This window comes from Rhineura floridana, chromosome 3, assembly GCF_030035675.1.
Source record: "Rhineura floridana isolate rRhiFlo1 chromosome 3, rRhiFlo1.hap2, whole genome shotgun sequence".
Taxonomy (NCBI): Eukaryota; Metazoa; Chordata; class Lepidosauria; order Squamata; family Rhineuridae; genus Rhineura; species Rhineura floridana.
In genome coordinates, this window is record NC_084482.1 from 77,849,761 (window position 1) to 77,921,849 (window position 72,089).

Consider the following 72,089-nt stretch of genomic DNA (forward strand, 5'->3'; position numbering starts at 1 on the left):
TTTCCTTCTCACAGGGCACTAGGTTCACAAAATGTTTCATTTGATTTATATTGTGCCTTTCCTAAGGAGCCCAAGGTAGAGTACATGGTTTCCCTGCCCCACAACAACCCTTTGAGGTAGGTGAGGGTGGGAGAGAGTGTTTGGCCCAATGTCATCCAGTCTGCTTTATGGGTGAGTGGGGATTTGAACCTAGGTCTCCTCTGTCCTACTCCCATACTCTGACCACTTGGGTTGGAGGCAGAATTAGGTGTGTTAGTGTCCTATAGTATGAAATATGGGATCTTAAAGATTTACAGGGAATTAAGTGCTTTGTCTTAAATTTTTATTTATTTTAAACTATTTTTTTTATTTTTTTGGTACCACCCTTAATCTAAAATGATTGTAGGTAGGTTTACAGTCATCATCTTTATTGTTTCCAGTCATTGACCAGCCATTCAGGTACAAATATTTAAATGCAGAAAGGCAGAAGAATTACATATAAACAAATAAACAAGTTAAATTATATAACTTATATACAAATAAACTTAAGAAAATAAAATCTGGTAAAGTAAAGTTAAAATGCATTAACCATCTGTTTCCTTATAGTACATGCTAAGGCACAGAATTTTGCCACTTTAAAAGTTATTTCATTTCTTTAATCTGAGAGAAGGAAGGAGGTGTCAAATGTGTCAGATCAAACTGGTAAATTTTTTAGATTTGGAACAATATAAAAGGAACGAATGTCCTTATAATATGAACAGTATAACAGGTCATGGGTGATTGATTCAACCTTGCATTGGGAATGCAATTCCCAATGCGTTGGGAATAAGGAATGCGTAAATAGGTTTACAAATTAAAAAGATACATAAAAACTATAAAATACTTAAATAAGCCAGCAGTTAAGAGACGCCTGGCAAGTTAAAAGACCTGAGTGAACAAAGATGTTTTGTCTAGGATTTGCATACAGAAGAAAACAATGCTGATTCCAGGTGAGTCTCTTTGGGGATGGCGTAACATAGTCAGGGTACCAGGACTGAAAAGGCCCTCTCTCTGACTGCCACCCACTTCACATCTGGGTAACACTGAGAGATGGACCTCAGGGTACAGGCAGCTTGTTAGGGGAAAAGTCTCCTTAATTAGCAGAAAAAGATAAATGTGCTGAATAGCTCAGTTTTTTTCAGGGCCTGTACTGAAGATAATGAATTATCTTGGCTAAATAATACAGATGGGGAAAGCAGACTAAGAGAAAATGGGCCAACTCAGTCAGTGTGTGTAAGTGTGTATGCATGCACATGTACATGCGTGGGGGGAGAAGGATATTTTTTCCCTGACGCTGAAATAATTGTATATCCCCCCTAGTGTATCAGCTAGATTGTAGCATTTGCCTCACTGAATGAATGACAAAAGCTAACTTTAATGGCTTCTTCCTATAATACAGGGTAACAAAATTGGCCCTGTGAAAGTCACTGCATGCCTTTCATCTCTCTCATACTACGGGATGAAATAACCAATACAATGTTCTGATCTCTAACAGATTTTAAATGTGTCTCTTCAAATTAAGAAATGTGCCCCAGTCATTCTCTGGTCACTGAATGTGTTCTCACAATGAATGGCAGGAGAGCATTTCAAAATTCATTTGCAAGAATGTCTGTATTGCCTGGCCCACAGTTAAGCATGCTTGAGGCTTACTCCTTGGTAACATAGTTATGACACAGTATGTCCTAATGAACCGAGTGGGATTTACTTCTTATGAAACACAGTTAAGATTTGCACAGCATTTTATTATTTTATTATTTATTAGTTAGATTTCTATACCGCCCCATAGCCGAAGCTCTCTGGGCGGCTCACAACATAAACATCCAATATACAATTAAAATATATATTAAACAACTTAAAAATAAAGTAATTATACCAGAAACCTAAACATAAACAGCTACAAAACTCAACACTAAAATATTAAATATTTAAAAAGTATTAAATTGGTTAAAATATTAAGATGTTAAGATGTTAAATATTAAAATATTAAATATTAAAATATCAGCATATCACAATTACAACTGGATTCAGGGCCAGTCCAAGATATTTTGCTGCTTGAGGTGAAACAACAAATGGCACCTTCATTCCAAGTCAAGGGATCTTCAGAGCTTTTTAAAAAAATGTTGAAACACAGCCATCCTTCGAAAGTCACCTGTATTTGAAATTGCAATGCAGTTTACCAAGCAAACTACATTTCTTAGGGCAAAGTGTGCATAAAAATGAACATATGAGTAAAAATAACATACAAAAATTCATTATGTGACAATAAATTGCTTGCAAAAATGTATACAATAGTGAAAACTGCTTACAAAAATGTTTTGATTAGGAGAAATTTGTACTAATGTGCTGGAGAATTTTCATGAGGATTTTTTTCACTAAAAATTGCAAGTTGCCGAAGAGATCTGGAAAACTGAATTTAAGATTGGAAAAATGAGAAACTGAGAGAACCAAAACTGACAGATCTTTCCATTCCTTGCTGCAATTCAATACATGTCTACTCAGAAGTAAGCTCCATTTGGTTCAATGAGACTTACTCCCAGGTGAGTGTATTGGATTGCAGCCTTAGTTATGGAACCTGGGGATGAGACATCAACATGTTGTGTGTGCCTTTAATAGACAGTGTAAACTTCCTTCTCACTGTTATTATTTATTTATTTATTTTATTACATTTATATACCGCCCCATAGCCGAAGCTAACTTTCATTCTAGAATCACTTTCATTCTAGAATCTGGACTCAGTATCTCCTTAGAATTGTTTTATGTCCACACAATCAATTATCAACAATCTTAAGGCTGCCATCATGCTTACAGTTCCCAGTGAAATCAGTGACTTTTCCCATTGAGTATACTTTTCAGCCTATGTAGTCCATTTTATCTACCAAGGAGTTTGAAAAGTTCTTGCAAAATGCAAAGTAATGAGCTCAGAAAGGATTTGAAGTATGGAGTGTACTCTCCCAAATATGGATAGTGTAAGTAAAAAACCAAAAATATATAATGCCATAAAAGTTGGTGAGGCTTTTGAGGGCTAGGGATCAAAATATAGATGAACCACAGAAACGAACCTTTCTATAACCATTTTATTTACTTAGAAGTGCAAACTGCCCTTCAAAAGGAAGATGGAGTGGTGCATTACGACACAACAGTAAACGTTTGTTAAGTATTACATGTACAACTCTGGGCAAGTATGCTCCTCTTCTGATGTCTCTGAAAAGGATATCAGAAGCTTCTGCTTTTATTTTCAATTAACTACAATTTAACATAATTTGGTTATCCTTAATTATGGTTTAGACTGAGAAACAAGCCAGGATCAGAAACCATGGTTTGAAGTTGGCTTTCAGAAAGCCATAGTTAAGATTAAATACAGTTTGTCCATGTTTGGACATAACACTACATTGTGGCCATGCCAGAGGAGGAGAAGGGAGTTTATGAACTGAATGTGTGTTCACATAATGCTAAATCATAGTTCAGTGTCTGAAACCAGCCAATGAGTATAGCAGTACCCACTGGGAACATGTTCTGTGTAAGCCTTATTGAAAATGAATGAGAGCAGCATGAAAGTGGCATTGGGCTGTCATGCAGTTCCTATTTTTTTGAACTGGCCTTATTTAGGCAAGTTGTTTATGATCCAACAGTATTAGGGGGCCCCTAGAGGACAAACGTTAGGTTACGAGTTGACCCCTTGTCAGAATAAAAATACATAGCATGTTATGCCAAAGGATCTCAATCTCCTTTTTTAAATTCTTCACTCTGTTGGATTTCTACAAGGGTCTGATGAAGGTGGTGGCCTGTGGGGAGTCCTGAGGACTGGTGGGCTGGTTTAAGCCTTTGGGACAGAAGTTTCCCACCCCTCATCTATAACTGCAAATGGCACTGGTTAAAAGGGAAAATAAATAAAAAGACAACTGCCTATAGCTCGCCCGACTTCAAAATGAAGAGACCCACTTCAGGTGGCAGCATCAGTGTAGGGAGAGGAGGGGAGATAGATGAAGACAGGAAATGGTGTTTGAATAACAGAACAGAACTTTTTAATTGGGTGGCCCTAGGCACCACTTGTGTTCTGCTTCAGGTAGCAAAAGCCTTGTCACATATCTGGCCCTTCTTACTTATAGTCCAACCCTCCTAAGTCCCTCTTCTTAGACATCATTTCAAAAATGCATCTAGAAAAATCCACTAAATCTCTTCCCACCCACTCCCTTGACTTTTACTCCAGGAAAGCTTTTACCCAACTGCAACCCCATTAAATCCAAACCTCTCTTAAAAAACATACCTTACCCTAAACCAATACGACATATCTGTTATAAGACATTCATTTCAGGAGTTACATTCTGTTTTATGAATACATATAAGATCTCTGTTTTTGTGATAGCAAATTATCCATTCACTGATTAATTTGGGGCAATTCATCATGAAATGATTACAGAAATGGGATATGTTTTCCACTCATTGGCTGGCTCATTTTTAGGAATTACTTAAGGATAATAGGATGAAAGTGATTAAGTAGTGAATGAAGTGTGGTTAAGATGTGCATGTGATCTTTAGCTGACTTGCTTTCTTGTAGGAATATACCATGGATGTTTTCTTTCGGCAAACGTGGATTGATGAGAGGTTGAAATTTGGTGGGCCCACTGAAATTCTGAAATTGAACAATCTAATGGTCAGTAAAATATGGACACCAGATACCGTTTTTAGAAATGGGAAGAAGTCAGTTGCTCATAATATGACAACTCCTAACAGACTTTTCAGGATAATGCAGAATGGCACCATCCTCTATACAATGAGGTAAGAAGTGACTCTGACTGCATGTATTGCTCATCTGGCATGTATTATTTTCTTCTGATGGCGATTCAACTCAGCTTGATTTTGCTCTCCTGCTTTGTAGACTTACCATTAATGCTGACTGTCCAATGCGTCTGGTAAACTTCCCTATGGATGGGCATGCTTGTCCACTGAAGTTTGGGAGCTGTAAGTCTGCATATAGTTCCTACATTTCAATAGAAGCAAAGTCTTAGCCGTTAGAATATAGCACCTCTTGATATACTGTCAGTTGAATTAGGGTCATCAGCACAATCTTCTATAGTGAAAATACGTTTCTTAAGAACAGTCCCTTAAGGAAAGAATTTGCCACACTAGCATCTTCTAGGCTGGATATACTAGGGTGTGGTTGTTCAAAGTATTGCATCCTGATAGAATACCTGAGCTGTGCTTGCCATTGTGTTTTACTGCTTTTGCAGAACATGGCCATTGTAGCAACTTGTAATGATCCTTGCAGTGCTAATAACAACAATAATAGTGTGTGAATGATAGTAATGGGCAGTATCTAGGTCTCTCATTCTGTGAGCACAAAGATTTCCACTTGTGCAACAGCATTTCCACCACCACCCTCTGCTTGCCCCCTCCAGATTTGCTCGGGAGGGTTGGGGGAACCACCAGAACCAATTTAGAGCACATGTGGGGAGAGGAGAGGGGGGAAGTTCCATTGTGCAAGTGGAAATCCTTGTACTCATGGAACGAGGAAGCGAGTGCTACATTGGATTCCACCCAGTAAGTCTTCTGTGTTTGCTGTTGTAAGGCTTGGGTCCACCAGGACTGACCCTGGTTGCAAAGTTGCTTTTTCTTCTTGTTTTGAAAAACATTTTTTTGTATTCAGGGAACATAGAAGCCATTGTAAAGCATAGAATGGGGAGAAATGTGTGGAAGAAATGTTAATTGTATACTTCACAAATAAAGTAATACACATGGCCATGTAAAGGAGCCTCCTGTAAGACCATTAAGTACAAGATCTTAAAACTATCTAGCTATGTCACTGGCTATATGCAGGGTTTGTTTATTTTAAGAATTTATAGTCCACCCTTCACCCAAAGGTCCCAATTTAACAGTATAAACTAAAACAGTCTGAAAGCTCCAATTGGTGCAGAATATGGCTGCAAGGGTTTTACGCCCATCCCTTTTTGCCTTTACTGGCTTTCAGTCTGCTTCCTCACTGTTTTAGATTGATAAAGCCTTAAAAGGTTTGGGACTTCAGCACCTGAAGGAACGCTTCTTTTTGTGTGTACTTATCTGCTCCTCAAGATCATCTATAGAGGCCCTTCTCCAAACGTCCCTTTAATGTGAGATACAGAGGGTGGCAACAAGGGAGGGGACCTTCTCAGTGTTATTGCTGCCCTGATTCTTACTGGGAGGAAGTGCGGGATATAAATCTAATATTTATTTATTTATTTATTTACTTGTTGCATGTATACCTGGCTCTTCCTCCTGAAGTAGCCCAGTACTAGTTCCTGGGGTGCTCTCCTAGAGATTATGATGATTATCATTAGGGGTCCTAAGAACCAGATGGAACAAATGCAATAGCTAGGAAACAGATATAGTCAAGAGTGTTTTATTGAGTAAGGAACCTGAAAGAGTATTATTATCAATGACCTTTGCTACTTAGAAGAGCACTGAACAGAGTATATATTTAGGCATATGGGAAATAAATCCTGTTGAGATGGAGCAGGATGCTGCATATCCTCCTGAGGAAGATGACCTTGAAAACAATTGGCCTGCTATTGAGTTAGCAATATTACTGCAATCTCAATAGTCTCTGTCCTGCCTATCCTATAGTTTGTTCATTTAAGTTGCATACTAACTTTAATTAGAATAAAATAGCTGTAAGACCAATACTCTTACTGCAGCATAAAAATAAAATGCTTATTCCAATCCAAGGGCTTATCCAAACGGAGCGGGATAATCCACGGTTTCCATATTCGGTTTGTCATCTGATAGTCCTCACTTTGCCTTTTAGTTCGCTCTTTCCCAATTAAAAAAAATGCTTTTTTGCACCTGCACATGCAGCGGTAAGACCCCTACATTCTTTTTGCTTTTTCCAAGCTCCGCCTCTAAAACCTTCCCCTATCAACCAATTGGTCAGCAAAAAAATGACGTATGCTCCTCTCCCCCTTCGCAACGAAGCACAATATGGCTGTAAAGGAGTTCTCACCTGGGAGGGAAAGGCTGCTGGTCAGTTTCACGCCTGCCTTCCCACAGAGAATGAAATTGACAAAGCTTTCTGGAGCAGGCTTGAAACCCACCAGAAGCCCTTTTCTTGTTTGCATTTGCGATATTACACTTAAACGAATGTATGCTTTTCTGCCTTTATTGATATTTAAGGAGATACACATGCTGACAATGCACTTATTTCTCCAAAAAAGCAAGAAACTGTCACCCCCCCTCCTTCTCCCTTTCCTTCCCACGGAGAATGAAATTGACAAAGCGTTCTGGAGCAGGCTTGAAACCGACAAGCAAACCTTTTCTTGTTTGCATTTGTGATATTACACTTAAACGAATGTATGCTTTTCTGATTTGAAGCAAAAACCCCAGCAAGTAGAATGAAATTAACAAGGCTTTTGGAGGCAGTCTGAAACCGACCCCCCCTTTCTCGCTTGCTGTGCATTGCAGATCTCACCCAGAGCGGCCGCCCAGTTTGCAGGCTGGCAAAAAATAAAATGCATCTGAGCAGTAGTTGCAGACACCCTCCCCCAACACCCCACCATTGCAATGATTGGTTCAATTTTCCCGGGCTTATTCTTGCACATGCACAGAAGTGCAGATATGTGATTGGCTGGAATGAGGAGAAGGGGCAAGGGGAAACGCCCAAGAACCGCTCATCAGCTGTAAAGTCTGCGGTATTGCATCCTAACTCCTGAAGGCACAGCGGATGATTCCCGATTTTAAACAGCAAATCACACTTTTGCCGGTATTGCAATGAGCGGATTTAACCCGCGAAAATGTGTAACAGCGCGAGACGTCATTTGGATGACTGAAAAATAATGAACACACATAGCGGGCGTGTCACACATTTTGCAGTCGTCTGGATGAGCCCCAAGTTACAATAAGTCCTGCAATTTCAGATGGTGTCTGCATACTTATTAGGCAAAGCAGAGCTTGGAAGATTACTTTTAAAAAGTAATAAATTACAGTTACAATTACTTGGCCCAAAAAGTAGTAATTACCGTTACAATTACAATTGCTCTGAAAGTAACTGATTACTTTACTTTTTCTCAAAAGTAATCACTACAATTACATTTCAGTTACTTTTTTTTAAAAACTCCTACAAGGTGCTGGCCTTGGCTGCTGCACATCTAAGAAGCCTAAAACAATATTAAAAATAAACACACACACACAGGGGGTAGTAGAATAAAAAAAATTATCCTTAAGATTAACATAATGGCATAACAGAATCTCACATCCCCCCAAGCAATGAAGATACCCCAACTCTTGAAATCAGATTTTACACTTGAAATGCTTTTATAATATGTTTCTGTTATGTCTCAAAAGAACAAGATGCTCAAAGAGCATGTCAGACAAGGAATGTCTTTTTACAGTCATTACGTTGCCACCAGTACTGAACAGGCGTTCTACTGCGGCGCTTGAAGGCATGCCTGTGTTGTGCTGCAAAAAACACCACAGCACACGTGGAAAGCCATGGAGTGATGACACTTCCCTGCTGGGAGACCTCAGGTACCTCACCAGTTCCTCCTCAGCAGTGTCCACTGCTGACTTCTTGCCCTGGGGCAGAAAGTTAAAGAAGTCATCTTCTAAGTCATCTCCTTCCTGGTCTTTATCTGAAGACTGATCACTGTCCTCATTAAGTACACCCATCTTTATTTCAGCTTTCAACAAGGCTTCCATTGTGTATCTAAGAAAGAGAGAGGATATGTTAACACATGTATGTGAGGAAACCATCATCTGCTCTTCATTTCCTGATGCATGTCATGTCCCCTGGTTCAGGGTCCAGCCTGAGCCTGTGGATGATGACATGGAAGGTAGGAAGGTGACCAAGTCACCACACTCATGGGGCAGCACAGCAGACCCTTAAGGATTACCTGCAGCAACCCAAGGTTGTGATGAGGAGCCCCAGGAAGAAAAGGCCCAGCCCCTGCCTACCACCTTAAGCCCTCTGATGCCTCCCTTGAGACAACATTTCCCTTGGAGTAATCCACCCAAAGGGCTTCCCTAATGTTCTTACTTGTTGGTATGGGTGGTGGCCTGACACGATTCCAGCCGATCTAGTTTGAAGCGAGGGTGTACGCAGGCTGCCAGAAGAAGCAGATCCCTGCCAGATCCCCACCTCTCAAGGGTTGTCTGCTGCTGCTTCAGCATTTTGGGAGGAGGGGTGTCATGCATTGGTTCAGGAAGGCCACGTCTCCTTGCCTTTAATGCTTCTTCAATTGCTCTCAGCTTCTCAGGGTGTGCCCTCTGAGGAAGAAGAACAAAGCATGAATCCAAGAAAAAATGGAAGAGGAACTTCACAATTTAAACATAAATAGACAATGGACACTCTTTGAGGACCAGCATGACAAAGGCTTACCTCAAAATGTTTCTTCACATCGGATGAGGAGGAAACAGCTGATCTCAGATTTTTGATCCTTGGAAGGCAGTAATTGCATCGTACAACAACATTTTTCCCACTCTGGCTCACAAATGTACAAGCTTTCTCAAAGCCAAACCATGGTACTTGCTGTTCTGCCGATGTGGCTGTGGGCAACTGGCACTGCTTCATGCCCTCCTCCTCCTCGTGCACAGGGCCTCCTTTCTGAACCTCACTTTCTAGTTTTGCCTCCTCAGGATCAACAAGCTGTGACGCAAGTGGCCGCACTAACTGACTGCTGCTTTCAGCAGCAAAACCTGCAACAGGCGTCTCTGTAATAAACAAGAGATAATGCTCCTATGTGGGTGAACTGCAGCTGTGATGTGCCCCCATCTCTTCCCCATGCTGCAAGATGCCCCAGTCAGAGTGGAAGTAAGCAGGTCGATAGCACAATTAAAAGAGATCCTATTTGCATCATTTTTGCTCACTAAATAACCCTGCCTGGGCCAGTCTAACCTACTATCTCACAGGGTTGTTGTGAGAACAAAATGAGACTAGGGTTCAAATCCCCACATAGCCATGACACTCACTGAGTGACCTTGGGCCAGTCACTGCCTCTCAGCCTCATGAAAACCCTATTCATAGGGTCACCATAAGTTGGAATCAACTTGAAGGCGGTACATATATTTTTTATTTTGAATATGATGATTATGATAATAAATATGCAGCATTTCAAATTAATTCTGTATGAGAAGCATTCCATGCCAAGCTTGGAAAACCAAGGATGAGGTATAAAATGTAGACAAAAATACTTTGGACAAAATGCCATTTATATTTTATATATATGAGCCTGGGTAGGGAACATTTAATCTAGCCTACTTGCTTTCAGCAAGAAGGGTTAAGTGCCTTCAGGCTAGGGCAGTCACCAGAAGGCCACAGCAGAGACAAAGGAGCCTAGTGTTGTGGAGATGTTAGATGGGAGCTTTGGGGAGTAAAGATGGAGGCTCCTGAAGGCTGCAATTCTAAACACACTTACTAAGGGATTAAGCCCCATAGAACTCAACAGGACTGACTTCTAAGTAGATATAGTTTGGACTGTGCTGTTGGTAAACCTTGACTAGGGTTCTTCTGCAAAGACATCCATATCCAAGCAGGGTTGGCAACCCCCTGCCTGGAATACCCTGCCCTTATCTTTTAATGTGGCTGCTCCAAATGTTTTTACAGATTTGACCCTTTACTTCAGAAAGAGGTCTGAAAAATGAGTAAGAGTAAGAAGTATCTTTTAAAATTGTTCTTTTCAATTCACTCTTGAATGAACATCATACCTAGGGCAGATCCACATCATTCCTTTAAAGCACATTCAACACCCATTTGAAGCACATGAATCCCACCACAGAATCATGAGAACTGCAGTTTGTTAAGAGTGGTGAGAACTATAACTGTGAGGGGGAAATGACACTTCCCAGAATTCTTTAGGGGAAGTCATGCGCTTTAAATGCGAGTTGGATGTGCTTTACACATATTGTGTGAATCCGCTTAATAAATTTTGCCTGCATGTAAATTGTTTTAATTAATTTTTCAAAATGAAAATAAGCTATAAAGTGTAGTGGGTGACCATGGGCTACTCACCGTCTCTCAGCTTATCTGCCCCTCAGGATGAACCATGACTACCCCAAGGCATACTTAAAATGTAAAGGAAGTATTGTACAACCATAGTATGCAATTGGACACTTATAGGGACACAGCATGACAAAACTGGGTGGAAGTAAAAGTTCTACACTTAGGAAAAAGAAACCAAATGCACAGTTATAAGATGGGGGATACTTGGCTCAGCAGTACGACATGCAAGAAGGATCTTGGAATTGTTGTTGATCACAAGCTGAATATGAGCCAACAGTGTGATGTGGCTGCAAAAAAGGCAAATGCTATATCAGGCTGCATTAACAGAAGTATAGTTTCCAAATCATGTGAAGTATTAGTTCCCCTCTATTCAGCACTGGTTAGGCCTCATCTTGAGTGCTGTGTCCAGTTCTGGTCTCTGCACTTCAAGAAGGATGCAGACAAACTGGAACAGGTTCAAAAGAGGGCAACAAGGATGATCAGGGGACTGGAAACAACGCCCTATGAGGAGAGACTGAAGGAACTGGGCATATTTAACCTGGAGAAGAGAAGACTGAGGGGAGATATGATAGCACTCTTCAAGTACTTGAAAGGTTGCCACACAGAGGAGGGCCGGGATCTCTTCTCAATGATCCCAGAGTGCAGGACACAGAATAATGGGCTCTAGTTGCAAGAAGCCAGATTTCGACTGGACATCAGGAAAAGCTTCCTAACTGTTAGAGCCATACAACAATGGAACTAATTACTAGAGAGGTAGTGGGATCTCCGACACTGGAGGCATTCAAGAGGCAGCTGGACAGCCATCTTTCGGGAATGCTTTGATTTGGATTCCTGCATTGAGCAGGGGGTTGGACTTGATGGCCTTATAGGCCCCTTCCAACTCTACTATTCTATGATTCTATGAAAATATTTATATAAGCATGACTATCAGATATGTTTATTTATATAACCTGTAAAGATATTTATAGTGCAATCCTATGTTTGTTTACTCAGAAGCAAGTCCCAATGTATTCTTTTTTTTTTACATTAATTTTTATTCAAATTTTCATAAAACATACAAAACAAAATCATAAAACATTGAAAGACAAAAAACAAAACAAAACAAAAATGATTAAACAAAAAAATAAAATGTTGACTTCCCATTTGTCGCAGATCAAATCAGTTATAGGTCTACAATATATAACAATCCTGTCTCTTAAATTATATTATAAAATCACTTTCCTCCAGTAGTTATCTTAATTAATCATCAAATCTCATAAACATTACTTTATTCTTTCCACAAAAAGTCAAAGAGAGGTTTCAATTCTTTAAGAAATATATCTATCAATTTTTCTCCTAATAAACATGTCGATTAATCCATCTCGTTAATAATAATAATAATCTTATTGTCATAACCATAGTCCAAATAAACATATCGATTAATCCATCTCATCAAAATCTGTTAGGTCCAATAATTTCAATAGCCATTATTCCATTATCCATATTAATTCCATCTTCCATCTTCAATAGTCCTGTTAAGTCCAGTAATTTCAGTGTCCAATCTTCCATTATCAGTATTCCATAATAATCTTGCTGTCATAACCATAGTCATATAATAAGAGTCTGATGGGAATTTCCTCTATCCCAAATATTTTCTTGCCATCAATTCTGAATAAGTTGCTGAAATATTGTTGTAAAGTCATATCTCTGTTCTTCTTTTTTACAAAATGCACTAGCTCATCTCTTGAGAGTTTTTCCATTGTCACATGGCTGCAGTTAATTCCATAGATTTTCTCTATATCAAGCTCCATCACGTCATTCCAGTCCAGAAGATTATCCAAGCCATTGATAACTTTATCTCTAATATCTTCATTAATTTCTTCAGAGATAACGTTAAATTCCAAACAGTAGATTTTATTTCTAATATCCATAAACTCCAGATCTTTTTCCAATTCTACATTTGTTCCAATCTCCAGGGCTTGTATCTTCCCTTTATTTTTTCTTTTCTCATCTCTGATCTCATTCTCCTCTCTCACAGGATCCCCTATTTCTTTAAGCTCCTGCGTCATTTTGCTCAGTTCAATTTTCAGCTCCTTACTGCCCTGTCGCAGGGTTTGTTTCGTTATCTCAATCTCATCCATTATTTTCTGAAACATAATTACTTCCAGATTCTCAGCCACTTTCTTGATTGCCATTTTTAAAACCACGAAAACAAAACAAAACAAAAATAAAGAAGAACCACTTCTTATTTCAGCAACAATTGGGTTAATATTCCAGGCTTGATGACATCACAGTATAAACAGAGCAGCCTGCCTTATCTCTCTATGTTCAAAAATACAAAACAAATTTAGTTCCCGCAAGTCCCAATGTATTCAATGGGGCTTACTCAACCAGGGAAAACTGCAGCCTCAAGTGATAAGGAACTTGTTCTTTTAAGAAGTCCTTTAAGTTGAGAGCTTATTCCAGTCTGCGTCTGTGTTGAAATTGCTTTTTAATATGTTTTTAAACTTTTTCTTAAAAAAAATGTTTTTAAAGCTTTTAAAAATGTTTTTAAAGATGTTTTGTTTTAATATATTTTAAAGTCTGTTTTTATGATTTTTAAAGTGTCTTTAGTGCTTTTGTTTGCTGCCCTGGGCTCCTACTGGGAGGAAGGGTGGGATATAAATAAAATAATAAAAATAAATAAATAAACTTCATTCATTTTTTAAAAAAATGAGTATTAGTTTCCTACATAATAAAAACTGTGATAAACCCTGCCTAATTTCTTTAAAAATAGGGTTGGAGGGAGAGAGATTTACAACACAAACACAAGTCTGCACTTTACTCACAATCATGAAAGGGTGGGGTTGCAGCCAGAGCTTTGAAAAGTTACTTTAAACTACAACTCCCATCAGCCCCAGCCAGCATGGCCACTGGATTGGGCTGATGGGAGTTGTAGCTAGAGCATGAATCTGTTTTAAAAAAAGTTGTGCAGGGGGGGGTTACGTTTTGGTGTATATCTCGGGAATTAGACCACCTAGAAACTTATTTTTTTTTAAATTGAAGCAGAGAGTCCAGAGAGTAAGGGATGGTAGCCAGAGAGCCGGAGCCCCCCCCAAAACCAGAGACTCCAGCCGAAAACACACACACTGGGGCACACACACACACAAATCATCGTCACTCACCTGCACAGCTCTTCGCCATTCTGCTGCAGCCTTCTCCTCCGTTGTTGTCCTTGCCCTGGCTTTTTCCTCCGGCGTCCATTTTTTCCTCTCAGAGTCAGACGCTAGCAGGCTCCCCCTGCCTATTTATCTCTTCCCTCGTGCCTCCTAACACAGATCACGAGGGAAGAGACAGTCTGCGCAGAGGTCCAATCAGTGTGAGGCACATGTCTTGTGTTAACCAATCACAGCCAGGAGCTGACTTCCCCTTGTTCCCGCCCCCAAGTAACGTCCAACCTAACGTGGAAACGTTAAAGTTGAAGCTGAAAAGTAGGGAAATTACTATTTGTTCCGTTAGTTGCCAAATGTAATGGAATTACCCACTCGTTATTTAAAATTGTAACGAATTAAAAGTAACTCGTTAAAAATAACGAGTTACTTCCAAGCTCTGAGGCAAAGCCACTTCATAACACTCTGCTGTCTTCAGGAACGATACCCATCTGAATCAGTAGACTTTCCTCTGAGATGACTCATTCTGCTAAACCAGGGTGGAGAACCTGTGGCCCTCCAAATGCTGTTGGATTCCAACTTCCATCCGTCCCAGCCAGCTTGGCCAATGATCAGCAAATATGGACCTGAAGTCGAATAACATCTGGAGGGCCACAGATCCCAACCCTGTGCTAAATCAGTACAGAGGGAGAAATGTAGGCACAATCTCCTCCCTGTCTTCTTTTCTAGCCACATTATATGCCTGGGAGTGTGCTGCACAAGGTCAAGCTGATAGAGAGAGAGAAGCTTGTCCATCCTGCACAGAAGCCACCTATCATGGCTTTATTAAGCCTTGTAATTGCCAGTTAGGGCTGAAAGATGTCATATTTCGGATCTTCAGCTTAAAATGGCCATCTCATGGAATTTGCTTTAGGAGGTGGAAACAAGTTTGTCTTGAGTCTTGCATCAGGATTCCTTGTCAAAGTTGAAGGGAAAATAAAATATCCTAGCTGAATTGAATTCTAGGATTCACATCTCCCTACCTAGTGCTTTGGCAAGGGAAGTGATACTTTGGCAAGGGAAGTGAAAAGATATGGAAGTTCTTACCTTCAGGTACGGAAGGAGGGAGAGTGCCTAAAAATGGACTGCCTTCAAGTTGATCCTGATTTATGGTGACCCTATGGTTTTCATGGTAAGCAGTATTCAGAGTGGGTTTACCATTGCCTTCCTCTGAGGCTGAGAGGCAGTGACTGGCTCAAGGTCACCCAGTGAGCTTCATGGCTGTGTGGGGATTTGAGCCCTGGTCTCCCAGGTTTAGTCGTAGGATAGGTAAAACTGACCATGGGGGAGGAGGAGGGGAGGGGAAAGAGGAGAAGGGGGAAGGAGGGGATTGGAAGGGGAGGGGGAGGGGCAAGAAGGAGGGGATACGAGGGAGGAGGAGGGGAGGGCAGGTTTGATCATTTGGATGCTTTTTGAGTTCAGTGGGATTTAGTCCCCTGCAATCATGCTTGAAAATGAAATGGACTGCCTTCAAGTCGATTCCGACTCATGGCGACCCTATTAATAGGGTTTTCATTGTAAGCAGTATTCAGAGGTGGTTTACCATTGCCTTCCTCTGAGGCTGAGAGGCAGTGACTGGCCCAAGGTCACCCAGTGAGCTTCATGGCTGTGTGGGGATTTGAACCCTGATCCCCCAGGTCATAGTCCAACACTCTAACCACTACACCACACTGGCTCTCTGAGTGCCTAGTGCCTAAGATGAGGTTAAAAAACCTGATGCATTAGGCTTTAGGATGCTCCTACATATCTCTGGATTTCCTTTCTTTCAGCCACAGTTTGAAAGTATGGGTGACATTGGGGTGAAGGATAGAAACGTGTCTTCTGCATAAATGTGAGCATCATCAGTAATGTTTTATCATGCATTGTTGGAATAGTGAGAATAAAAATTGATTCACAAAAGTGGAGGTGTCTTGTTGGAATTGTGGTATAACAGCTCCTAAAGTTTCACCTACTTTGAAACTTCCAGAGCAGAAGCAGAATTAGTCTGTTGCAAAAAAAAATGGTGTCTTACGGCACCTTAAAGACAGATTTTGATGGAGTAAGCTTTTGTGGACTAGAACTCATCAGAAAGTGTTGACCTCAGCTGGCAGATAGTTGACCATTCATAGCGGAAAATGTACAAAATATTGGGTTGGATCCAGGCTGAGTTGGTTGCACTTAATTACCACTGAAATTAACAGGACTCACATCAAACCCACTGAGGCCAAACGGCCACGAAATGCAAGAGGTGCAAAGTGTGATAGGTCTGTGTAAATGATATGTTTATGCAAAATAAGCACAGTGGCCGTGTACAACAACAAGAAAGGGGCAAAAGGGAGTGAGATGGTTGGTAGCTGTGCCCTTTTCCAGTCCTTCCTCCATCCTTCAAGACCTAGGATGCCCTGTCAGCCACTCTGGTGCTGTTATTTAACTCCAGGTTGGTCCTAAATAAAACATCTGTCATCCGTTACTTGATCATAGATGAGGGGCCCAACCTAATGTGTATTACCGAGACCTGTGTGGACTAGTTGGGTAGAATTAGTCTGGTTTAACTTTGTCCACCTGGGTACTCAGTATAGCACCAACTGTACTGACTAGAGGGCCAGGGGTGTGTGTGCCACAGTGCTCCATAAGGATTCTTTCTCTCCACCAGGGGACCATTGCATTCCAGTTCAGGGTTTGAGGAATTTCATCTGATGTAGGGCCAGAGAGATGGAACTAGAATGAGGCTGGTGTACTGCCCATGCCATCCCCAGGAGTCTCCATGCCAGAAGTGGTTTCAGAGATGGCATGGGAGAACCCCAGGACTTTTATTTTGGAGAACTTCAACACTCAGGCCAGGGCTGTCTTGAGGAGACCACCTGAGGACTTCATGACCACCATGACAACCATGGGGCACGCTGCAGAGCATGTACTTGATTTAGTCTTTGAACCGGGGCATGAAGACAATGATCTGGAGCAGGGGAATTGTCGTTACTCCATTGTCGTGGTCATACCATTTTCTGATGAGGTTTGTTCTGATGGCATCGGTTCGTCCAGCAGGATTGGGGGACTCATTAAGATAGTCCACTCCCAGATATTCATGTAATTTGAGGGATTCATGAATGCTTTGGGAGATTTGGTTGATAGAGGTGATCTTACTGATCTCCGGAGTTGCTGCGGAATGGTGAGATGAAGTAAGTCAGTGTGATCGCTCCTGTGCTTACTTTCCAATGGTACAGAGTCTGGGCTACTCCCGGATTTTCAGGGGAGCTTTGGGCAATGAAGCAAGTTGGATGATGGCTGCAATGCAAGTGGAGCAAATGTCTTTACAAAGATTACAAAAGATGTTCTAGAGTATATGTTTGTGCCTACTACATGGTAGTGAAGGTGGCAAAGAAGGGTTATTTTGCCATCTCCGTTGTGTCCTCAAACAGCAATCAGGCAGAGCTATTCTCAGTGGTATGGGGTTTGTTAACATTGATCCCAGTTAACACGTTAGTAGCCTGTTGTGACAAGTTTAGGGCCTTTATGGAAAGGAAAGCCGGCTAAGGTTAGTATGCCAACTACAGCTGTTCCAGGAGAAGGATAGTCTGGCCACAGTAATTCATGTGCTGCTGATCTCAAGACTGAATATCTGTAATGTGGTCTGTGTCAGGCTGCCTTTGTAGCTGGTTTGGAACAGCCATAGCTAGTATGTTATGTAGGACTGCTACCATGAACTTATTATACCAATCTTAAAAGAGCACCGCTGCTACTGTTAGGCTACTGAAGTTCATTACTGACATCTATGCTGCTTGGGACCTAGATATGCATTAAGATCTACGGAGAAAGCCCTCTTAACTGGACTTCCCCGCCTTCCCAGAAATGGCTGGTGCTGATTCTCACTGGTTTTCAGCACCAGCTGAAGATTTACTCGTTTGCATTGCTATTGACTCTGCTGGTTGTGTGCTAGCTTGTATATTCTCTGTTTTGTTTTAATGTGCATTGCATGTATGATTTTAATGTAAATGCAAATCTTAATTGGATTATTTTGGCAGTGAAGAGCGGATAAGAAATACTATAAATAAAACAATTGTGCACGTATTGTGCATTGTTTAAACTTTATGCTGTACTGGGTGGGGATCATTTTTCAGCCCAACGAACACATTCTCTTCTGGGCAACCTTTCAAGGGCCGCATACCAGTGGTGGGCGAGGCCAGATGCCAAGGTGGGCAGAGCAATGGATGTAAATTTTCCCTTTGTACAGCAGGCTAATCTTACATACCCTTCTTTCCTGCATTCAGGCAAGCAAAAGGTGATCTCAGAGTTCAGGGACAGATTTCAACCAGGCAAAAACACTCAAGGAGAGCGCAAAGCAGGGCTGGTGAGGGGTGTGACTTGGGGAGAGGGGACATAACTGTGGAGGGTGTGTGGCATGAGTAGAGTTCTGAGGGCCAGATGGAGAGACTTGCAGAGCTGCATTAGACCATCGGGTTGAGGTTCCCTCCTCCTGTGTTTCAGGTCATAGCTGTTTGGACCCCCAGCTGTCCACTAGTGTGAAAGTTGTACAGAAACGAAACCTTCAGTGCAGACTCATGCTGGAGAAGTACACAATGTTTGCATTGTTGGCTTTTACTTCAGCAAGTGGAATATGGGGTGTTTTAATAATGTTTTTAACCCCTTTTAAAAAGTGTTTTAAATGTTTTTAATGCTGTTTTGTCTTAATGTATTTTAAGATTTGTTTTTATGATGATTTAAAGTGTTTTTAGTGCCTTGTTTGCCGCCCTGGGCTCCTGCTGGGAGGAAGGGCGGGATACAAATTAAATAAACAATAATAATTTCCCTGCATACATCTAGACTATGAGATAAGCCTGGAACACATCAGATGAGTATCGTTAACCAAGATAGTTTGAAATATTGCTCCTTGCATTTGCAATATTCAGACCCTCTAGTCCAAACAGGGCGTTCCAGAAGCTAAATTAGTCATTCTTGATCCAGAGGTCGTTATTGTTCAAGAGGGCAATGGGACAGTTTGTTTGTCAGAACAGTGCACAGAACAGAGATCACGCCATGCTGTGTGCTCCAACCGCAGCAGCATCTACCAGAGAACAGATTTACTGCTTGTTTTGGCGCTGAGATTTAAGTATAATTAATACATGACCATTTTTCCCTCTCTCTCCCTTACTCAGATGCCTATCCTAAAAATGAGATTATTTACACCTGGAAAAAAGGACCATTGTATTCAGTGGAAATTCCACAAGAATCTTCCAGTCTTCTCCAGTATGACCTTATAGGGCAAACAGTCTCTAGTAAAACAATTAAATCCAATACAGGTAAGATTACAGCTGCATGTGGAATGCTAATATCAGTAAATGGCCATTGAAACCACTGTGTTCTGTTTCTGACATTATTCATGGTCTTGGCTAATCTGCTGGAAAGTACAACTGACTTCCTTTCAGAGACTGATTTTCAGCATGGTGCTTTTGCACACACATAGTGTGGCTTGTTCATATGTCAGGTGGCGCAGTTGCCACAACTGCTAATTCTGTGGAGAATGAATTATAATGAGCCTATTGCTGGGAGTTTTGATCATTCCTTACAGTTCCAGACCCAGTCATTTTGCTACCACACAGGAGGCTATTTTACCTTGAGGGAAGATGCAACAGCAAGGGAGGTGTTGTGTCATGTATGTGTCATGCCTCTAAGCTTCTGAGATAGGACTGGCCATAAAACTAGCTAAAAAACTTTGGTTTTTTTTATATATTCAGTGGGAGCACAGGAAAAATGCAGGATGTTGTCTTAGGTGTAGAATTCAGCTTCCCGAGTCTCAGCTTTCTTTCATTTTAAAAAACCCAAACCTCTAGTTCATATGTTTGTGAAGTTATGCTTGAAAGTTTGTGGGCAATGCCTACTGAAATCTGTGAAGCGTAGCTGAATAAAATTTCAAAGGGATATGAGCAGGGCCTCCCTAATAACAAGGAAATCCAAAATTATTTGCGCAAAATAGAAAAAAATGCAAAAGTGAATAATATATTGCAAATCTTAATACAATTTTTTTTAAAAAAAATAGTGAGTCCATATAGCCATCCCTATGTGTTTGTTTAAAATATTCCAAGATTCTGTAATACATGAACAAATATAATGCTGGCATACTTGTTTCCTAACAGGTGAATACATAATCATGACTGTTTATTTCCACTTACAAAGGAAGATGGGCTACTTCATGATACAAATATATACTCCTTGCATCATGACGGTCATCCTCTCTCAGGTGTCTTTCTGGATTAATAAGGAATCTGTCCAAGCTAGGACAGTTTTTGGTATGCCGGTATTATCACCTCTGCCTGAAACCACTCTGTATCATTCCATTCATCCAGCATTTCTCATTGCCTGTGTATTTTTTTTAGGTGAATATTTACTTCAGGTGCTCTTGTTTCCATCTTCAAAGGAAAATAGCTACTGTCTCATTTGGACATACATCCCATGCATGATGACTGTAATCTTATCCCAAGTTGTGTTTTGGATCAACAAAAAATCTGTTCCAGTGAGAGATGTGGCTGGTATTCATGCTTTCTTCTCATGACCTTTGTTTGTTCGTTCATTCATTCAGGGTATTCTACTGCTACTGTACTGTGATAGAGATAGCATTGTTTTTATTTAAAGAATGTGACAGAGAATTTAATGTGTTGACTTACCCGGGGGTAAGTCCCACTGAATCTTCTGAGTAGTCATGGTGGACTGAACTGGACTCTTGTTGGGGAGCAATCCAACAGTGAGGATTATTTCTAATAAACAAACTTAGGATCTCATTACAAGGCTATAGCTCTGTAACTCTAGGGATTGAGTGCTATTGAACTCAGTGGAACTTACTTCTGAGTAAACATGTACAAATAAGCACACTTCTCAAGAAGTTCCTATAGAAATGATTGGTACTTACTTTTAAGTAAACATGGCTTACAGCTCAGGCTGTAAATCTGTTTATAGGGTATGTGGCAGTTATGCAAAGAGAAATGAGTGTGTATGGCTACTCATGGTGCTTGCAAGCTTGAAAAGGGATATTCACAGAAGCCTAACAGCTTCCTTTCCTCTCTTATTTTGCAGGGATCACTACTGTTCTAACTATGACTACATTGAGCATCAGCACCCGCCACTCTTTGCCCAAGGTGTCTTACGGTACTGCCATGGATTGGTTCATTGCTGTGTGCTTTGCCTTTGTCTTTTCTGCACTTACCGAGTTTGCAGCTGTCAACTACTTTACCAATCTACAAACTCAGAGAGCTATGACAAAGGCAGCTAGGGCAGCTGCACTCTCAGCAACGACCATACCGGTAGAAGACGAGATAGTCTTGGTAATTGCTCACATTTCTGATAATAAGCACCATATAGGAGACAGCCAAGGTAGTGAATGCCAAACAACTGAGCAATATTAAAGTGATCTTAGGCTGGGAGAGATTACATAACCAAAGCAGATCATCAGTTCAGGAGCTGACTAAGTTGTTGCCTCAAACTTTTTAAGGTGAAAGCACAGGGATATTTTTTTTTAAAAAATGGTAAGTGAAGATTGTTTTCTGCATCCTTTTTATTGGAATGCCATTTTTCAGCCTATCTAGCTTGCATTTAAGGGAATATTGTAAGGTTAGACTGTTTCACAGGCACTTTCTTGATATTCTTGATCAGTTCGTAACTGGCATTCTTTAGGGTGGTGGGTGGGAGGAAGAATGAGACTTTACAGAAGCTTGGCACCTTCACATACACTTGTCTGTGTTAGAGGCAGTCCGGCAAAAGTCATGGACTGGCAGGAAACTCACTGTGCCCAACTCATGTGAGATATTAAAGGGCTTTATTTCAGAGAAAGAAAGATGCTGAACTGGTGATTCCAAACATTGTGCATCCCCCTCATAATAGAAATAGAAAGAATGGCTTAGCAGCTGTGAGACAAACCTCTCTGGGCCAAGTCCCACTCTCCTTGATTCCAAAATGCCCTTCTGGTTCAGAGATAATGCCTGTTCCCATATTCTCCTTAGCGCTACCTTGAATATAACCCAGAGTTTTTTCCAGCTTGTAAATATATGTTTGTGAGTTATGAAGATCCTCTTCCAATTAGGGCAGGAGGGGTCTCTTTCAGGTTAATTAACCCACAGTACAGTGAAAATATTTAATCCTGAGTGACAGTAATGTTTATATCATTTTCTAGAAAATGCACTCAAGATCATTTAATGCAGCCTTTAGCACCCTTAACTCATTCTTTTATGCTCACTTGTCTTTATTTCTGTGTATTCTGAAGACTTTGAGGGAATGACATGAGACGTCCTCTTCCATGTATGCTACACTCTCACAGTAGAATTTAGGTCTTGTTGAATACATGATATTGGACTAACTGTTTGATTGCTCTTTCTCAGTATGGGACTTAATCTGATTTTAATTTGTCACAGAATTGTGTGTGTATATGTATATGTGTAAAACCCTTACTAATAGCCATAGCAAGATGTTAAGTGAAGGTGATGGGACACTCTCCTCCTTACCCACCCCACTCCCCTTCAGATGAGATCACCCCAGAATGTGCTGCTGTGAGGATAATCCAGCCTTTGGTGTTTTAAGGGCTAGTGTGTGGGTGTGTGAATAGAGAAATGAGTCCATCCCAAAGGAGTCACTACACTTGAAATGGGATACTGCAAAGTATGGGCTGGAGGTTCCCCATTGCTGGCTTAAACCAAGGAGGGGAATGGGCATAAACATACCACCCCTGCCCCCAATGTCCTTGTGTACGCCAGGCATGTCCACTCCATCTCTCCCTTCCCCTCCTCCATCCCCTTCCAATCTCCTCTGCCCTCCCCCTCTCCCATGGTCAGTTTTACATGTCCTAGGACTACGACCTGAGAGACCAGGGTTCAAATCCCCACACAGCCATAAAGCTCACTGGGTGACCTTGGGCCAGTCACTGCTCACAGCCTCAGAGGAAGGCAATGGCAAACCCGCTCTGAATACTGCTTACCATGAAAACTGTATTCATAGGATCGCCATAAATCGGGATTGACATGAAGGCAGTGTCAGCTCTACACTGCATCAGCAGTGCCAGGGGGGGCTGGAAATTCCTGGGTCTTTGGCAGGGAAGGAAAGTCCTTAGCCAGCAGTCGGGTTGTAAATCTGCCAGGCCTATCCGAAGCGTACTTGCCGAGTCAGAAGTCCAGAAGCGAGGTCAGTGGAGGTCCGGGATCAATTGCCAAGGAGGTCAGTCAAAGAGATGCTGCAGGGAAATTAGGTCTACACAAAGCCACGCCTGACGTTGCAGTCAGCAACAAGCTGCAGCCAAGGTGTGCCTTATAAAGAGCAGGATGGACAGCAGGTGTGAGCCCTCAGCGTTTGGGCCTTAAGGAGACAGGCCTGCCTCTCTTCTGCCTGACCTTCTGCTGTCTACGTTCTGCAGGTGAGGGGGGAGTATCCTGTTCACTGTCTGTGTCTGGCTGTAGGGCCTCTGCTGTCCCTGGGGTGCTCTGCAGCTGAGGGGCAGAAGGAGCTGGATTCTCAGGAGGCTCCTCCGTGTCTCCTGCTGCTCCTGGGTCTGCTGCTGTTACTCCCGAGTCATCCTCATCTGAGGAGTCCTCTGACGGGGCCATGACAGGCAGTCCATTTCCATTTCATTAGTCCGGCATGCAAATTATTCATTGTATAGGCTGCTGAAGTGTAGGAGGTCAGCCATGTGTTTGATGATCAAACTGTGTAGGTTTTAATAAAGCTGATGTTGTTTAGTCATATCTGCTTGCAGTGGAGAAGGGAGGGAGTTTAGATTGCACCTTGTGTTCCTCTCTTTTATGGACAAAACGTTCTGTGGGTTTACAGATGCAGGAAATAGAAACTGCTCAAATTTCTCCATCGCTATGTTGAGAGGGAAGAAAAGCTTTACCTGACTCTTTTCCTGTTAAATAGCAATTTTGAAAGAACACACAAAGGAAAGGAAGCAGAATTCAGGGTGGTGTTAATGACTTCTAAAACCTTGCATGACTTGAGAGCTGAGTACTTGAAGGTGTGCCTTCCCCCATATTGTCTTACCTAGAGGTTAAGATTTTCTGGGAAGGCCCTTCTCAGGTTGTGAGCACACTAGTTGCCTGCAGCAAAGTATTTCCATTGACCACACCTTGGAGGGGGAACGGGTTGATCAGCCAATCAGTTGTGAAATCTCTTTGAAGCGAATTTAAAATGCACTCAAGCTGAGCCCACCAGGTTTTACAGGGGAAAGTGATAGGGCTTGACTAGTATCATGTGCCCCCATTTTCAGAAAGAGATGGAGACGGACTGGAACTGCCCTGGGCTCCTACTGGGAGGAAGGGTGGGATATAAATCTAATAAATAAACAGTGTGTCTCTGCCCTCAATGTTCATCTGTCTCCAGGTGTTGCATTATGCAGAGTCACATGAGAGGGCCTTCTCCCTTGTGGCACCCCAGTTGTGGAATGCCTTCCCTTTTGAGATACAGCTAGCACCAACTCTTTTTTTCATTTTGGCACCAAATCAAAGCATGATTGTTTGCCTAAGCCCCAGAAAATGAGAACCTGTGACACTATGACTCCCATCATCCTTGCCATTTGCCATGCTGGCTTGGGGCTCATCAGAGTTCAAGTCCAGCAACATCCAGAGGGCTACCAGTTCCTCAATCCTGACCTAATTTTTTTGGAAACGGTTAGTGCGCAGCAGGGATTTTTATAGCTGGACTCTATGATTTTAAGTAGATTTGTAAGTTTTACTGTACCCCACCTATGTTGGCCCAATACCTTTGTCGTGGCCAACCAAAATGTCACAAAATAGTGAAGAATCTTGAGTTTTCCAGAAGTCTTCATCAGACTAGATGCTCAGCTGAGGGTGGGATGGGAGAGGAAAAAAACTCTAGTGACAATCTTAAGATGGAGTATAGAAGGAGATACCAGACTTAATTGGACTAGGCTGTGCTCGGGAGTCTTGTGGGCTCCCCACTACCCAGTGCTGACGGCCAACCTCCAACTCACAGAGGATGACTGAGAATGTGGGGCATGAGTGCTCATCCCTGCTTTGTCCTCCATGGGACTAACATTGTATAGAGAAACAAGTGCCTGGATAGGATTAGGTGGATAACAGCATGTGCTTGTTTCTTGAAGGGCTGACATCGCCATGGAAAGTGATCACAGAAAAGGAAAAGGTGGCATGTTACTTATATGCCTATCTGTAAAAAACTGCATAAACTCTAAATTAGTGTGCTTGGAAAAACTGAATTTTGGTGGCTCTTTCCCACAATTCCCTAGTTCAAGATCCACTGAGAGTAGCTCAGAGAGCAGGAATACCTGAGACTATGCTAAAGCTAGTTCCAGCTCTGTTGCTAGTTCACAATAGTTGACAGTGCCCAGCTGACAGTGCCTATAAGCTTAAGGCAGCACCTTAATGCTCACATTTTTCACTGCAATGCCTTATAGAAACTTGTAAGATAAGCACACATAATATACTTGCTAATGTTCAGAAAATGCTATATGGCTTTTAAAAATGTCATGACATTTGAGAAGAGCTCAGTAGATATGACTGAAATATCACTTGATTTGTCGGTATCATATTGTCTATTAGGTACACAGTATAAGAGCAAAACAAGGTTTACAAAAGCAACATGATTCCATGACAATCAACAGGTGTGCATAGCCATTTCTAGTGACTAAGGCTAGATGCTGGACACATGTATTTGGGAGTAAGAGTTGTTGGGCTCTGTGTCTGAATAAGTAGGCATAGGATTGGACTGCACACACAAAAGTGTAGCTCAGCTACATCAACATTATTTGTATCCCACTTTTCAGAATTGAGGCTCTTTCAAGATGACTCACAAAATTTATAATGAAATGCATCAAAGCAACATCACTTTAAAACCTTTTAAAAAAATAGCATAAAACCAAAAATCATTATGAGCCACACAGTATCGCCATGCCCTGTAGGCTTGATTAAAAATAGGCACCTCATGCCCTGCCTAAAATTCAGTAGAGAGCCAATTATATGTCTACAGGGAGGGAGTTTTGTGGGCAGAGTTCCACAATTGAGAAGGCCCATTTTGATAGTGCAGTGGTAACAGCCAGTGTGGTATAATGGTGTAAGTGGTGATCAGGAAAACCCAGCATCTCATTTAGCCACAAAGGACACTGGGTGACCTTTGTCCAGTCACTATCTCTCAGCCTTAACCTACCTCACAGGCTTGTTGTGGAGACAAAATGGGTTAGGCAGAAGGAGAACCATGAATGCCATCTTGAGTTACTAGAAGGAAAGGTGGGAATAAAATGTAGTGAATAAATTTTCCTATACTGAATAGATCACCATGGCCTATTTATGCTTTCAAAAGAATGTGTGAGGGTTTAAGCATGGGAGAGAGAGTAGGCACATGTGTGCCCACTCTGCTCCCAACCTTCTTGGGGCTTGTAAGTATATTCAGCTGAATGCACTTACAAACTTTCTTCAGACATTCCCCTTCAACTTGGGAAGGTTGAGGATGGAGTGTACATGCCTAGAGCACGCAAGGACATTGGGGGCAGGGATGGTGTGTGCATACCCATTCCCCTCCTTGGTTTAAGCCAGTAGTGGGGAACTTCTAGCCCATGGGCCAAATAAGGACCGTGAGGCCACCCAGTTTGGCCCACAAGGCTGTTTGGGGTGGCCCTTACCACATGTCACTCACCTGATATCATGAAGCTGTGGCTTCAAAGGAACTATTAGGAGCCTTAGAGTGTGGTCCTGATTGTGTCTTTGCAGGTGTTTACATTTGGCACTGAATGTAAAACCCTGCAAGATCAGATTCATCTGAAATCATATCCTATCAGGTGATTGACAGGTAGGCCACTTTTTTATTTGCCCATTCCTGGTTTAAGCCTCACACATTCCTTTCAATGCATGAATAGGGCTAAAATTAGAATCCATAGACATAATCATACCAAACTGCCGTTTGCCGAGTCAGTATGCCATTTACTACAACATCCTGTCTTTGCAGCTCAGCCTGATGATGGGTGATGGTCACTATGTGTGCCTTTCTAAGGGCTCGTCCAAGTGTTACCTCCCCTCATCCCTCCCCACTAGGAAAAAAACTTTCTGTGTAATGGCATTCCAAGTAGGTGCTATAGTCCACAGCATTGTCTGAAGGCACGTGATGTAATGATAAGCTTGCTGAAACTACGCAGGTCTGGGTCTGGTCATTATCTAGATGGGAGACTGCCTGGCAAGTCTACATGTGTCATCTTGAGTTCTGTGGAAGAAAAGTGAGATATAAATATAATTTTAAAAATAAATTAGTAACGTGGTGTTTAAAAAGCTGCTTACCGTGTTGACGGCCCCAACTGGATAATATGAAAACATTCTATATGCTAATAGCAAATTCATTCTCTGTGTATGGATCCTTATGTAGCCAAAATGGCACTATCAATAGGTGTTGTAGAACCCAAGGATTACAGAAAATAAAAAAAATCTCTAGGATAAAAACTTCTGAGGGAAGGAACCCTAAAACAGTCCAATATGATCAGTGCATGATCAGTGCTCATAGAATACTAGCGGACTGTTGGAGGGGAAAAAAGCAGAATAGTAGGGAGTGAGGGGATAGATTGGAGTATCCTGTGTAAGGGCACGGCTGGCTGGAGAAAATCCTAAGCAGGAACACTTCAAATGGTAACATTTTGTTGCCATTCCCCCTTGAAAAACATGAACAACATGTGGAATGCAAACATGCAGAAGGGTTTGTGAAACCTCCACACGTGGTGGTGGCGATTGGTGAAATATTTAGTTGGGCCCTCAAATTTTTTAAAATTGTTTCACGTATTATCATCCCCTTTGATGCATAGTGTTGCAAGTCAAAGACACGAGGTCTCTTTATGGGAATTACTCATTTTTAGATTTGTATCCTACTTTTGAAGCTCTAGTGGCCTTCACAGTGGCGCTCCTGCATTTCAGAAACCCCACTGTTATATCAATTTTGTTATTTCAGCCAGAGGATGTCTGAGAATTCAGGAAGTCTTGATTTTCTATAGACAAAAAGTTTAGCCATGAAGAGCAGGGAGTTACAAAAGGAAATGTGGAATTATATAACATAAAAAAACTTTGCAGGGTTTTGTTCTTTTTTTTTAACCAACCCAAATGTTTTTTATTTTATTCTTGGGATTTGTACAGTAGATATTTCTAGTTACAACCTGATTTGAATCTGAGTTATGTGTTATAGTTGTAGAAGAATATCTTGAAACAGAACAACTGTGATAGTAAAGAACATCAAAGGAGTATTATGACTCTTTTTAGAATAGTTGCACACATTTTACAGCAATACTGGTCACACAGAATATACCGCACTTAAATTGGTGGATTCATTCTGTATTTACACTAGAATCTGGAGTCAAACATTGAAATGAGCTTGACATCAAAACAACCAAAACAAGGAAACCAAACCAAGCGAGGGTTCCATCCGGTTGGGTAGTGTCTGTGCAAATTCATGAGACTGCAGGGACGCAGAAAGATAATGCATCTTTAAAAGGTGCACAGAAAAGCTTTTTACTTGCCAAGATTCTATATATCTTCTGCTAGTGTTACTGGCATTAATAGCATTAAGAGACCCAGTTGCACAAGTTCCTTTCCCAAATATAGAAGCGGTTAATAGGCAACAGAAAAAAATGAATATGTGCTGTACTGCAATGAATTTACATTAGAGATTTGAATAGAATACTGGAAGTGGCATGGATACAAACAAAAACCATGTGTTTTTAATGATTTGCAGTGTTGTGTGGTATCCCATGATTTCTGAGCCATTGATGGCCTAATGGAGAAAGCAAAGACTGCTTGTTTCAAAGGATCCTCTGTGATATCTAACTTAACAGTGTGGTGGCTGCTTATAAGTTTCTTGTGTGATGGATATAACTGCTTGGGTAGCCAGTTGTCGATAGACTTTGGTCACACATTGAGCCAAGGTTATCACTTTCTCATGCCTGTTGGGAAATGAAAGGAGGCATAGTATATTTAGAATTCTGATTGCTTCCACTGAGAAAGAATATCATATGGCTGCAAGAAAGGGCTACCTCAGTGTTCATGCGCATAAACCCACTTTTTAAAAAAGCATTTATATAGAGTAGAGGTGCCCAACATGGTGCCCTCCAGATGTTGCTGAATTACAGCTCTCATCATACCTGGCCATTGACCATGCTGGTTGAGGCTGATAGGAGTTGGACTTCCAACAATATCTGGAGGGCACCACATTGGGCTATTCTTGATATAGAGCATTTCAAGTGTCAAGAGTGCTTCAGCACATGAAATGGGGGGGGGGTTAGTTCAGTGATAGAACCCAGGGTCAGCACCAGGCATGCCTGGGCCCTTGGGCACCAGCCTGGTCTGGGCCCACAGCACTGTAGCCCAACCCCTTCATATATGCAGCATGGGCCTAATAAGCCCACCTGCATATTCCACCGACCTGTATTGTCCCTGTAAATGATGTGCTCCCTGTGTGCGCATGCCTGCCATCAACCAAGATGGCAGCACGGGTGTCAACCCCTTAAGGAAGCTTCCACCACCATCTTAGTTGATGACAGGCATGTGTGCACTGTGCGTGCATGCCTACCATCAACCAAAATGGCAGTGGGAGCATCAGCCCCTTAAGGAAGCCTCCACCGCCATCTTGGTTGATGGCAGACATGTGCGTGCAGTACACATGTCATTCACAGGGATGGGAGACATATATGGGGCTTGTGTGCAGGCTTATTGAAGCCTGCACTAACTGTATTGGGGGGAAGGTGTCTAGGAGCTCCCTTTCTGTGATCTGTGACAGGGTTGGGAGCTGATGGTGCTGTGGATCACAGAATGGGAGTGCTACCCTCCCACCCTAGGTAGGGCCCCCTCTGGGCTGCAGGGCCCTCTGCCAGGGCCCAACCTGGCCACCCCCTGGCACCAGCGCTGATAGAGCCAATGCCTTGCATGCAGAAGGTCTGAGGTTCAATCCCTGACATCTCCACTTTGAGAAAGGATCCGGCAGCAGGTAATGTGACAGACCTTTGCCTGAGAAGATGGAGAGCTGCTTCTAGTTGAGTAGACAAAACTAGACAAGAAGGGCATATATACTACTCTTATATAAGGCAGGTTCCTATGTTCTTGTGATCTCTATGGCTATTATTATTTCCCCTGTACTGTGGCTATAGAAGGTTGAGTATGAGGGGGGAAATGCCTTGTCAGTAGTCACAGTGAGTTCACTGTCAGAGTGAGGTAACATTTCAGGCGAAGGAATTCTAGCTATCAGATCTCAGCTACTACGCTACAGCTGCTTAAGAAATTTGGTAGCTTGTGTATGTGTTTTAATTTAATCAGATAAAGTGCTGCTAGTGTTTATGGATTTTTGGTTTGTTTTATAATTAATATTTCAATAATGCTTAATTTTATTATGATTTTTATTGTAGGCCACTTTGAGTTGAGGTCCCTTGTGGCTGAAAAGTGGCCTAAAGTCTGAATAGAAATAAGTAGACACAAAAATGACTCAGGGCTGTCTCATATATGTCCATCAAATGGAAGCTACGGACACTTGCTTTTGTGTTCTGGTGACTACACTTAGGCTTGTAATAAGCCAGTGTGGTATAGTGGTTAGAACAGGGGTTACCAACCTTTTTGAATCAGTGGGTACATTTTAAATTTTGAGAGAGTGCTGTGGGTACCAATCATAAAATAGCATGGCATAACACAAAATGGCTGCTGTGGGGAACATGGCATACAAAATTAGAGAGAGTATTGTCATGGTGAAGCTTTTCCCATAATAAAAATGCTTAACCTGTTGAATTTCTGCCTGCCATAAACTGTTAAATGGTTTTTTCTCTATGCCAACCCTAAACCAAAGCCTAGGCTGCTACCCACTTACCTGGGAGTAACCCCCATCAAACTCAAAGACACTTACTTTTGAGTAGACATGTGTATCGTTGTACCACAAGTTAATTATACAGTGTTTTTTTAATGAGTGCCTGGCCTTTAGCTCCTGCACAGCAGGAGACATGCCTAAACTTCTTTACAAAGTTTTCACATTTGGCTTTTGTGGAGGGGGATTCTTCAACATTCACTGGATGTTAAAGAATCCTCCTCCACAAAAGGCAAATGTCAAAACTGTAACAACTGGAGTGTATACCACAGATCAAGAAAGGTGCTCATCAAGGGCAAGAGGATGTCAGCATGGTTAATGAGCAGAGTCAAATTTGCTATTAGAGGCAAGGCTTCCTTCAAACTATGAAAGTTTCGTCCGAATGAGGAGAACAAAAAGGAGCCCAAACTTTGGCAAAAGCTATGCAAGCAGACAATAAGGGATGCTAAAAAAGAATTTGAGGAGCAAATTGCTAAAAACATAAAGAGCAGCAACAAAAATTCTTTAAATGCATTCAAAGCAGGAGACTGTCTAGGGAGTCAAAGGTGTGCTGAAGCAGAATAAGGAGATTAAAGAGAAGCTAAATGAATTCTTTGCATCTGTCTTTACAGTGAGCAGATCCCTATGCCTGACCTAATCTTTGAAGGAAGGGAGTCTGAGGAACTGAGCAAATAGTGGTGGTAGAGATAAAGTTCTAGGCTTAGTAGACAAAATAAAAACTGACAAATCACCAGGTCTGGAGGGTATCCACCCAAGAGTTCTCAAAGAGCTTAAATGTGAAATTGCTGATCTAACAAATATGTAAGTTGTCCCTCAGATCCTCCTTCATACCTGAGGACTGGAAAGTGACCAATATAAAACACATTTTTAAAAGGGATCCTGGGGGGATCTTGGAAATTACAGGGTGGTTGACTTAATGTCTGTTCTGGGAAAACTGGTGGAAAGTGTTGTTAAAGATAGAATAACCAAGCATATAGAAGAACAAGTCTTGCTGAAGCAGCACCAGCATGGCTTCTGCAAGGGTAAGTCCTGTCTCACTAACCTGTTAGAGTTTTTTGAGAGTGTCAGCCAACATATAGATAGAAGTGATCCAGTGGACATAGTTTGACATAACTTGTCAAAAAACGTTCAACAGCATACCTCACCAAAGACTCCTAAGTAAGCTTAGCAGTCATGGAATAAGAGGAGAGGTCCTCTTGTGGATCAGGAACTGGCTAGGAAACAGAAACCAGAGAGCAGGAATAAATGGACAGTTCTCCCAATGGGTGTAGAAAGTTGAGTTCCCCAAGGATCAGTATTGGGAGCTGTGCTTTTTAACTAGTATTTAACTAGATCTAGAATTAGGGGTGAGCAGTGAGGTGGCCAAATTTGCTGATGATACTGAATTGTTCAGGGTTGTTAAAACAAAAGGGAATTGTGAAGAGCTGGACCTCTCCAAAATGTTAGACTAAGATCTGGAAGACAGGGTTCAGTTCCAAACTCAGCCATGATGCTTACTGGGGTGATCTTGGGCCAGTCATTGTCAACCTAACTTATCTCAAAGGGTTATTGAGAAGATAAAATGGGGAGGAGAGAACAATGTATGCCACCTTGAGCTTCTTGGAGGAACGGTTTAATATTAATATAAGCAGCAGCAGCAGCAACTATAACAATATAGTGTATGTGACTGTAGATTAGTTCTATTTGGGGGCAGAGTGTCTCACTGCGAACATGGTTGATTCTTGGGATGGGCTGGTTCTTGATGAAGAGACTGATTCACCTGTTGAGAGGCTTTCTCTCACATGTAGTCACCACACCTCAGAAGTGATGGTTAGAAGTCTCCAAGTGTGGCCATCATAATGCAGGTTGTGCCCCTCAGAGGTTTAGTGGGTGGCAATCTGCCCTTTTTGTCCCTCTCTCAAAGTGCTAGCTTTCAGGTCATCCAGTGAAACTGTCTGGCATTATGCTCAGCACAAAGAAACAGGGCACACTTTTTTCATAGAACACATAATTAAGTAATTTCTTCAAGATATTTCAAGATATATGTTCTTCCAAGATATTTTGATTGCAATTAGCAATAGCTTTAAAACAAGAGTTATTAGAGGTTTTTATAGAGGACCGATCTACCAATGAATGCTGGCCATGACACCTAAAAAAAAAGAACCCTGTTTATACTAACACTATACCTCTGATTACTCAATCCTGGGGATGAACAAGAACAGATGGATATCATCCACTGCTTGTGAGCTTCCAGAGGCATTTGGCTGGCCATTACTTATAAAAGAGTGCTTGATTAGATTGTGTTTTTCTAATGATATGGCATATGCAGTGACTTCAGTTTAACTGAATGTGATTAATACCATCTTTAACTATGCATGTACATGAGCTACCAAAATGAACCATAGAGGCTAGTAGTATCAGTTGATAAAGCATCAAGACCCGTGGTCTTATGACCCTGGAAACCCCAGGACTATCTTTGCACATCATCCAAAGTTAGTGTCGGCACATGACATTTTGCTGTCTGAGGCAGTGCAGCCCACGCTCATCAAGGTGCATAGTAACCCAGGCCAGCTCAGGTTCTTACTTTGTTTCTTATTTCCATTCATTAACTTTATTTGTCATTTTTCATTCACAGAACTGTTCCAAAACAATTTGCAGCGTGAAATACTTTAAACTCCATATAAAACAATAATAAAACATAATACCTAAACATGTTCATTCAAGATTTTTTTTTATAAAAGGACAATTCCTATTCACCACACTAATTCTCCCAATTAACAATCAAATGTCTGAGTAAATTCGAATGTATTATCCTGATGCCCAAATGCAAACAGTCATGGTGCCAGGCATACTTCCCTGGGAACAGTATTCCACAGATTTTGGCACCTGAGGCAGAAAATATCACAAGTACCTCTGTCTTTCTCTGACAATAAAAATACCATAATTAAAAAATTCAAGTAATAATTTGTTGCCCTTTCATGGCACCCAAAAACCAGTGCCTCAGATGGCTGTCTCACTTTGCCTAATGGTAGGGCTGGCCCTGCCCAAGGTCTATCATTCATTTAAGGTCCATTAATGTAAGCTGCAATCCTATACACCGCTAACTAGGGAATAAGCTCCACTGAACACAATAGAATTTACTTCCATGTAAACTTCCCTAGCATCATGCTGTTAGACTAATAGGTTGTACCATGTGAGATGAACCTGTGGCCCTTGGAGACTGATAGGAATCTAACAGCATCTGGAGGGGCCATAGGTTTGTCCTAGATACTTTGATATGTGACCTTCTGGCTCAAAAGTATATTTGAGCTTGGGAATGATGTTCTCTCTTTTATTTTCTCTCAATAATCTATTTTTAAACACATGTATTACAATGTATTAAGTAGGACAATGGAGACAGACTGCAAGGCCTGAGTTGGAAGTTCCATTTCATATTACACCATTACAGTAGCTATTCCATTTTTTAAACTGTGAAACTGATCTGACAAGTCACCTTAACCAAAGTAGAGGATTTGTTGTTTCACTTTTAAGGACAGGCTTGTAAAATAGGAACAGCTAGAGATAACTTGCAAATACATTTGGTTGGGTGCTGCAATTGGAACAGGGAGCTGCTCTTGTTACAAACTAATAAAATTGATTAAAAGGTGGTTGCCCCATTGTATTTCTTTATACATTATTCTTTCAAGAACAACTGCAGGAACAAGAACTGTATTGGCAGTCTATGGCAATTATGCTGAAAGGCTTTTCTAGTGATGTATCTGCTTGTTTAAATTTGAGTATGCCTACTGAGCATAGGCAATAATCTGATTTCGCCCACAATAGCATTATAGCAACAACACCTATATCCTAAATCTAATACATTGCAGAAGAAATAAGAGAGGTTCATTTCCTGAATGTCAATTTGATGTTATTGTAATTGATTTCTTTTTACTTCACTGTAGTTGCCACTAAGGTACATAATTCCACAAATGTATAGAAAACTAGAAATAATTATATATATATTTGGTGTAAGGTTTTTCTGTCATCTAGGAACATCGAAAAGTATTCATTTTTTGTGATTGCCTTACTAAAAGTTGCAGAATCAAATATTCATAGCACAAAGCAGAGACAAATTGGAGATATTTGAATATAAATGTTCCTTGAAATATTTCACAATAATGTGGTAATTATAAATTGTCTCTTTAAAGCACAGGATAAATAAATAGTATTGACAAAATAAGTCAGTGCAAGTTTTAGCAGAATGCAATGCAATAAAGTATAATAACTGTATTTTAAGGCCTGAATCCCACATCTGTACTCAGACACGTCTCACGTTTATACCCTCCTTGGGGAAAGTAATAGCAGATTAAAAAGAAATAGAAAATCTCATAGAAATTCAAGTTAAGAACAATTAACGGCTGAAACCAATATGAATGCCCCAACCCTCTATCAGCCTTGCCCCAATTTGTAAAAGTCAGCTTAACTACCAGTGATGAAAGGGTCACTATTTATGTAGTTGTGAAATGACCCTGAGTCCATGACATTCCCTTTTATCCAGTAGAAGCAATTCCTAGTAAGAAACAATCCATAGGTTGCCTTTATGGCATGGGCAGTGCTTCATCTGCTGCACTAGACTGAATGGATGTGTTGTGGCCTGCTTTGGGTGGGGTTATACACCCTCTGAAGGAGCAGGTACATAGCTTGGAGGAACTCCTGGATCCATTACTATCACTTGAGACTCAGGTGGCCTCAGTGGCGCAGAGTGCCTTCCATCTGCTTTGACTAGTGGCCAGTTGTACCCCTTATCTGGACAGGGATAGCCTAATATCTGTTGTTTACCTCTGGTAACCTCTAGGTTAGATTACTGCAATGTGTTATGCATCTGGTTGCCTTTGAAGAAGGCTCAGAAACTACAGCTTGTGCAGAATTTGGTGGCCAGATTGCTGACCAGGGTGAGTCAGTCCACACATATAACACCAAATTGCTGGCAAAATGCACTGGCTACCATAAATTTCCATGCTCAATTCAAAGTGCTGGTTTTGACCTATAAAGCCTTATGTGGTGCAGGACCTCAAGGACAGCCTTTCCCTGTATGAAGCAACCCAGACCCTGAGTTGGTCATCAGTGGCACTTGTTCGTGTGCCCCCTCCATTGGAGGCTCAGAGGGTGGGGTGGCAACGCGAGAATGGGCCTTTTCATTTGTGGCTCCTCAGCTGTAGAATGCTCTCCTCAAGGAGGGCATCCCTGGCACCATCTTTATCCATCTTTAGGTGCCAAGCAAAGACCTTCCTCTTCACCCAAAGAAATTGGCAAAGAAATTTGATTGTTTGCATTTAAAGCTGAATCTACTGAATTTGCACTTTCTGAAACAATATTACTGAAACATATCAATCCTTCAAAACATGCACTTCTCTGAGTTTTGCAGTGCAGTTCTCCAGCCAAACAATGTTCACAAAAATGCATATATTAGGATAAAGTGTGCATAAAAGCGAACACCTCCACTTAAGTGAAAATAACATACAAAATACACTGTATTAGGAGAAATTTGTTTGCAAAAATGTCTATGTCGGTCAACAAAAATGCCTACAAAAATGTATGTGTTAGAAGAAATTTGCACATGGCAAGAAGACCTCTTGGAGGCTGGGCCTGGCAACCAAGAGGTCTTTTGTATCTTTAAAAGTTGTGCAGGGGGAAGGGAGAATTCCACCTTGTGGTTTTTCCCGTTACAGTGTTGCAAGAACACCTACACTTGGCTGACTTTCTCTTCTCCTAAAGATACAGGATCAGTCTCAGGCCCTGAGCCTAGCAACCCTAATCCAGACCCCTGTTGGACTTTTTTCTGTCAGTGGTCTCATAATTTGTTGAAATTAATTAAAAATCAGCCATGTTCATAGAGTACCTGTAATCCTATTACTGACCTTGCCCCATACTCTGACCTTCATCTCCTGTAGTTTAAAAGTTAAAAAAAATGCCTGGCTGATTTTTAATTAATTTAAGAAAACTAATATTGGAGTCTATGATAGCACAGACATGCTCAGTAAGAATCAACTATCAGTGTTCTAAAAGCCAGATTAACAGCTGTTTGGCCTGGCTAATCAGAAGGCCATACCCTCACCAGACATTTATTCCACTTTAAACAGTTATGGCTTAGGGAAACCTGGGAAGTGTAGTTTGTGAAGGGTGCTGAGAGTTATTAGGAGACTTCTATTCCCCTGACAGTGGCCAGAGTGGTTTAAAAGTCAGTTCCTCTTCTGGTGATTGTAATTCTCCATCTTTGGAGATGCAGTCCTGATTGCAGGTGTTGCCACCACTCACCATATGTTCAGAGGCACACGTTACCAAATTCTTCCAAGTTACACAGGAAATGGATTGGATTGTGAAAGACCAACCCAAATTGTGTTTGCAGTTTTACAAATCTGTTGGGCAGTACAGTATCTCAGAGAGGAGGTCAGGTCCCCTGCTCCCCTGGTGCTTTCACTATAGCTGCTTTTTAAAGTTTGATAGAAATATCTGTGGGCTATAGGCATGCTCTTAAATGGCAGGGGGGGTTTTTGCCTATTAGTGAATAGAAATATCCGTTGGCTATAGGCACATTCTTAAACCACAAGTATTTTTTGCCTGTTAATGAATAACTGCTTTGGCCATGAGACTTGTTGCCTTGCTTATGGTATGTAGCCAAGGCAAGTGTATGATTTGCCTTTTGACTGGTTTCACTCCTGACCCACCATTTTTTGGCATGCACCATTTTAATTAAATAGCCAAGAGTTTGGTTGTTGGCCAGTCATTGGTGTGCAACAGAGTTTGTCATCAGTAGGTATTTTTTATTGTCTCCTGTTCATAGTATGCCACATTTATGCAGAATAAATTTATGAAGAATGTGGAACATCAGTTTGGAATAAAAGCTGATTGATATCCATTCTGTTTTTTCCAGAAGGTAAAAGAGCTGAATTTGTTCAAAGCGTTAATGTTTATCTTACCATTGTTGATCCTTCCCTCCCCTACCCCACGCCTGCCATCATAGACAGAAGTGAAAGAAGACCCACAAAAATATGGAGCTGGGCCTGTCTGTGTGTCTGTCATGTGATGTGATCAGCATGAGGTGAACTCTACTCACATACAGGGGACATACAATGCAACAGTTAAAGTGTTAAAGGCAGGCCATGACACCTTCATTCCTTCTGTAAAGTGAGGTGACCCAAGCAAAATCTGATAGTGACTGTGAGTGAAAGCAGTGGCTCAAAGATGCACTAATTTATAGAGTTTGATCCCACCAACTACACTTTGTCCCAGCAGCCGCTACATCGCTGCATGTTTCCCCTGTCGAGCGCCTACTCCACACTGCAGCTGGTTACCAACCCTTACCAGGCTAACATTGATGGTGCCAGGTAAAGGCGGCTTTTCTAGCTTCTTAAGATGCAGCAGTAGCACTGCCCTATCATTTCCAGAGTGCTTTTAGGGGTTCAAAGCAGACCATGGAATGGATGTTTCCAGCTTCTCCACTGCCCCCTGCCTTTGAAAGCTTTATAAGAAGTTGCTACCAGACTGGGACTCTGAGCAACATCATGGGATTTCTAGTGGGTTACTAGGAGCCAAGTGAAACTGTCAAAATTCTCTTCTTATTTTTGCTATTGCTAGAAAGTGTAACATTGCCTGCCAAGAAATATAATGTTGCTGTGTTCATGATACTGAAAAGTTGTTTTTGTTTGCTGTTATATTTACTGTTACATTACTGTTTTATTATTTTTTGTTATTAGGAAATTGTTTTTGCAATTGTTGTTTTCGAGATATACTTCTGTTCACCTCGTTGTAAGCCACTTTGAGCACAATTTGTTTTGTGGAAAGGTGGCATACAAATAAAATGATGAATTAATGAATTATGATGATGATTTGTACAAGTGGACATGGATAACCCTCTTTCTGCTTCTGTGACACATCTGTGGATGATCTCTTTAAATCTGTCTTCAGCTTACTGGGGAAGAGGAAAAATAGAAAATCAGACATCTGTGTTCCTGACAGGCAGAGGCACATCGTCTATACGTACAGACTTGAGCACCATCTGCAAAGCATTTGCCCTGCCAGTTATTTGGGTTAATGTGAATGACGGCAGGATGAGGATTCAAGGCATGGACATTTCAGAAAGAGGAGAGAGGAGGGGGCAGGGAGTGGATGAGTTAGTTTGGTCTACAGAAAAGTAGGTCACTAGAAGATCTCTTTCTGAAAATCAGATTTGATGGGAGAAAACAAAATTTCCATCACTGGGGATTCTGTGTTTGTATCCAAATTTTGTACTTTCTGTTTCTGAAGAAAGCCTGTATTAGGAGGTGCTGACAGGAAATGGGAACTCTTTCCAACCCCCCCTGCTTATTATTTGGGAGTGTGGGTAGTATTCAGTGCTAGTCCTACTCAGAGTAGGTCCATTCAAGTTAAAGGACATGGCTAGCCTGGGTTCCTTAACTTCCATGGGTCTATTCTGAGTAGTTGCTTACAACCCAGTGTCTCAGGAGAGCTGCTACATGAAGATATCCTTGTGTTCTGCATCTCTCCATTTATTCTGTTGATTGATTATGCTGGTCTGTGGGGCAAGTCCTAGGGTAAGTATTGTGGTACCAGTTCGCATCCCCTGTAGACAAGCTCCACCCACACTGTCAAAAGTGTGAAAGCTTAATCGATGGAGCAGGGGAGAAGGATACACATGTTCTAAATACCTCTTTACATTAGCATTATAACCAAAGGTGCAATAATTCACAGGATATTTCAGAACATGTTTTGAAATAGTTCTGAAAAACCTTTAAGCATGTTCTTAACAGTAACTATGTGGACCCAGTGCTTAAGCACACTGTGTCAGCTAGCCTCCCCCATCATGGTGCTCTTCAGACATTTTGGTCTACAGCTGCCTTCAGACCTGGCCAGCATGGTCAATGGGCAGGGATGACTGGAGCTGAAGTCCTCTGGAGGACACTAGGTAAGGGAAGGCTGGCTTACATTTTTATTTGCTTTTGCTATGTAGAAAGATGAAACCTTTTGCATTTATAATGTAAATGATGTAAATGATCAGTGCTCAAACTATATCGCTGCTATCAGGTTGCATGCGAGAACAGCAGCAGAGATGAGCTCCACAATCCTTGCCATGCTCTCCCAGGTCCAATTCAAGTAAACAGACCACCACCTAATCACTTGTTAATAAACCCACCATGTGCGAGTTCCTGCCCCCGTTTTCTGTCAATGACTATTGCCTGCATGCAATAAAGAGACCATCACAGGGAACCCTGTCACATAACGGAAGTGAGCACCATGTGAATAATATGGCCAAATGAATATGTCTTCAAATATAGCTCAGGAAGCAGTCTTCCATATCAGCATGTGTGGCAGTTGCTAAGGAAAGCAAGAGCTCAGTTTAAGAACACATCCAACTTTTGTTACTCAGACAGGTGCGTTGTGCCTTTTTGTTTGGCTATCTCAATTTCAGTTTAATCTTTTGCATACATTTAAATGATTGCATAATTGAAAAGTGTCCTTACATTTAATTCTTTTTTTCCCTTGTGGGAAAGTTTGTATCTCTGTTTGGTAATGAGTCTACACAACAGACAGTGAAGGTTAGAAAGACTACTGGGGTTCTGAAATGTGAGACGTTTTGAGAGGAAAGGAGGTGGGGTAAGGCTGTGTGCCCCCATTCTGCCCTCAACCTGTTCCCTCCACTATCCCATACTTTATGCAGTGGGATCCAACACAGAGCTGGGTCTCTCATGCTTGCTGAAAATGACAGGCTAAATCCCCAGGTTCTCAGGTCAGAGGAGATGCTTCTGGGGATAGCCATTAGCAGTCAGAGGAGACAGTGCTGGACTAGATGGACCAATTACTCTGACTAAGGCTGCTTCGTGTGCTCAGAAATGCTCTTAACATAATGTGTATGGTGTATAGGTGTCTTTGCACAGTAATATTCAAAATTTCAGAAGTAAGCCCTTGATTCTTGCTCAGAATCTGAAATACACTCAGGGGGTATTCCACCGTATTAAGTTGCAAATCACCGACTCATGGTGCCCATGGTGTATGAGTGGCTGTGTGTAAGAGAGATGCATAGGTGTCTGTGCGCTGTGTGTGCAAGAGAGTGAGTATGGTGTGGCCATCATGTATATATTTCTGTACTGGGGAATACTCCCTGTTGTTATTAGACAGCAGTAGCATCATTGTGTGTGAGCTGACTTCCCATGGCAAGTATGGGGGTATGAGGTTGTTGCAGGCAGGGGGAGGGAAGCAGCAATGACTTACTCTGGGGGAAGCGGTACCCAGGAGTAGGGATGGAAAGATCTGTCAGTTTTGGTTCTTTCAGTGTCTCATTTCTCCAGTCTTAAATTCAGTTCTCCCCATTTCTGCAGCAGTTCGCAGTTTTTTGAAGAAAAAAAATCCCCATGAAAATTCTCCAACATTTTAGTGCAAATTTCTCCTAATAAACACATCTTTGTAAGCAGTTTTAACAAAGGTACATATTTTTTGCAAGCCATTTCCCATTATCTAATGCATTTTTGCATGTTATTTTACTCATATATTCATTTTATGCAATTTTCCCCTTCATATTTGCATTTTTGTAAATATTGTTTAGTTGGGGAACTGCATCACAAAATTCTAATACATGCAAGTATGGCTGTGGTTCGGTTCTCATACTGATTCACATAAATTTGATAAATTCTGCTTAAAATGCAAACTGTGTTGAAATTCTCACCCATCCCTACCCCGGAATAACACCTGCTTCCTGCCACCACCCAATATCAAGCCCCAAACCAGCAGTAATCTGGAGGAGGCAGGTTGGGCTCACATGCTCCACAGCACCAATACTGACTTTGTAACTAAGATTTGGCATCACCTTTGGGTTCTTCACTCTTTGGAAGCTCAGTGAGGAAGAGGCCTGGTCTAGCAGGTGGCAGCTGCTTTTAAGCAGGCTGCTGCTTTATCCCCCTCTCCAGAGCTCTTGCAAGACCATGCAAGAGGGAGTGAGGAAGACCGGCCTTCCCTTGCTGAGGAACAAGCTATGCTCCCCCACAAAGTGGGTCCTGGCATGCAGTGAGTGTGCCAAACTATGAGTGCTCAAAATTTGAAATGTGCCTGCTGGTCCAGAATGGTTGGCAACCACTGAACTAAGTCATATTCCAAGTAGATGCATTGAAATGAATGAACTTGCATTCCTTAAATCAATTTTGAGTATGACTATCACATGACCCTTACAGATGTATTATATCATAAACATTTGTGGGCTAGAGTCCATGTCATCAGATGACTGGCTCTCTCAAACTGTAGACAAAATTAAATGAGGATCATCATTGAACCAGTCTTGGTCCCATTTCTTGGCATGAAGCCTGATATAAGGTGGAGATTGGAGGGGAGCTAACCCTTTCCTCCCCAGCTGCAATCCTAACTAATATGTCCCTCATGAAGCAATTGGCTCCTTTGGGATTCTACCCCCCCCCCAAAAAAGGTAACTGCAGCATGATGGGATCATGGCTCATGGCTGGGGAGGCAACTTCACCCCATTGCTGCAGTTCCAATAAAAAGTGTAGAGTCCCCATACCTAGGCTGTGGGCACACTAGTCACCTACAGCAAAGTGTTTCCATTGGCCACAACTTGAGGGGGGATCGGTTGATCTGCCAATCAGTTTCAAAATCTCTTAAGTGAATTTTTTAAAATGCATTCAAGCTGATCCCACCAGTTTTACAGTAAAAAGGGGTGGAGTTTGACTAGACAAAAGAGAAAAAAGAGGTGGAGAACCAGTAGAACAGTAAGTGTCTCTACCCTTAGTATTAAATTTTTAAAAACACAAAGTTGTATGCTACACATTTTTATCAGAGCTTGGAAAAGTTACTTTTTACTACAACTCTCATCAGCCCCAGCCAGCCCGGCCACTGGATTGGGCTGATGGGAATTGTAGTTCACAAAAGTATCTTTTCCAAGCTCTGATTTTTATAACATGGTTTTACCCTCTTTACAACTCTTTCTTCTGTTACTGATGTGCATGCACACATTGATAGAGTGCCAAAAGAGAGAGAGAGACATACACGAGTGCAGCATTATTATTTTTGTGTGGTGGGCACATTTTTAAAACACCATGCAAAAAAGAATCTTACTGTAATTAGCTATACAATCATATAAAGATTGTACTGATGAAACATCACACCCACAAAAAGCATATAACTACACATGCTACATTAGGAAAACACAGCACAAAAAAATCTTTGTCCAGTCCTCAAACTTGAAAACTGCTTTTTAAAATAGTATTTTATAAGGCTTGTGCACATCATCAATACAGAGAAAGGAGGGGGAAGTCCCCTGAAAGGACTGAAAGAACCAAAATCTATGTCAAACTGCACATGCACAGTCCTCTATAAAAAAAATCAGAAAAACAATGGAACAAAAGAGAATCTCGAATGCATTCGTTTTTCACTTCAAAAATAACACGAAATAATTCTGAGTTCCAAATCCTGAGAAAAATTCATTGGGGTGTGACTACACTAGCCAGAGACATTTCTGGAGCTCCCATTGCTTTGATTTGGAAGCTTCACTTTCCTGCTTGTATCAGGGACTGTATCCCCTCAGTGATGAGCCTCCTGTTGGTTCCATCCACTCTGGCATCTGCTTGTCCTCAAGCCTCACTTTCAGACACTCATACTCAAATCACTGGGTGGTGCACATCATGAAATGATTCTTAAATACATTTGCAGAAAACTGTTATTGTATCTCTTGTAGACTTGTATTTTGCTATATTGAAATGTGGGAAACAAAGCCAATGCCTGAAACCATATAATAACTTGCATTCAGTAGAGGTGGAGATTCAGAAGAACAAAGCATTCTTCAAATCCAGAAGGAATATGTTGCTGACTGATTATAGGAGAGGGGAAAGCACATGAAGGCAATTTCAGTTCATTTTAACGTGAATGCAATATCCAAGTTTTGAATTTGTCCTTGAAAATTACAGTTTATTAGAGGAAAATGTAGAAGAAAATACACCAGTTATTGTTTTTCTTCTTTGACTGTACTGGCTCACTTTCTTTTTCAATCTGATTTTTAAAACCAACAACAAGCCACAAATAAATATGCAGTCTCCGGCTTTGTATAAAACAGTGCTTCCTCATATCATTTCATGCCAAAGCATTCCACCAAATACAACCTGCCAACAAAGAATGGAGATCAGGTTGATGCACATACATAGATCGGAGGGGTGACGACAATGACTTCCAATGTTTCTGTGCTTGCATGTTTCATGTTGATTTTGGAGCAGAGCAGTAAGAAAAAAATGATGAAAAGTGGGAAAACTAAATTGATTGATTGATTGACTGATTGATCAATTGCATTTATATCCACCTTTTCTCCAAGGAGCTCAAGGTGGCATACATGGTTCTCTCCCTCCTATATAATTCCCACAAGAACCCTGTGACATAGGTTAGGCAGGGAGACAGTGACCGGCCCAAGGTCATCCAGTGAGCTTCAGGCTGAGTGAGGATTTGAATCCTGGTCTCCCAGGACCTAGTCCAACACTAACCACTGCACCACACTGGTTCTCAATATTATTTTATAATAATATTGTGAAATAACAGGAAGCATGGTGAATAAAACGTTAAAGCTGAAATTCTTGTAAACTGTGCAGTAACTGTATTTCTCCTTACAGCACTCCAGCTCCAATTGCAATTTGAAGAAATGAATGAACTCTGTGAAATCTCAAACAGACCAGTCCCCTGAAGCAAGCATATGGTCCAATAGCGCATCTCAAAGTCAACAAATTTCTGTTGTTCCGCCGCCACCATCACCATCACCAGTTGGAAGCACAAGTAAAATAGATCAGTACTCCAGGATCCTCTTTCCAGTGGGATTTGCAGGATTCAATTTAGTATATTGGGTGGTTTACCTTTCAAAAGACACTATGGAAGTGAGTAGCAATATTCTCCAGCAAGATGAAGTCTGAATCCACTTTGATCGGGTATTGAATTTAGCACTAAAGGAAGCAGTTAATTAAGGTTTTTAGTGAAAGAAGTAGATACACAGTTAGTACTTTAAAGTCAGACTCAGGGTCAAGGTGTGGAGATGGAACTTCCATGACTAAAATTAATTTTATTTTCTTTTTGACAAATGAAGAAATCCACGAAAAAAGATGTTAAGTATCTGCCTTCATTGAAGTGACTGGGCAAGCTTGCTACTGCAGGAGTTCCTTGAGTGCAGTGGTGTACACACGCAGAGAGAGCTCTGAGACAGAGAATATGGCTTCTAAGATAGGAAAGTTTCCCCTTCCTCCCTCAGCCCCCCTGCAAGCCTCTCCAGAGGGTCTGGGGCCTCTTCCAAACAAGGTGGGATGGGGAAATTTCCTTCTGTTAACTTGTTTAACCTAACTTTACCTTAGGATCCAAGCCAATGTGTTTATTATGTATTTATTTGTTAAAGTTGTATCTTACCTTTTCATGAAATAATGCTCAAAGTGGCTAATAACAGTGATACAATCAAGATATTAAGGAATTAAAGGGAAATGTCCAATGAATACCTTGTGGCTTGCTTTGGGGGTCATCAGTTAATCTGACCAGGAGATAGAGTAGATTGGGGTAGTCAAGGTAGTGCCCTCCAGATGTTGTTGGACTCCAACTTCCATCAGCCCCAGTCAACATAATAATAATAATAATAAATAATAAAATTTTATTTCTGAGTCGCCTATCTGGCCAGGTTAACGGCCACTCTAGGCGACATACATAATAGGATAAAATACAACATATGAAATAAAATACAACATATAAAATACTAACAGATAACCCAAAACCTCAACTATAATGAGCTAAAACCATCCACGACTATAACAAGATAAAACTAATCCACCCCAGGAAGATTGTATGCCCGCCTAAATAGCCAGGTTTTCAAGGCTCGGCGGAAACTTGGCAGAGAGGGGGCATGGCGAAGGTCATAGGGCAAGGAATTCCAGAGGGTGGGGGCCACAATCGAGAATGCCCTCTCTCTGGTCCGCACCAGTCTAGCTGTTCTAACTGGTGGGACCGAGAGAAGGTCTTGAGTGGCTGATCTCGTCAGGCGGCATATTTGGTGATGCTAGAGGCGCTCCTTCAGATAAACATGATGGGAGGAGGATGGGAGTTGTAGTACAGTAACATCTAGAGGGCAGCACATTGGCTACCTTTGGGGTAGATAGAAGACTTGAACCCTCATATGTCACCTTTGGACAGACTGATGGCACCCAACACTTCATACTTGACATTAAAAGCATTATGAAGCATTCAATTATATTTGAAAGCTATCCTCTAGCTCTACTAGTTGCATTACCCTAGTAGATAGATGGAATTTAAAAAAATCCTTGGCTGCTGCTGCTGCTACTACTACGATTGTTAATTTTATTTTGACTGAAATGGGGTATAAATTTTAAATCCGAAAATCTACTTTCAGTGGAATCATTTAATTCTACATGATGAAGCTAAATGATGTTTGCCACCAAACAGGAATGGTGACTCTTGAAAAACAGGAGACTTCCTAACAGTATGATGGGAGCCTAGATCCTCAGCTGCAGTACAAAAATGCCATTTGAGTCTTGCTTAGTCTATTGCATGGTTTTAAGAATCCTGTTTAGTGTTACTTTAGCTGTAATTTGCCTGTGGCAAATGACAAATTCAAAACATGATCTCTAAGGTAAAACTATAAATGGCAATATTTAGACAACAGTACTTTGTGACAGGTTTTGCAGCCATTAAAGTTTTGCAGCATGCCACTGAAATGCTGACAGATGTTTAATTGCAGAAGCATGCATGGTGATGTTTATAATTTGCAAAATCAAAGTATTAAAATTGTTGTAAGAGGGCAGACATCCTCTTCTACACAAGATCAATTTGCAATTAATTTAGATGGAATGTATCAGTATGCAGCTTCTCTATCATACATACATGACTTTGGACTAATGCCATATATTTTTTAGTTTATCTAATGCAAACACACACTTCTGGTAATCACAGTGGGATTTGCCACTCTGCAAATTAGCACAGACAGTCACAAGCCAAGTGCAGTTATTGATGGAGTGAGGATTTTCCTTTCTGTTAAAGAAGCTGCCCATGTGAATGTAGAATTAGGGACAAAAGAAAATTAATTTTGGAAATTTACGCAAACAGATTCTCTCTTTCCGAGCAGATTTGCTACCTTAAACTGTAAATCTAGCATTAAATAGTTTATGAGCATTTTTTATAGACAGTTGAATATTTTAGTTATTAAGCTGCCCCTCATCCAAATCTTTGGTTGAGCTATTATGGTACCAGGGAATTTCAAGAATATTCTAAATGCTGAGGGTCAGTGACAGGATGTTTGCAAACAACAAAGTTTCTGAAAGGAAAACCTAAGGTTAAATTTAGCTGAGGATAAATCTCGCACTGCAACTGTATGCTTTGCTGGGCTGGGGAGAGGACAGCCCAGGGAGGCAGAGCTGCAAGTTAGGGAAGCTGAGTGGAAAGAGAGTTCATGAGCCAGTGTGACAGAAGGTCAGAAGAGGCAAAAGGAGCAGAGGAGGAAGATCTTGAAGGCAGGATGGGTCAAAGAGGGAACAGACAAAATAAAGGATGGGTGGAGGGGACATGAAGTTATGAGGAGTCCAAGGAAAAGGGGGAGAAGAAGAGAAGCCATGCACGGGAGGACTTGGGCACAGAAGGAACAGTGTACTATTAGTGGGATAAAAAGAAGAGAAGCTTGGGAGAAAAGGGTGAGGGACCCTGTGGACCAGGAAATTCTATGGGACAAGAATAGGAGGAAGCTGAATTTTACATAGTTGAAATTAGCAGCCACAGCTTTCACTGCAAGCTATGAGGTTGTATCCTGTTAATGCAAAGACTTTTGTCTGCACCACGGACTTCCTCTCCCTCTTCTCTCCTCACACGCCCACCCCCCACATCTGCTCCAGAGACTTGGGGGGGGATCCATAAAAGAGTTGAGGTCTACATGAGGAGATGGAGAGGAAGCCCCACTGTGCAGGTGGGAGTCCTTGAGCAAGCAGGATGACTTCATTGGATACAGAAATTCATACATGACTCTGAGGCCATGCTGTCACAGTAAGCCAGACTGTCTGGCATATCATGGTTGATGGTGACTGAGCAGTGTGCTAGTACATGGCGACCACTTCTTCCCACTTTGCTCCTCCTCTGGCACGGGCCAGATAAGCAGACTAGGAACCCTTGGCTTCCCAATATGTCCAACCAGGGATTGTGGTGTGTTGCTTCCATTATCCAAAAGTCAGCAACAAACAATGGCTTCAGGCTGGCTAGTAATCATGGCTTGTTAGGGAGCAAGAAACCTTAATCATTCATTTGGACATGGAACAGGAAGCTAAGGCTTCCTTGGCTATGAATCCCACTCATACCAGAGGAGCAAGGCGAGCCCTACCATTAGGCTGAAGTGGCCGCCTCAGGTGCAGATACTGAGGGGCAGGGAACAGCGGTGAGGTGCTGAAAGGCTGAGCTGTTTGTGCTATGCAGCCAGCTCTGTGCCCCCTCAGCTGGGGTAAACCACTCTATCATTACCAGTACTGAACTCAAGATTTAACTGCCAGTCCAGCTTCTGTGGGTTGTATTCAGTGAAGTCCTACTCATAGCAGACCTACTGAAATTAGTGGACCTAAGTTAGTCCCATCTATTCATTTCAATGGGTCTACTCTGAGTAGGACTAGCATTGAATACCACTCTGCCAGTGAAGGGCATATGGGGAACTGCCCCACCAAGCTCAGTCTGCCCTCTTCCAGCCCCCACCTGCCTACCTCCTTATTTACAGCTGGTTGAAGGACTGCCACTGGTTGTCAGCTTCCTCCTCCTCCTTAGCCTCAGGGTTGCCTTTGCAGAACTCAGCAGGGAGGAGGATGGGGACCAAACTGGAATTAGTCAACTCCAATGTACTGTTGGGCTCCCTGTTTTCCACCCACCAGTCCCAATGGACACCAGCCACCACGGCACCCTGCATGTGCAAAGGGGGGAGTGCCACATGGTCCTTTGCCTGCAGAGGAGGAGCGAAGTAGCTACATTTGGGCAACACTCTGCTCATTCCGAAGAAGTCACAACAAGCAAGAAAGTCTGGTTCATCATGGTGTGCATGCCTCGTTTGCAGTAAACTATGATTCACTATAATGTCTAGCTTATTGTTACATGCAAACATGTATGAGTCCGATAGGTTCTTGTCTGTAGTGGGAAGAACCAGAGGATTCAGTAGAATATCTATAGTGAACAGTCAGATAGTAGTTTGCACATTCAACGTTGCCTTTGAAAATCAAATTTTACTTCAGAAGAAGATTGAAATGCAATCTGTGGACTGTCAAAAAGCAAACATCTGACCCTCATGGTTGCTGCAATATATTTTGAAAATGTGATGGCAAAAAAGACTACAAGGTCAAAATTGGAAGGCAAGTGAAAAGAAGCCCACATCACATTGCTCACAATCCCAGTTACTTCAGTGGGAGCGTCAACAGGAATCAAAAGTATTTAACTTTGGATATGTCATGTCCTTTGCCCCTGTACATCCCCTGAAACTTAAACTTTAAAAATGTCATCATATTATTTTTGCAGGCCTAACATAAATTATTCCTATTTAAGGGAAACAATTATTAAGTGCAACTTACCTAACAGCTATAGTTAGCATGCATTATCCATACTCCTGGAGATAATATGAAAACAAATATGTGTCCCTGCCCCTTTAAGCCCAGCCAAATTTGGCTTGGAAAACTAAACTATTAAATCCAAGCCCAGTTCTGACCCTGTCTGACCCAGTTATGACACTGAGAGCATGACAGGATCTGATATTTCACCAGCACCCCCACTGAGCCTCCAATCTCCCAACTGCCTAACCCACCCACCTACCACCTACCCATCCCCATTTCTTATTTATTTATTTAATTTCATTTATAAACCGCCCATAGCCAATGGCTCCCTGGGCGGTGTACAACATACAATAATACAATAAATAAAAAAAATCACTAGATATAAAATACAGATACATAATAACACTAAACAGTATTGAGATAACTAAAACATTAAAACATTAAAATATATAAAATGCATTAAAATGCCTGGGAGAATAGGAAGGTTTTAGCCTGGCGCCGAAAGGATAACAACGTAGGTGCCAGGCTTATTTATTATTATTTATTATTTATTAAATTTATATACCGCCCGACTAGCGATAGCTCTCTGGGCGGTGAACATAAAATAGTATAAAAATACAATGAATAACAAAATAATATTAAAATACAATCAACAATACAATAAACATTATTAAAATTAGATCAATGTAACTTAAAATGCTTCAGAGAATAGGAAGGTTTTAACCTGGCGCCGGAAGGAAAGCAGAGTCGGCGCCAGGCGTACTTCCTCAGGGAGACTGTTCCATAGTTCGGGGGCCACCACTGAGAAGGCCCTAGATCTTGTCATCACCCTCCGGGCCTCCCTGTGAGTTGGAACCCAGAGGAGGGCCTTCGTAGCAGAACGTAGTGCACGGGCCGGTTCATATCGGAAGAGGCGTTCCGCAAGGTATCGTGGTCCCGCACCGTATAAGGCTTTATAGGTTAATACCAACACTTTGAATCTAGCCCGGAAACATATTGGCAACCAGTGCAAGCTGGCCAGAACAGGTGTTATATGCTCGGACCGCTTGGTCCTTGTCAGCAATCTGGCCGCCGCATTTTGCACTAGTTGTAGCTTCCGAACTGTCTTCAAAGGTAGCCCTACGTAAAGCGCATTACAGTAATCCAAACGTGAGGTTACCAGAGCATGTACCACTGATGTAAGGTCCTCTTTACTCAAATAGGGACGTAGCTGGGCTACCAACCGAAGTTGGTAAAACGCATTCCTAACCACCGAGGCTACTTGAGCCTCAAGTGAGAGGGAAGAGTCTAAAAAGACTCCCAGACTACGAACCCGGTCCTTTAGGGGGAGTGTAACCCCGTCCAGGACAGGGTATATATCCACCATCCGATCAGAGAACCCGTCCACCAACAGCATCTCAGTCTTGTCTGGATTGAGCTTCAGTTTGGGGAGCTTCAGTCTTCCTCGGGGAGACTGTTCCACAATTCAGGGGCCACCACCGAAAAGGCCCTGGATCTTGTCATTACCCTCCGAGCTTCTCAATGAGTCGGTACTCGGAGGAGGGCCTTAGATGTCGAACGAAGTGCATGGGTAGGTTCATAGCGGGAGAGGCGTTCCATCAGGTATTGCGGGCCCACACCGTGTAAGGCTTTATAGGTCAATACCAGCACCTTGAATCTGGCCCAGAAACAAATCGGCAACCAGTGCAAGCGGGCCAGAACAGGTGTAATATGTGAGGACCGATTGGTCCTCGTCAACAGTCTGGCTGCTGCGTTTTGCACTAGCTGCAGCTTCCGAACCGTCTTCAAGGGCAGCCCCACGTAGTGTGCATTACAGTAATCCAGTCTAGAGGTCACTAGAGCATGAACAACTGAGGCGAGGTTGTCACCGCACAGATAGGGGCGTAGTTGGGCTACCAATCGAAGATGGTAGAACGCATTCCGAGCCACCGAGGCTACCTGAGCCTCAAGTGACAAGGAAGGATCGAAAAGAACCCCCAAACTACGAACCTGTTCCTTCAGGGGGAGTGTAACCCCATCCAGAACCGGATGAACATCCTCCATCTGTGTGGAAAAGGCACTCACCAACAGCTTCTCAGTCTTGTCTGGATTGAGTTTCAGTTTATTAGCTCCCATCCAGTCCATTATCGCAGCCAGGCAACATTTCAGCACATCAACAGCCTCACCTGAAGAAGATGAAAAGGAGTAATAGAGCTGTGTGTCATCAGCATACTGATGGCAACGCACTCCAAAACTCCGGATGACCGCACCCAGAGGCTTCATGTAGATGTTGAAAAGCATGGGGGACAGAACCGATCCCTGAGGGACTCCACAATGGAGAGTCCAGGGTATCGAGCAATGCTCCCCAAGCACTACCTTCTGGAGACTATCCGCCAAGTAGGAGCGGAGCCACTGCCAAGCAGTACCCCCGCCTCCCAACTCCGCGAGTCTCTCCAGAAGGATACCATGGTCGATGGTATCAAAAGCAACTGAGAGATCAAGGAGAATCAACAGAGTTACACTCCCCCTGTCCCTCTCCCGACAAAGGTCATCGTACAGGGCAACCAAGGCTGTTTCTGTGCCAAAACCGGGCCTAAAACCGGATTGAAACGGATCTAGATAATCGGTTTCATCCAAGAGCGCCTGGAGCTGGCTGGCAACCACCCGTTCCAAGACCTTGCCCAGAAATGGGACATTCGCTACCGGTCGATAGTTGTTCAAATTATCTGGATCCAAGGATGACCTCTTCAAAAGAGGTCTCACTACAGCCTCCTTGAGACAGTGAGGGACAACTCCCTCTCTCAAGGAGGCATTGATCACTTCCTTGGCCCAGCTGGCAGTTCCAGCCTGGCTAGCTTTTACTAGCCAAGAGGGGCAAGGGTCCAGTACCGACGTGGTTGCACGCACCAGTCCAAGCATCTTGTCAACTTCCTCAAACTGCACCAACTGAAACTCATCCAATAATTGAGGACAAGACCGTGATCTTGGTACCTCAATGGATTCAACTGTCCTAACATTAGAGTCGAGATCCCTACGGATGCATGCAATTTTAGTTTGGAAGTGCCCCGCAAACTCGTTGCAGCGGGCTTCAGATGACTCTGTGGTGTCCTGAGGGCCAGAGTGTAAAAGCCCTCGTACTATCTTAAAAAGCTCCGCTGGGCGGCATAAAGATGATCTAATAGTGGCAGCAAAATAACACTTTTTTGCTGCCCTTACCGCTTCTATATACAACTTAGTGGAGGCATTTACCAAAGCATAATTGCATCCGTCAGGAGTTCGCCTCCATCTGCACTCAAGCCTCCTCCTCTCTTGTTTCATCACTCTCAGCTCCGGGGTATACCACGGAGCTGTATGAGCTCTACATCGAGCTCTACCATGCTTGCTGCTTTGAAAGCAGTGGAATGGATGACGGGAGGGAGCTGCTCTCCCATCCAGCAGTCGGACTAGGAAGCATGCAGTTTTGCAGATACTGATTCTAGAAACTGGGGACCAGTCTTCACACTTATCAGAATGGGATCCTAGTATATGTGGTGGAAGAAAGCAAGCGCTAATGTGGCTCCAGTGTAAAATTGGCACGGCTCTGTTTGTGTGGTTCATGTCTTGGCCTTGAGGGGCCCTTGGGCAATGTGTCTCTGGTGAGCCCTTCCTCTACTTGGCTGTGACTAAGGGGTTCCAGGTTAAAGGGTTCTGTAGAGGATGCCTTAGAAACATAAGAAGCTGCCTTATTCCACGTCAGACCATTGGTTCATCTAGCTCAGCATTGCCTACACTAACCAGCAATGACTTTCTAGGGTTTCAGATGGCGTCTTTCCCAGCCCTGCCAAGGACTGAACTTGGGGACCTTCTGCATGCAAAGCAAATGCCTTACCACTGAGCTTCGGCCTTGTCTGAGAGACCCCCAAATCCTGTTGCTGGGTCTATCTTTTAAACCAGGAATGGGGAGCCTGTGGCTCTCTAGCTGTCATCAGCTCTAGTCAACATGGCCAACGGTCAAGGTTCACCCACTCTCTGGAACACCCTTCTACATGCTGTTTGCAAGGTAGAAACAGTGGCAAGTTTTAAACACCTGCTGAAGACCCATCTATTTAATGAGGATTTCCCCAGCTCTTAAGATTAATCACATGGCTGTTTTATTATTCCTTGATATTTAACAATGTTTAATTGATGGATTCTCTCTTTACTGATGTATTTATTTGTATTTTTTGCTATAATGTTGTATGTGGATGGATAGATAGATGAGAGAGAGAGAGAGAGAGAGAGAGAGAGAGAGAGAGAGTATTGTGTTTTATGTAAACCACTTAGGGATTTTGTATATTAAGCTGCATATAAATATTATTAATGAGAATGTGGTGGAAGGCAGTGCACCAAGCTGTCCTGAATGGCTGATTCTAGGCCAAGGGTTGGGAACTGGATCAAGACAGCAGGCCAAATCTTTATTGCCCCCCTCCCAACAGGCATTGCTTGACATTGTATATGATGTCAGGTGTTGGGCAGGAGGACATGGCTTAGCTGAAACAACCTCGTGGGCCGAACGCAAAGGCCAGGAAAACCTAATTAGGCCCTCAGTCTAGAGGCTCTCCATTGAGTCTCTAAACACACATGTACAGTAATTATCCTCAAGATCCCACAGTGGTGCTAGGGTTGGGACACCGTGGGAAATAGGTGACTAGATTGGGCCACCTGGCACTGCCTCAAAATATATTGGGGGGGGGTCATGTCAGGCATCAGCTGTGGGTTTTGCCAGTTTTACATCAAGTTTAGCTGAACTGACAACGCATTTATTTATTTATTTATTTATTAAATTTATATACCGCCCGACTAGCAATAGCTCTCTGGGCGGTGAACATAAAATAGCATAAAAATACAATGAATAACAAAATAATACTAAAATACAATCATCAATCCAATACAATAAACATTTTAAAAAGTAAATCAGTGTAACTTAAAATGCTTCAGAGAATAGGAAGGTTTTGACCTGGCGCCGGAAGGAGAGCAGAGTCAGCGCCAGGCGTACTTCCTCGGGGAGACTGTTCCATAGTTCGGGGGCCACCACTGAGAAGGCCCTAGATCTTGTCATCACCCTCCAGGCCTCCCTGTGAGTTGGAACCCGGAGGAGGGCCTTCGTAGCAGAACGTAGTGCACGGGCCGGTTCATATCGGAAGAGGCGTTCCGCTATATAAGTTTCTCTAGCCTCTAACTGTAATGGGAAAAACCACAAGGTGGAATTCTCCCTTCTCCCTGCACAACTTTTAAAGATACAGAAGACCTCTTGGAGGCCAGGCCTGGCAACCAAGAGGTCTCCTGTATCTTTAAAAGTTCGGCAGGGGAAAGGGAGAATTCCATCTTGTGGTTTTTCTCATTACAGTGTTGCAAGAACACCTGCACTTGGCTGACTTTCTCTTCTCCTAAAGATACAGGATCAGTCTCAGGCCAGGAACCTGGGAACCCTACCTCTAAAGTCAAATCGGTCAGATAACAGAAGTGCTGGATCTTAGTTTTACTACCAAAGGATACACCATAGTCCACTTCAGGCACTCAACCCATAAAAGCACAGAATGGGTAGGGGCACAGGGGTGTGTGCACCATCCCAGTGTCCCCATCCTTGTCCCATCCATCCTCACCTTGTTAGTACATTGAGCTGAAGGCATTATCAGGATTCCTGATCATAGGGAGGCTTCACCTGAACATCCTCTTCAGGTCTTCCCACTCAGTGTGGAGCCAGCATGAGTGGGGATGTTGGGGGTGAATGTGTATACCTTTATGCAGTTTGTGCCCTCACACGTTCTTCTGAATAGGGCTCATGATTGCAGTAAGATGGAATCAGATTCCTTCCCTGCCCCATTATTTTTGGCTAGTTTAACAAAAATCTGGAAGGTCTCAGTTTTTCTTTGCAAATCAAAGGAACAACAAACCTTTGATTTCTGGAGATAAGGGTTCATTTTTGTTATCGTGTATAAAATGTGTGTCTCTCTGTGTGTGTTTGGGGAAAATATGTTCTCTCTCATACTATGCTACAATTGCATTATTAAATATAAAGTGGACTGATTCTGATTTTCTTACCTGCAACTATGTGCAATATCTTCTTAAATTTTATGAATGTCTTGGATCTGTAACGATAATGTAATATATTAATGTTAGCTCTTTGTTTCAAAGATAAAAAATTGAAAAATAAGAAGTTGAGTGTGTTTTAAGCAGGGGTGGGGAATGGTCTGGTTGATGGGCTGGATCCTTATCTCCCCCCCCCCCCGGTGGGCCAAGATTGACAGGTGGACAGGGATGCCCACCTGTCAATCAGCTGACATCACTATGATGTCAGGTGCCCAGCTTTTGCCCATGTGATTTGAAATCAAACCGTGTGGGCAAAGGCACAGTGCTTAAACTTTTAAGCATGAACTTCAGAATCTTTTACATGAGGAAATGTAAGTCTTCATCAAGTTGCATTTCAGTTACTGGGGGTAGGGTGGGGTGGGGAGAGATGGGTACAAAAAAAAAAAGCCAGAGAGTCGTTGCCATCCACACTTATTATTGGAACTTATTGAATCACGTCAGCTATGATTCTTCCATACAATAAGTTACTGATTTATGTCTTCAATGAAAATCAATAGTACCTGTGTTGCTGATTGACTGCCCTGTAGGGAGTATTTTACTGAATTTTCCTTTGAACCTTTTCTTTCAGGTTTTTGATCCTACTGCAATGCACCTTTGAAATGACCATCAAACCAAGTGATGAGTACAAACTCAAGTGTGACACAGGACTGAAAGACTTGCTGGGCTAAGTGACTAGTTTTCAGAACAATTGTGAAGCTCTGGTCACTGCAAATGTAAACTATTTCTGTGTTCTGAAGACATCACCCAAGGATATGAACTCTTGGCACATATAAGCCACAATCCATGTAATATATGTACATTGTGGAGAATGATCAGTAGAATTTTTCTGTTGATTCACTTTGTGTTTTAGCTAGTTTGCTGAATAGCTCAGGGCTGAGACTTGAGGTTAATTACACAGTTTGTTATGGTCAAATTGTTGCTCCGTACAAAATGCTGTCTTAGGCTAAGTATCAAATCATATAGCATGGTATTTTGGAGGTAATATTATGCTGGCACAAATGTCAGAGTACAAGGCTTCCACTTGGAACCCCCCCCCAAAAAGTATACTCATAGTTAAGCTAATATGCAACCTGATCCTATGAATTCTTACTCAGAAGTATGTCCTGATGAATACTCACTGGTAGTTGTGCACAGGACTGCAGCCTTCATCCCAACAATTTAAATAGGACAAAACTAGCTTAAGCTATGGCTAATGCTACATTTAAATACTTCAGGGACTACAGGAGTTTGTAATAAAGCCTTTATTCAGCAAAATAGAACAATCGCTTAGCATCCTTCATTCACCATGCTTACAGTCAGTTACGTAAACCACTTAGAGGGTTTTTTTTATTAAGCGATATATGCATTTTGCTAATAATAAAATGCATGAAATATACATTTTATTTTGATAAAATAAAATAAAAGACTGGCATTTACATGCTTCCTTTTCATGCATAACTGGGACTCTAATCCAAAGGAATGACTAAGCCTGTGATCCTAACCCAACTTCAGGTGTGTTTTTATTTATTTATTTATTGCATTTGTATACCGCCCCATAGCCGAAGCTCTCTGGGTGGTTTACAGCAATTAAAAACATTAAAAACAAATATATTATTAGCCCTCATCCAGTCCATTGTCACAGCCAGGCACTGGTTCAGCACATTGACAGCCTCACCTGAAGAAGATGAAAAGGAGAAATAGAGCTGCGTGTCATCAGCATACTGATGGCAACGCCCTCCAAAGCTCTGGATGACGCACCCAACGGTTTCATGTAGATGTTGAACAGCATGGGGGACAGAACTGACCCCTGCGGAACCCCATACTGGAGAATCCAGGGTGCCGAGCAATGTTCCCCAAGCACCACCTTCTGGAGCTGACCCACCAAGTAGGAGCAGAACCACAGCCATGCAATCCCTCACAGTCCCAACTCAGCCTGTCTTTCCAGAAGGATACCATGGTCGATGGTATCGAAAGCCGCTGAGAGATCAAGGAGAATCAACAGAGTCACACTCCCCCTGTCTCTCTCCCGACAGAGGTCATCATACAGGGCAACCAAGGCTGTTTCCGTGCCAAAACCAGGCCTGAAACCCAACTGAAATGGATCCAGATAATCGGTCTCATCCAGGGCCGGATTAAGCTGAGGAGGGCCCCTAGGCTGATTGGTGTTTGGGGGCCTCTTCTCTCTGCCTTTCCGCTTGTTTTCATGTAGGTTTACCATCAATCAAGATGGCGGCCGAGGTTTCCCTAAGGGGCTGAAGCCTCTGCCGCCATCTCGGTTGATAGCAGGAATGTGCGCGTGTAGCATGTATGCGTGCCATCAACCAAGATGGCGGCAGAGGCTTCAGCCCCTTAGGGAGACCTTGGCCGCCATCTTGATTGATAGCAAACCGCAAAAAACAGCAGAGAAAAAGGTAAGTGAAGCGGGGGGATGGCGGGTGGTTCGGAAGCTCTTATCCTGTGATAGTTTTTTTTAGCTTATGCACGGGCCCCCAAGAGCTCCGGGCCCCTAGGCTTCAGCCTACTAAGCCTAATGGATAATCCGGCGCTGGTCTCATCCAAGAGTGTCTGGAGCTGGCCTGCCACCACTTTTTGCAGTGGGACATCTCTGAACGCAGTCCTCATTACTTGCACACTAATTGGTTCCTACTGTTTGTTGTGGGGAAGATTGAGTCAGGAGAACCTGGGAGATAGAAGTTTACATAGAGAGGAGGGTGGACAACCAAGCCCAGGTACTTACTTTCTTATGATAACTGCAAGCTCAGTCTGCCAGCCAGCAGCAAGCTTTGGGGGAAACACGGGCTTGCTTTTAAAAAAGTTGTGAAGGGAAGTATAGAGCAGTGGATAGGTCCTTGCAGGCTGAAGATGCTGTTGTCTGTCAGCTGAAGATGCTGTTTTCTCCCAGCAAGTGCTTCCTTTCCTTTGTCCCAGGCAGGAGTTTTCTGAGGGGGGGGATTGTTCAAGGGGTGTGTGAGTGAATGAGAGAGACAGAGTGAGCAGGAGCACTTTGGTTTAATGTGGAGTTACTCCTAAGTAAATGTGCCTTGGATGGCAGCTTTCCTATGCATGCTTACTCTGAAGTAAGTCCCACTGCATTCAGTGAGGCTTACTACCAGGTAAGTGTGGATCTCAATAACAACAGTAGGGAGGTCATCAGAAAACTCTGACAATGCAAATGAAATCCTATGTGACTGATCTTTGTGTGTGTGTGTGTGGGGGGAACTCCACTCTAAAGCAGTAACTAGAAACCTTGGATTGGTACCTTACTCTTTTGGAGCAGAGAGAGAGAAAGTGTATTACTAACTTTCTCTCTCTCATTCTCTCTGTAAAAAAAAAAGCCAAAAAGGGGGATGGAAGTGTGGATTTTTTCCAGTCCAAAGCCAGGAGTTAGGGAGGGAAACAGAGAAAAAAATGTTGGGGGAGCGGGAAGTGTATCTGGGTGTGCAGCTGGATGTTGGGGGAGGGGAGGGGGAGTTATGTTACTGTAGAGCTTCCACCTGGTTATCTTCAGTTGGTAATGCTACATTCAATGGACAATCAGGCATTTTATTTCAGATGGAGGAGCTTGAAAGTGATTTAAGATTTATAGCAATTCTGTTCAGATGCTCATGCTGGGATAAATTCAAGATTTAAATAGTTACAATCAAGCACTGATTCATTTGTGGTGGTTATTTATTAATACTGCATAACTATGGCATTTTTTTTTCATTTTTGAGCAGAAAGGGTTGGAAATCCCCACTCAGCCATGAAGCCTATTTGATGCCCTTCACAGGCTTGTGAAGATATATGAGGAGGTGTAAAATGGCTGCAAGGGGGGACTTAGGCTGCAACCCAATACATACTTACCTGGGAGTAAGTCCCATTGAAATCAATTGAGCTTACTTCTGAGTAGACATGCATTAGATTGCAGCCTTAGTTGTTGTATCACAGGCATCAAACTTTGCTTCCTTTAACCAAAATGATGCATCATTATAAAGGAAGGGACATTGTTTTTTCTCTACCCCCTATCCCCCCTAGTAGAGCTGGTATAGCACAGTGGGGAGGAGAGCCTGGCTGGGAGTCCAGAGTCTGTGAGTTCAACCCCCCCCCCCATGCTTGTGTCTCCTGGGTGAAAGGGCCAGCTAAAGATCACCCCCACAGTGAGTGGCTCTGGTTACCTGCCCTGCCACCTGTGCAGCTGTGGGCAAGCTGCATAGTTCCAAGGAGCCCAGTTGCCCCCCAGCTGGCAGTTGCGGACAAGGAAGGGGCTGACTTATGCAGCTGTGGCAAGCTGAGCAGTTCCTAGCCAGCTGGGGAGGACTAGCCTCAGAGGGAGGCAATGGTAAACCCCCTCTGAATACTGCTTACCATGAGACCCCTATTCATAGGGTAGCCATAAGTCGGGATTGACTTGAAGGCAGTCCATTTCCATTTCATTCCCACTAGCACACCTCCAGGCTTCAAACAATCTGGCATGATTGTTGTGTTTTGATTGTTGCATGCATAAATCTCAATTGTATTCAAGTGTGTTTACTCCCAGCTTGGTGTGTACAACACTTTCACCATGAATTCTTCTCTGCCCTTTCCTCACAAGGGAGCCTAGGCTATAATCCTGTACTCACTTACCTGTGAGTAAGCCCCATTAAACACAAAGAGACTTGCTTCTCTGAGTAGACATGTGTACCATGTTTGTTATCATCCACCCACACTTACTGTGTAGTAGAATCTGCAGAAAATAATTTATGAGTACCTAGTCTCAAATGGAGATTACAAGGAGACAGACGCTGCTAGCTTGTGCAGGGGAGAGGGAAACCGAAGCTCTTTGGGACCCCAGGGATTTCTGGCATCCAAACAACTCACTTATCAGTTGCAGAGACTGAAAGTTTTGTTCTAATGAATAAAGTACAACTTTATTCCATTGCCACCCTGGGCTTCTTCAGGAGTAAGGGCAGGATATAAATTCAATAAGTAAAATCATCTTAGGAGGCTGAATAATGTTAGAAAGGGACATGGCTGTGAGGGGTATGAGGAGGTCTGATGAGACTATTATGAAAGGACCCTGCACTTCTAAATTTGCCACTACACTACTGCTCCACTTACCTGGGAGTAAGCCCCACTGAATTCAATAGGACGTATTTCTGAATAGACATGGTTAGGATTGTGCTGTAAATACCGGATGTGATACATTATTTCAGAATAAATAACACGGAGTAGAAGGGTGTGTGTTTTGGGTACTAGGCATTGATGGCAGTCATGCACACAGAGTCCCTAATAATGATGGATTGTATCTAAGTCCTACTCAGAGTAGACCCATTCAAATTAATGAACCTAAGTTAATCATGTCTGTCAACGTCAGTGGGTCTATTCTGGGTAGGACTAGCGCTGAATACCGCCCTGTAATTCTATTATGAATGTTTTGAATCAAATGTGACATTAAGTAACTTTCTTAAAGTAACAGTCTATCCACTATGCAACTTAAAGTAGAACTAGACATTGTCTAAGACCTGGAGTCTAGGCAAAAGCATGGTCCACGATAATGGCAGCGAAGAAACAGCAGGCAGACAGCAGTGTGCCTTCTCGACCTGCTGATTGTCTCCTGCAAATCTCCTAGTCTGCTTCTAGCCACCTTGGGTTCTTTTCCAGTGTTAGAACTCAGGTAGGGGAAAATGTTTTTATGACTAGGGGCAGGATCCTGGGAGAATGTGGGTGGGATAAGGATTAAGCATTGCCCTGCATCTACTCTCTCCCATGAAAATTCCCCTTCAAAACCCACATTAGCGTTATGAAGCAAGGAGCTGGATGTTTCCAACAGATGAGTTTCACCATGTCTGATGCTTTTACAGTTCTTTGAGTTCCTTCCAGCAGCAGGTTGAAATAGGCAGCATCATGAGCTACTGGTGGTAGATAGATGAGGCAGGAATCCATATCTGAATGATTTCTAAAGACTTTTTTTTAAGAGTTGGCCCTAGCAAGGGGGGCACCACCGTTTGAGCTCTGCTTCAGGCAACAAAAAGTGTTGGACTGGAAGTGGTGGGTCCTTTCCTGTTTTAATTTTTACTCCTCTTCAGCTCCAGTTTAACTAGGGGACTTTCTAGACATCTAGAATTAAAGCACTTCAGCTCATTTGCATCTTTCCCCCCAGATGTGGACATATGTATGGATAAAACACTGAAAAAAACCAACCCAAGATGAGATGTATGATTGCATCATTTTAGGCAATGTTTTACACATGTGCTCCTGCACATTGGTAAAACTCCACATAAAAAAAGAATCTTGATATAACCACAAGTACCATCACATCCAGGCTGGCTTTTTTATTTTGCACACAAGTACACATGTGCATTTGGTAAAATATCACACAAAAAGAATCTTGATGCAATCATGAATGCATTCCCATTAAGACTGATAAAATACAGCACTTATACATTGATAACATGCAAGGGGAAAAAGGACAAAAAAAGGATTTCTCCTGTGATGACTAGTTCTGTCATTATTAGAGCCATCTGGTTCCATTCATGTCAGGAGGACTAAATAAATTTAAGTCCTTACACTTCACCTCAAGTGAGTTGTAGATGCTGATATTGCTAATGAAAAAGTAAAAGTTAGAATTTCAAGGTGTGCACCTGGAGGATTCTACTGAAATTAATGAAACTGTTGAAAAACATCAGGTGAGAATCTGGCTGGAAACTAACAGTATTCCAGATATTTTTATTTCAAAGATGAATGTTGTGCATTTCATCCTACGGTATGCAACCCACCCACCCCACTAGCATATTTAAATTACTTGAAAGAAACTGAAGTATTAATTGTTAGTATTCTCTGTTCAGTTGCACCTGTATTTCTTGTGTATCTCTATATAACATCCTGTACAATGTATTGCCATCAAATTCAGTGGTCTCTTTTGGTGAATCTGGAGATATTCCAGCCTGTTGTATACTTTTACAACACATATTTTTGGTATGTGTTCCTTAGATTTTATAATCTTGAATGTAATGTGAGAAAATTGCTAACCAAATAGATTCAACTCATTTTTCTTCCAGTGAATACTGGATTGGGAGTCTATAGTACGACAAAATGTGCAACACACTCTGTATTCTATTCAAAGCACTGTGTGCCAGAGGCTCTTTAGCACATTACAGGAGATGATTAAAGAGAGAGACTGCAAGTGACTCTCACTTCTTCCATTTACACTCAGGTCTGTTGTAACATGCAAAGGGAGTGAGGACTCTCACATACCCCCCCATGCAAATGTGCTGAGTTTCAGAAATAGAAATGGCTTGCACATATCCCCATCAGGAGATGTGCATATTGCACTATTGAGCATTACAGTAGAAGCACATAAAACGGAATAATCCTTTATTTTTATTTTATTCTGTTAATAACTGGAGTGGGGGAAATCTAATTTAATGATTATCTGGCCAGTACAATTACATTTTTTCTTTATAGAAATAATGTGTATTACATGTACATCTGTAAATATTCAAACACAGTTTTAAAATAATTTGCTACAGCTTGTTATAATACAGTGTAACTATGGATATATTACATTTTGGAGGGTTAAATGGTGTATGTGGGTGAATGTATTTCTGTATTTTGGCATAATAATAAAAATGGGGAAGGGACTCAAGATCAGTCAATATTACAAAGGACTGAATAAATAATAGTCAACTTTTTAAATGTACCCCTTTATATATAACACCTGAGCTCTCTACTTTTATATACAAAGTCTGTATCACAATTCTACAGTTTTACAAATTATAGCAATGGTGACTTAAGCCCAACATACTTTTGCCATGGTACATGTAATTATTTAATGCCTCATTCAATGTCATCTAAGATAACTGGATTTGGTCATCTGTTCCAGATGACACAGGAATGAGGAACAGGATTTTTATTTTTATATTAGTAAAGTAATATTTAATGCTTTGTAGAAATATTACAGCTGTACAACTAACTTCTAATAACGTCACCTTCTGTTTCATAATAAATCCAATTACATGTATTTTATGTGAATCCTTTGAGTGCAATCTAACTTGGTGACATGAGCACAGCAGTGAATTAAAAAAAGCTTCCCTTTTGACATGGCCAAAATGCAAGAATATTGAGACATGAAGGAACTGGGAGATTGCGTCTATTGTCCTTGCCCTTGACCTCCACATATCAATAATTCCTTTGAGCAGAGCCAATGCATGTATAAATATTGTACAAATATTATACATGAACACTTTCTTTTCATGACTGGGGAACCTACAAAATACAGGCTGTCTGATGATTCATAGACAGCCTACACAGCTTTTACATAAACAGACTGAGTTCACAGAGGGACTTTCAGTGTGTGGAAGTCACAGGTGAAATCTTCCAAGCATTCAATTTGCCTGCATTTAAATCATCTGAGAAGGGTTATACAGATAATTCAGATATTGCTACAACTTCCATCACTACTGGCCATGCTGGCTGGGGCTGATGGGAGTCCAACAACTTCTGGACAGCCCCAGGTTCTCCATTTCTGGATCAGACCATACATGGTTTAGCTGAAAAGGGAACTCAAAAAACACAGTAACATTTTTTCCTGAGTTTTCTCTTACAAAATGCATTGTGTCCAAATTGCCCTATTAATGTCAATGGGCACTGTCCATTGAGATCCCTTGTTACACATCTGTGCTTCCATGTCTTCCTGATGGACTTGTGCAGTAGATGTTACTGGCAGTTTGTATCCAGTGAGATTGATTCAGAATATGTCCTGGGGATCATTGCCACATCATTTTAAATAAAGCCAGAAGAAGTGAATCTGATCTCTTTGTCAAGCTGAAATGAAAGAGAAATGGGAGTGTGGGAGTGAAGTTAATTACATGAGGCTGTCATCACTGAATAATATGATATGACCCATGGTATGTTGGCATCTACAGCAAGAGAACACAATAAATTCATTCAACCACTTTGTTCTAAATTCCACCAGACGGTGATATATCTTGATCAATGGCTTGTCAAAAGTGTGGTATTCTTGGATGTGACCACATGGTCAGCCTCTTCTCATATTCAGTGTTTTCCCCATGGATTCTACTGTGCACAGTGCTGAAACCAAACCAGTATGCAGTTCTTTCCTGGCAAACAGCAGGAGTGTAAGCCATCTCCTGACTTTCATGTGCACGTGCGTGTGTGGCCTTTGAACATCAAGGCTATCTGTGGAGTTGGCTAGTGAAGAGTCTGAGGGCCATTACTAGATATTATAAGGGAAACTATTGATGTGTCTCCTACAACAATTCTTTTTCTGACTAACAAGTGTACATGGAGGCTGTGGTCAGGAAGAGTGACAGAATAGGATGGTAGGAGGCTGTTCAAGCATCTCCTGTGTATAACATTCAACTTGGCACTGTTCAACAGACTTGCAGACTGAAATGGCATGCTGTGAGAGTATAGGGTAAAGCAACATCTGCTTTACTCCATGAAATACTTTTTCCCTGTTGCCTTTAGTGGACTGATAAGGTAGGAGGGGGCATAATACCCCCTCTCAGACAAAGGGCTACAAGAATCTCATTTTCCAAATGAAAATGGTGATGGTTGCAATCTAGGAGTGAGATCCATGAAACTCCATACACATTTATATGATTGCACTATAAGGCTCTAGAACAGGCCTGCATAACTTGTGCCCCAGCAAGTTGTTAGCTCAGCACAGCCAAGCAGCCATCAATAGTCGCCCAGCAGGGGCTCAATAAACGTGCTTGGGTTTCTCGCCTGAAGAACTGTCAAACTGCTTGCCCAGCTGGCTGCCTCAATTACAAGTTATGCAGGCCTGTTATATATGCTTAAATTTATTATACAGCCATGAGAGTGGCTGTATACTATAGTCAGCATGGATTTTCACATTCCACAATATTAAATTGAAAATACTCCCCATGCCATTCTGATGCTTCCCATAATTTCATTTCAAAACAAAACCTTACAAAACCTATAGTCCTGAACTCTGAAACACTTGCATAACAACCCCCAAAACCTTCATGGTGATACATAAAAAAGTCAGAGAGAATTGAGAGTTCAAAGTGTAAAAAGAGAGGAAAAAAACCCAGACCCCTTTTGGACTTGCTTACTGTCAGTGTTCTCATAATCTGTTGAAATTAATTAAAAATCAGCCATGTTCACAGAGTGCCTGTAATCCTATTACTGACCTTGCCCCATATTCTGACCTTCATTGTCTGCAGTTTAAACGTTAAAAAAATGCCTGGCTGATTTAATTAAGAAATTTAGCATTGGAGTCAATGATAAGCTTGGGCATGCTTAGTAAGAACCATCTATCAGTGTTCTAAAATCCACAGCTGCTTGGCTTGTCTAATCAGGGCTACACTCACACTTGACCTTTATTTCACAGCCATGGCTTCCACCAAAGATTCCTGGGAAGTGTAATTTGTGAAGGGTGCTGAGAGAAGACTTGTATTTCCCTGACAGAGCTCCAGAGTGGATTAACAGTCAGCTGCTCTGAATAAAGCTCTGTGAGGGGAACAGGGCATCTCCGAGCAACTCTCAGCACCTTTCACTAACTACACTTCCCAGGATTCTTTGGGAGAAGCCATGACTGTCTAAAGGTTTGATGTGGATGTAGTCAGTGACAGCTTTGGTTTAAGTTTGGGTGGGAGGCTACATGTGCCTGTTATAGAATAAAAAGGTGGGGGAAACACTGAAAAACAATGATACTGTTCAGAATGTTTTCCTTTTGGAAAGGAAAGGAAAGGAAAGGGGCTTCCTCTCTGCACAGTGTCCGCCCACCCAATCTCCCCCCTTCCCCCCTTCCCTCCCTGCCCTTCCCCCGGGTCAGTGTTGGACTACGACCTGGGAGACCAGGGTTCAAATCCACACACAGCCATGAAGCTCACTGGGTGACCAGTGCTCACCCACCCAATCTCCCCTCCTCCCCCCTCCCCCCTTCCTGTGCAGAAGTCAACCCCACTGAACTCAAAAAGCATGTAAATGATCAAACCTGCCTTCCCCTCCTCCTCCCTCCCATCACCTCCGTTTTGCTCCTTCCATCCCCCTTCCTACCTTTCCCCTCCTTCCCCTCTCCTCTCTCTCCCCCTTCTTCCCTCTCCCTTCTCCTCTGCCCACTCCAGCCCTCCCTCCCTCTTCTCCTCCCCTCCATGGTCAGTTTTACCTATCCTGCTTCCATCCCCCTCCTCCCCTCTGCCCTTCTTCCTCCTACCATCCACATCCCCAAGGTCAGCTTCACCTACCCTAAGCATCATTTCAGGGAAGTAAATCCCATTGAACTCAATAAGCATGCAAATGATCAATCCATTCTCAGCAAACTTGTATAGGATTCCATTTCTTACTTCCCAGATTAAAAAGCAGAGGCCAAAAACTTTGCAGTTTAAGAACATACCCATAGCCAACGGATATTTCTATCAAACTTTAAAAAGCAGGGAAATTGGGCAGCTATAGTGAATGCACCAGGGGAGCAGGAGACCTGACCTTCTCTCTGAGATATTGGACTGCCCTACAAGTTTGTCAAACACAATCTGGGCTTGTCTTTCACAGTCCTATCCACTTCCTGTGTAGCTTGGAATAATTTGGTAACTTTTTTTTTTCCTATTAGTGAATTACAATTATTTATATCCCACCTTTCTGGATACAAATCTGTCAAGGTGGCTTAGAGGAAACATTAAACTACATTAAACACACACACTCACACAAAATAAACGATATTGACATATAGAAAAGTCATCAGTAACTTTCCCACAGGACCATTGATGGTAGGAATGTCCCGTGTGGTACTCAAAGAGGGAAAAGTTGCTCTTTGCCTATATCCCTCTCCATGAGAGGCGGGCATGGAGGGGTTCTGGGCTGCCACCTCAGTTGTGCTGCTGCTTACTGGGATGATATAGGGGGTTGGGCAGTGGTGATGTCAGGGCTGCACAGGTGCACTGATGGAACTGCCAGATTGGCTCTCCTGGTGTGTTGGCACATCCTTACTCCTGCCCCATCCTGGTAAGCAGCACCAGTGGCGCTCTTGGGAGGACAGGGTTGCAGCAACACCCCTCTGCACTGACTACTGTTGTCCCTCTCTCACAAACTGTCATAAATAGATTGTTTGAGACAGCTGTCTTATGTTAGCCCTTATAAGACCCATAAGTTTGGAAGTACAGACTAGCTCACCAGTTGGGAAGATCAGATTCAAGAGGACAGGGATTTTCATTGGTGGCTCCATTTGTGAAACTCCCTGCTGGACACCTCCATCATGCTCTCTTTCTTGATTTTTTAAAGGGCACTGAGGGCTTTTTATGGACAATTTCTGGTGGCTTAATATTTTTTATTCATCTGTAAAGCTAGAAGAGCCAATATAGTATTTAGGTACTGTTTTATGTTTTGTTGTGAGTCACCTTAGATGGATTTGTGTCCTGAAAGATGGGATATCAGTGATTCTAACAATAAAATACAATAGAGAGAGAACTTAAAGAATCAAAATAAGGATTTGGAATTATGTTTCACACATATCCTGGCAGGTAAATTGAGGCATAAGTTGAACATGAACAAGAAGAATGCCTTTACAATAGAATGACTTGACTTCTAAAGACACATGGGAAGCAGAGAAAGTCTGTTATTTTTGTTTTAAAGATAACCGTGCCAATTCTGTCTTAAACTGTGAAAAATGTCTATAAAAATGGATGATTTTATAACCATATGAATCTGTTCAGTTTTGCTGAAAGGCAAAGTGTAGCAAAACAAAGGTGCTATATTTTAATTGGATTGCCTTCAGTTAATGCAAGTTTGTGCTAGCAGACTTTAAACACCCAGCAGAGGAGAGTCATGTAATAGATGTCATTTCCCCTACTTATTTTTTGTTATCGTTCCAAACAATATTATTGAAAAATGAATAGTTATTTTTATAGTTATGGGGAGAAGGAGAATCTACCATACTTGTTGCAACAATTGATGCTGAAATTCAGACTCAAAAATGTGTCATATTTGTGGGGCAGAAATCATAAGGCTTGCTACTCTAGATATCAGAAATTATCATTCCAGACTGGCAAATATCATTAAAGGGTTATGGATGTGATGCTCCACTTTTCAGTTATTTATCTTCACACTGAATGAAATCCTTTATTTGCATTAGCTACAAGCCATTGCAATTGAAATGTATACAGTAAAAACAATGGAAAGCACGTATACAACTTAATCAGATTTCCTGCTAAGGTTCCAACATTTCTATAAAATACCAATCAATAGAATTAGTGTATCCACGGTCCCACATAAGAGAGATGGATAAATAAAACTAACAATATAAAAGAGTTGTATCAAAATAAAACTCAGGGAACCATTGTAGATCTTATTCTAATGGCACCTGCTAAAATTTTTGCAGACATTTCTGTCACCCTCTGTTCTTGATCTGCAAGAAGAAAAACTACATAAAAGTTGGTTGGATGTTCTGGAGAAAGTTGACAACAGTGGGATAATTAGCTCATTCCTCAAGTCTCTATAAAAAGAGCAGAATAGCAGTACATGGGCTACTGTTTCAACATTGCCATCTCCGCATGGGCATAAGCGATTTTGCAATGGAATTCTTTTGAGGTGCCCTTCTAAAACAGCTGATAGTAGTATGTTCAGTCTTGCTCTCGTAAACGCTCTTCTATATTTAGGGATTGTTAGATTTTGTAAATAAGGAGCAGAGGTGTTAAGATAACTAAATGGGAAGCTGTTGTACCACGGGCAAAATTTCCTTGCTGTGGCCAAATTGCTTTGTTGTTCGTTGTCGTAAAGGCTCTGTTTAATTAGAGCTCTTGCTTTAAGACTGTAGAGCTTTCTCCGCTGCATACTTTTGTTGGGCTAGCCATGCCCCTGTTGACTGAAAGACTACGCCCAAATATTTAAAAACTCTGACTTGTTCGATTGACTGCTTGTCCAAAAACCATCTATGAGGCCTATGATGTTTAGAGAATACCATAACCTTAGTTTTGTTATAATTAACCACTAAGTGTTCTTTTTGGCAATAGTGAGAAAATGCCCCCAACAGTCTCTTCAGGGCCACTCTTGTGTGAGAAAGGAGCATGGCATCATCTGTGTACAATAAGACAGAAATAGCTTTAGTAGCTAGTTTGGGGGCATGAAAGGCTGGAGATGTTAAATGCTCAACAATGTCATTAATATACAGATTGAACATTATAGGGGCCAAAATGCAGCCTTGTTTAACTCCTTTTGTCACTAGGACAGAATCTGTAAGATGTCCGTCTGTGGTACAATGCATCTTCAGCCAAGTATTATTATATAAACACTTGATCAGAAAGAGGAGTCTTTTATCTATAGATGAGAGGGCTAATTTTTCCCAGAGTCTTGTACAGGAGAATGAATCGAATGTTGCCTTCAGGTCAAAAATGCTGTATATAATATGCCACCTGGTTTCATTTTTGCGTATTTATCAATTAGATGATTAAAGACAAAGCAATGGTCTGCCCTGTCTGAAGCCCGCTTGTTCGTCAGCCAAAATAGCTTCCTCAGTTATCCAGTCAGTTAATTTGTTATGAAGATGTTTTGCATAAAGTTTGCTAATTACACATAACAAACTGATTGGCCGATAGTTAGCTGGGTTGGATTTGGATCCTCTTTTAAATATAGAAACAATTATGGCAATACCCCAATCCTCGGGCAATAGTCCTGTTGAATTAATAAATGAGAAAACAGCTGCCAACAGAGGAGCCCACCAATCACGATTAGATTTTAAGAGTTCTGGTGGTAAGATATCGATGCCTGGTGCTTTATTGTTCTTTAACTGCAAGATAAGATTCTTGACTTTGATTACAAAGACTGGTGACCAATCCGGTAAATTTTCTGGGACATCCAATGTTTGGTTCTCCTTAATTCCATGGTCAAAAAATAGTGATTGGTAGTGCTGCTTCCATTCATTGGGGTCGATCACACAATGGAGCTACACAACTATTATCTAGAAAGCCCAATACTGTGCACCAAAAGAGACAGGTGCCCCTATCCTTAGAAGCCTTTATTAGGGTTTGCCAGGCCTGTTTTTCAAATTGCTGTTTTTTCCCCTTCATCAGACGTTTGTACTTTTGCCTGAGCAAAACGTACTCAGTACACAAGGGGTCGTAATTAGTGTTCCTGTATTTACGATAGATCCTCCTAAGCTGGCTTTTGGCCTGTTTACATTCTCCATTGAACCAGCTAGATGTTACTAGAGTTTTCCTTAAGGATACTGAAATTCAGACTCAATAATGTGTCATACTTGTGGGGCAGAAATCATAAAGCTTGCTACTTTAGATATCAAAAATTATCATTCCAGACTGGCAAATATCATTAAAGGGTTATGGATGTGATGCTCCACTTTTCAGTTATTTATCTTCACGCTAGGGATGGGTAAAACTGTCAATTTCAGTTTTACTCATTCTTCCAGTTTTAAACTCAGTTCTCATTTCAACATCAGTTTGTGAATTCTTTTTTTTTAATCCCTCATGGAAGTTCATCAGCATTTTAGGGTGATTTTCCCCCTAATATACACATTTTTGTATGCAATATTGCCCCAAACACACATTTTTGCAAGAACTTTCTGTAATATAATGCTTTTTTGTGTCACTATTATATGTATTTTAGGTACACTTTGCATGCTTCTATGTACACATTTTTTGATTGTGTGAATTTTGAAAATTCAGAGAAATATAAATTTCGAGAGATAAATGTGCTTTGGTTTGTATATTGTTTCAGGTGGAATTTGCCTTTTAGGCAGATTCAGGCAAACTGATCCAAATTTCCTCCCATCCCTCTTCCACACACACATCTTTTTTATACCATCAGGATCCTTGCAACACAAGATGGTCACCCTATGCAAATAGAAATCATGCAAAACAAAAAAACTAATAAGAAATGCCCACTGCACTCTACTGAGCTTGAGATGGAGCGATAAAGGCAAAATCATGAGGTGTAGAGAAGAATGTTCCACTTCAAACTTCTTCATTTTATCACTTTATTTTAAAAGCTTGCCCATGTTAAAACAAAAGACTTCTCATCCCATCCACTATAAATAGAAAAAGTAGCTCAGCAGCAGTTAATGAGCTTGTTCAGGCCTGTCTTTTGTGCTAGTTTTCTACCTGTAGCATTTTTGGAGGGGTTAATTTGGAAGAACTTTAAAGAAAATGGGACAAACTCCCCTCTAGGAATCTGAAGCTGTGCAGTCCACTCTACTACCTCCAAGTTTCTCTGCAACCCATTCTGCCACATGTGTCAATGGAGCCCCAGTTGCCATGCAAAATGGCCATCACAATTACTTCCCTCTAATCACTGTCTCCATATGGCTGTTTTTGGTCATCCCCTGATATGTTTCCTTCATCTAAACTGCACAGACAATATTTTGTGCTATCTGACATGTACAAGATAGAAATGTTGATGAGAATTAAAATACCCATGATCTCTAAATGATCTCTATTAGACTTTTGGAACTAATTGACTGTATTAACCAAAACAATGCAAAAGACCTCTGTAACTCCACCTGCTGATGGGTCTCAACACCTCTCAAAACAATTCTGTTTGCTCTTGCAAAGGTTATTTACTTTGGGGTATGTGTGTTGTGATGAT

General features: G+C 41.9%; 1 protein-coding gene across 1 annotated transcript; it reads left to right on the forward strand.

The window, feature by feature from the left end:
- The first annotated feature begins 4,579 nt into the window (after positions 1 to 4,579).
- On the forward strand, positions 4,580 to 45,391 carry GABRA6 (gamma-aminobutyric acid type A receptor subunit alpha6). The gene is given in 6 exon segments (XM_061616764.1): positions 4,580 to 4,794; positions 4,895 to 4,977; positions 19,278 to 19,421; positions 20,256 to 20,408; positions 21,190 to 21,437; positions 44,550 to 45,391. Coding segments are annotated over 6 exon segments (1,134 nt in total). The 5' UTR covers positions 4,580 to 4,582; the 3' UTR covers positions 44,844 to 45,391.
- The last annotated feature ends 26,698 nt before the right edge of the window (positions 45,392 to 72,089 follow it).